The sequence below is a fragment of the Phasianus colchicus genome, chromosome 9 (genome assembly GCF_987193195.1).
Source record: "Phasianus colchicus chromosome 9, bPhaCol1.hap1.1, whole genome shotgun sequence".
In the NCBI taxonomy this organism is placed as follows: domain Eukaryota; kingdom Metazoa; phylum Chordata; class Aves; order Galliformes; family Phasianidae; genus Phasianus; species Phasianus colchicus.
In genome coordinates, this window is record NC_143444.1 from 20836577 (window position 1) to 20908665 (window position 72089).

The window sequence follows — 72089 nt, forward strand, 5'->3', positions numbered from 1 at the left end:
ATGGATAAGAAACTGGTTGAAAGGCTGCAGACAGAGGGTGGTCATCAATGGCTCTATGTCCAGGTGGAGGCTGGTAACGAGCGGCGTCCCCCAGGGATCTGTCTTGGGACCGGTGCTCTTTAACATCTTTATCAATGACATCGATGACGGAATCGAGTGCACCCTCAGCAAGTTTGCTGACGACACCAAGCTGAGTGGTGCGGTTGACACGGTTGAAGGACGGGATGCCATTCAGAGAGACCTCGAGAGGCTAGAAAGGTGGGCCCGGGTGAACCTGATGAGGTTCAACACGGCAAAGTGCAGAGTTTTGCACTTGGGCCGGAGGAATCCCAAGCATCCCTACAGATTGGAAGGAGAGGTCCTTGAGAGCAGCCCTGTGGAGAAGGACCTGGGGGTCTTGGTAGATGAAAAACTTAACATGAGCCAGCAGTGTGCCCTTGCGGCTCGGAAGGCAAATGGGATCCTGGGCTCCATCAGAAGAGGGGTGGCCAGCAGGGACAGAGAGGTGATTGTTCCCCTCTACTCTGCTCTTGTGAGGCCCCATCTGGAATACTGCGTCCAGGTCTGGAGCCCCCAGTACAAGAAAGACAGGGAGCTGTTGGAGAGGGTCCAGAGGAGGGCCACGAAGATGATCGGGGGACTGGAGCACCTCCCCTATGAGGACAGGCTGAAAGAGCTGGGCTTGTTCAGCCTGGAGAAAAGAAGGCTGCGGGGTGACCTCATTGCAGCCTTTCAGTACCTAAAGGGAGCCTACAAAGAGGAGGGGAATCAACTCTTTGAAAGGGTGAGTGACAGCAGGACAAGGGAAAATGGTTTTAAGCTGAGGGAAGGGAGATTTAGGCTGGACGTCAGGGGGAAATTCTTTACGGAGAGAGTGGTGAGGTGCTGGAACAGGCTGCCCAGGGAGGTTGTGGATGCCCTGTCCCTGGAGGTGTTCAAAGCCAGATTGGATGGGGCCCTGGGCAGTCTGGTCTAGCATTAGGTGGAATGGTTGGTGGCCCTGCGTGTGGCAGGGGGGTTGGAGATTCATGATCCTTGAGGTCCCTTCCAACCCTGGCAATTCTGTGATTCTGTGATTTATTTTCATTTTACGTAAATAAGGACCTAGAACTCCAACCATGCAATAGAAAATTTCATTCTAAAAGAACTAATGAGGATCAGTGTGATTCAAATGTTTTCCTAAGTGCAAGTAGTGGAATTAAAAATTCTTTACTATTAGTAGCTCAGAATTAGAACTTCCTCGTGTCTCAATCTCTTCAATTTCTTGCTGATAACTACTATAAATAGTTTTGTAACACAAATATCAGAAGGCAAATCAAGGCAACCTTGAGTTTTCAACCCCCTTCACTGTGTTCTTAAACTGTGCTTCTGATAAGTCTGAACTTTTTAACATTGTTTTTTCCAGTTAGTGCCTACAGGAGAGATTTCCACATGGAAATAGAGCAGGAGGAAAAGAGATGAGTCAGAAAGAGCTTTTTAAGGTGGAGGGAAAAGGGGGAGGAAGAGACTCCTGCAGAAATGCTACATATTTAAAAAACATAAATCCTGTCACTACTCACAATGCTGAACTGAAGTTATGATTACACATCTGACTCAGGCTTTTTTCTGATTAACTAGTAATAGAGCTTTAATTCAGTTTTACTATTTATATCTTTTCAGATGCAATCTTTCTTTAAATTAATAGCCATTGATTCAGATATCTTCAAAGACATGATACCAGTCTTTAAACAAAGAGCTCTGAGACATCAAACTGATATTCTAGAATTACTCTGTAGACAAAGACTGTTTGAAAGCAAAAAAACAAAAAACAAAAACAAAAAAAAAAAAACCAAAACAAACAAACAAAAAAACCCAAACAAAAAAAAAAAAAAAAGAAAAAGAAAAAAAAACCCCTTTCATTTAATTTTGCATGATCCATTTCCTCCCTCATGCAACCCTTAATTTTGTACCCTAAGATTCAGGAACTTGCAGCAATTACTGACCTCACTGTTCATTTTCAAAAAAGAAAGCTGCTGAGACAAAGTCTCCTGAAATGGTTGATATGGCTACTAAAATACACTGTCGTACTGGAATGTGCACTCTACTGCAGATTTCCAATATTCCTCAAAAATAATTTAGTTCTGTAATAAATATTCAGCACACTGAGCTATAAAATGCTTCTATCTCAGGGGAGCAAGCTGGCCTAAGATTTGGCATCCATATACAAGTTGGCAGACATAAAGTGAAGATGACAGAGATGGTTGTTTGTGCATTAGAGAAAAACTGAGCTCTTAAACCAAGAAAAGATTGGACAATTGTGAAAAGGTTGCTAAGAATCATAGGGAAAAAAAAGCAGTTTGCCAGTAATTTATTTCTTAGTGTACTGCTATCTTTCATGCTTTTCCTCTTAACCAGGAACTTTTTTAAATCTCTAACCTAATATAAGTCCCATAAACTTGCCGCCTTATTTAGTCTTCCAGTTTACACAAACGTTAGGAAGACACTGGCAGTTCAGTACCACCTTCCCTGGTATTTCAGTGTATCCTCCAATCAAAATATTGCACTTGTGTGCATTCTTCAGAAAAGCATGGGAATGCCGATCATCATCTGAAAATTAATTAGGAAGTGAAATGCAATCAATATCTTATTTATTCTCCATTATATTGTGTTTGTGTACTAGATGGTGGCTGTAAATGAAATGAGGAAGCTTGCTATTAAGTGGAAGCAGTAATCAGATCCTTTATACAAAGGAATCTGTAGTACTTCTAATTCTTAAATATCTACTTTCTCATTTTGAAAATGGTCTTCAAATTTTGTGTTGTTTTTGTTTTTCTACTAAAGAAATGGTCAATTAAAAAGGTACCTGTCAGGAAAAAATTAGAAAGTTATGTTTCTATAGTTACAGAGAATTAGACTATGTACAACAGCTCATCATGCAAATCAGTCTATCTTCCTTAAAATCAGCAAATATTTTTTGTCTGAAAATCTGAAATTATGAAGTTCATTTTTTCTTACAAATGTTGATAAAGCTATACATGAATCTAAATATGATTTACTATACAATGAATTTTTCTTAAAGCAAACAAAAACATTCATATTTAGTGAGTTACTTATGAATCATTTGAAAGAGGCCAAATACGCTTCTTTTAAAAATAAGCTATTGTATTTCATAAAATAACAATTTGCTTTGGACATATTAGGGCTTCTGACCATCTCTTTGCTTGAGTGAGAAAAAATGTTTGTACAAGGGAGAAAAGATAGATTAAAAAGTTACACACATTTGTCACATTAGCAGTTTGGTATTTTGGGGAAAATGTAGCTATTCATCAGTTGTTTAATTGTTATCAAGAAACACTAGAACACGGGGAAGACAAGAATGAAGGTTATGCTTCTTTGAGTTTGATTTGTAGAGAAAACTCATCGTAGTAATTAAGATTGCAAACAGCAAAGCTGCTATATTGGTAATGTTCTCTTTTTCATGTGTAGCAAATAATAAATAATCATAAATAATATTCCTTAAGACAAATTAATATCACTGGCCAAACAGCGTAGGGTGGCAGGTTTGACTGTTACACTTGTCTGCAATGTGAGAAGACACTAGTGAAATGGAAAGTCATTTATGACTTCAGTTATCATCAGCCATCATCTTCATACTCATGTTCAAGAAAATAAAACTGCCTAATACAATTAGGATTTTGTCACTGATTCACCATTTATCATAAAAGATCACACAATGAATTACAATTTTTTTCTCTAATGCATTATATTTTACAACATTTTTTATATAATTGGATTTCCTGATGTGAAAGAATTTGAATTTGCTTAATTAAAATAAAATTTAAAATTAAATGGAGTGAGAAACAAGATGTTAAGTACAGTCGTAGAATTCTATTTGCCTATATAATGCTTTCATATATGTGCTTAATTAAAATTAATTTCTGTGTGTACTATGAATCTACATACATATGGATCTGGAGTGAATTATACTTGTATGTACCATCATATGTTTGTATTTCTTTTTAACACAAAAAGGTTCAGAATAATCCTTTCTGGTACTGTATTCTTAAAATCATACAATCATTTTTTTCATCATATAATTTCTTTGATTTAGGAACACCAGATGAATGATAACATATATTGTAAGGATAATTTTTATCCAGCTTTCCTTCTTTATTATATTTGTTATTAATCACTGGCTTTGTTATACTGTTATTAATCATTATGTAGATTTTATCACTTATCACTGCCCTGATGTCATCTATTTTAGTTATCTTATAACTAGATATTCAGTCTATACTAACACCGATACCAACCCTAGATGACTGGAAAGAGAGCTTATAAGTATCAGACAAACTGAAGGAGCTAACATTTAAACTTGGAAGGATGATGGGTGGTTTGTTTTTTTTTTCCTAAAAGTGGAATACTTTCAGTAACATTGAAAATGAATTAGTGACTAAATCTCTTAATTTTGTACATTTGGCTTAGGAGATAAGATGCTCATTTCTAGAATTTGCAATTCTGCTGTTATGTTGTGATAATCTCTATGGATAGATTTTCTTAGATTTAAATGATAATTGACATAGAATAACTATCATCTAGCTAAAACATAAAATAATGGACACAATTCGCCATTATGCTGCTGAAAGAAATCTCACAATATTTAGTGTTGTTGTATTAGTGTGTTCTCACTAATTGTAATTTCAATTCAAGGCAAGTCCCTTGAAGACCTTCCTATTTTAAATATTCAATCATATGTGTATGATATATATCATATATATAAAACAATAAGCAAATCACATTGATTTATACATCAGTAATAAAACATTATTTGTAAATAATGAAGTATTATTTTACTAAGTCAGTACTGTGCTGTTGATAATCTGAATTGATGAAAATGTTGTATGTTGAAACATGCAGTTCATGTACTTGCCTAAAATCTGTATGTCCTAGTCTCTCAAACAGAAAATGTCTTGAAATGCAGTTTGAAGAGATAAAACTCTAATATCAATTTTTAAAATCTCTTATTTTAACACATTTTATTATTTAACATTTATTCTAAAATTTCTCTCTCACAAAAACACATGTTTCTGTAGTTACTAGCACATTTTGAAATATCCATGTTATATTTTATTCTATGTTTGTTAGAGGTACAGTATAAATAACTATTTAAAATAACACAAAGCCCACTGATTTGCAGCTGTCCACACCAAGTAGATCATTGTAAGTATTCAAAGTCACAGTTAAATCATTGAGACATGACCAGATTTACATGAAGAATCATGAACTGGAATAGTAATTATAACAGAACTTTCTACATATTGGGCTACAGCTTGATAAATCCTCACTAGATAAAGAGGAGGGGAAGAAGGGTTCCAAAGTACCAGGTGCCACAGTATTCCTACTTGTTAGCAGTTCTTGGGAACAACAACAACAAAAAAGATACATTAAACAAATTAGGGCTTTTATGATTTCTATTCTTGATCAGTTTTTCTGAAGATAATTGAGTATAATGGCCTGATTTTTTTATTATTATTATTATTATTTTTTTTAATGTTTACCACAAGATTGATTCAATGCAAAGGGTCTCCAGATCAGGCTTTACAAACCAGAATATCTACTGGTTTAATTACTGGTATTAAGGTGGTAACTGCTATTACTGTTTGAGACACCTGCTTCTGCATCTGATTCAAGGGATGTTGATAATGCATATGTCCTGCTGTTTTTAAGGTTCTAGAACTCACTGAATATTAGGTATTTAGGCACATAATAAGAAAATAATCCATGTGTGTATTAGTGATGGCATTTAAATCTTGTATTCATTATCTGAATGTCATACTGGACACTGAAACTGTTCAGATGATTGAGTAAAAGATAATTAATATAGTTTTTCATATAATTAATAAGTAGGACGTTCTGAATTTTTGGATAAACAGGAGTATTTTTTTTTAAGACTACTGAAGACATACAGTATATACAGTATAGAGTATTTCAACAACTTTAAAAGTATATTCTCCTCCTTTGTTATTGTTGTTTCACTATTTATCACTTATCCTTTTTAAACATCGTGAGTAACTATTTTCTGATCTTTTTTTATTCATTTAGAAAAGAAACTTCTGAGTTAATTCACTGTGAATGTTATTATTAGGCATTTATTTCTTTCTAATTAGCAAAGTAAGAATATTAAGATTAAAATTCACTAACCATCTACTGTAGTCAATTTTTGAGTACTTCAGAAATGAGCTTCTGAATTTCACTCAGAATATTAATGCTTTAAGGGGAAAAATCTATTTTATATCATTACTATAATTACAGCTGGAAAGCCCATATCTGAGATTCATTAAGTTATTTAATGGTGGATTTGGGCTATTTAAAAACAATACAAAACGAAATAAAACAAAAACAAGCAGCTTAATGAATAGCCTTAATAAATATATCCCCATCTAAAGAATTGGTTGATTAATTACAAATAGATTTAATGAATGTTGCTTCCTGACTGAATTTTTATAAATATTTGAGCATTGTTAGTCAACAGATAAATCCAGCTCCAAGTCAGCAATACAACTCTTTATAAAAAATTTCATAGGTTTTTCGGCAACTGAAGATTCAAATGGGTAATTATGTAAGTAAGTAAGCAGGCTATTCCTACATGTTTTAGTCTTAGCATTAACATTTTTATCAGTAGAGCACCCATGGCTGCTTATGCATCATGCTTGACAGTTGTAGGAATGCACCTAACAGTATAGGTGCATTCCTACCTACCTATATAACTTAAAAACTCATATGCCTTAGAATGTGAGGTATAAAGTTCTAGTTTACAACTCTTGATAAATTTAAAGTTCTAAGAGATTATTTGGAGTATGTACTTCAAAGTTCTTTATTTGAACCAGAATTGATTTTAAAATCACAGGTAAAGAGATTAGAAATAACTTTCACAGGAATTGAGAAACATTTTTGAATTCGTATATGTTTATACTATTATTAAAGTAAACATATTAAACAAAAACCATAAATATTAAAAATACAAAATATCAAAAGGTATTTACATATGTAAGCGATCTATCTATGGGCTGACATTATTCTGACCTCTCCTTTTAAAAAAGTAAAATAGATTTTTCCGTACCTAAAGTAATTAAAGTTAGCTAACTGAAAAGTGTGTGAAGAGGAACTCTGGCAGCCTTCATATTGCAGCTGCTTGGCTCAAACACAGACTCATTACTCTATAAGAGAAACAACTTTTATAACTGGAAATTTGAAGAACACTCAAACTTAAATGTTGAAATTATGCCATATTTGGTACAGTGTAGTTAAATTAAAAATAAACATATTTAGGCATTTGGGTTTGAAAGTCACAGGTTAAAAATATTTAAACTATAAAACTTGATCATACTGGAAGGCTGGTGGTCATAAAATTTGTGGAATTTAGAACTTTAGATACTTCATCTGGATGAAAAATACTGTTTGAGTACAAACCATTCATACTAGAACACACAGATTAATTTTTGACTGAATATATTTTTGAATAACATTTTGTTATTTTGAAAGCAGTTCCAGGTTTAGGGACATAAATTCTAATTTTATTTTTTTTTCTTCAATATTTAAGATTTTAATAGGTATGTCAAGCAGATATTTTCTCTGCTTCTAGCAACAATTCTGTTACTCTCAGATAGTATTCTAGAAAATGTTATGTAAGAATTAAAATAGAATAGCAGAGAATTAAAGCAATCACTAAGTTTAAAAGAAAATTATTCTTTGGCACATTAATTCACTGTGAAGATCAAACCCATAAAAAAAAAATGATGTCAATGATAAGCTTATGTGGACAGAGAGATTACTGACAGAAATATGGAAGAAATATGCTACCAGTTTATGAACTATGATGTTTAAAAAAATATATATGTATATTATATATATTTTTAATACAATTTTATACCTTTCACAGTTCACAGTCTCTGTATACTTCTATTAAGAAATATATGAGTTAAATGGGCCCAGTTTCCAGGCTATTAAACACACCCTTTTGTAAACTGTCTTTCAATGTGCCTTCATTAAACATGAAAAATTAGGGTACATGTTCTTAATGAGGTATCATAATTTCAAGGATAGTCATCTATTTTCAAATAACTTAATTGCTAGAGAAATTTAGAGTTCATACCCAACTATTAAATACGTGAATGTTAGTAGCTGGTTGGATTATATCTTAACTAACCTATTGCTCTACAATTTTCCTCTGATGTCATGATATGTTAGTTCTAGAGGAAAGTGCACAAATAAATGTTCTCCTACTGGAAGCCTTAGTCTTATATATTTATTTGTTTGTTTATTTATTTATTTTTCCATAATGGTAGCAGTTGTGCTTTGACTTTTCACTGAGAAAAGTTTTTGGGAAATATACTTTAATTTAGATATATCTGAATCAGGTTTATATGCAGAATAACACTTTCATTTCAGTCTCACTGTAAGCTGAGCAAAGTGGGTTGCAAGGAAGAATTCAGAATCTTAGGCATTAGCAGTGAAGTGCTTTTTCTGAGCACCAGTTATTTAAACAATTGTAAATTTCAGACTCTACCATTCCGGGGAGGAAACAGTTCATTATTTTCTCCTCAGATTAAAGCCAAAAGCTATAATGTACTTCTAAATAACAGTGAGTGAGTCTTTATATACGTGTGTGTATATATATATATATAATTCTTATAATTTTAAATGATATTTTTTCCTGCTGTAGTTTTGCTAAGCTCAGATTCCCAGACAAGGAATCTTTGGAGAGATTTTTTTCACCCAAAACTATGTGGAAAAATGAAAGAAGGGAGAAACTGTTCTATTAACCCTTAGCACATGTCCCTCAAGAAGGCAGTAAGCATTGTTATTGCTACTTTGAAAACTGAAAAGTGAGGTCAACGCTTCACCAAGATCAGAAATAGAACTGAAAAGCAGATACTCAAAAGATGTTTGGGTACAGAGAGCAACACAGCCACAGTGACTCATGCTCTGTTCTTGTTGGCCCATGGACCAGGCAGCCCGCTGCAGCATGCCCTCAGCCGTGTCTGCCTGGATAGCTGCTGAGGCTCCAGTCAAACTGCAGCAAAGCTGATGCATCTCTGCAGTTATGCTTCCCAGCTGCAGCATGGACTTCCAGATGGAGGGTAGAAAATGAACAAAGCCATTTAGCAGATTTGCAACAAGAACTCCGCAGTTTTTGACAGCCAGCATGGGTCTTATCCTACTAAAACATGTTGTTCAGTAAACCCCTATAGCTAGCTTCTGTTATTGTTTCAAAGAGCTCTTTCTACCTATGGTAGTTCTGGTGCTGCTAGTGACACATTATGCTTGACAGATGGTGTAAGGAACAGTTCAGAGGGCCAGAATGATTGTCCTGTCACTATAACAAAAGGACAGTTCTGTGTATTGAATCAGAAATATCCTCTGTGTGGGGAAAGTCATTTTGTGGTACACAAAGCCCCAAATTATTATGTAATTGGCATCCTTTACACTATATTTATGGCATTATGAATTTACTGTATTTGGGTTTGTTCAAATAATTTTACATATCTGGGAGAAATTGTATTTTATATGATGATTTAATCTAACCACAGCTGCAGCAATATAAATTACACTTAAGACTATGCTGATTGATTATAATCAGTTGTAATCATGTCTTATAATTACATTGCATTCTAGAAGCAAAGGACTTTTAAGCCTACTCAGCACCCCGCTACATAAAGAAGATTAGCTGTTACTTCTGATAATCTCAGCCTGCATTGAAATATGCACATAAACATAAGTTTTATAAATTTATTGTTCAAGAATTAAATAAATTTATGTGTTGATAAAAGGCCGAATACAAGTAAAAAAAAAAAAAAAAAAGTGAAAGGCATATTAGTATAAAACATTCTCATTAAATTATTTATAGTCTATTTAGTTTTTTTTATATTCATCTGACTATTCTTTTTAGGTTCCTGCTGCTCATGCATCAACATGGTACAGAATGTATTAAAAGTATAGCATGTAAAACCATATCCAACACTTTAGCCAGTAGTGAATGATGAGAACATGCCTAGGGTTAGAGGATGAGCCGCTGCCTTTATAACACAGCAGCAGGGGTGGGGCAGAGCCAGGACAGGTGGCCTGAATTAGGCAGGGAGTTATTCCATACCAGGTGTGAGGAAGGCCATAAAGCCATAGGGAGTTGGCTGAGGGTATTACTGTTTGGGGATCAGTTGTTAGTTGGCAGGTAGAGAGACCTCAGATTGCTAGCAGAGCAGTAATAAGCAGTTGTTTTACTAGCTGGACATCAGTTGGCTGATGGTGAGTAATCATATTGCAGAAATACGTGTGTATATATATGTATATAGTTCTAATCATGTTTTTCTATTTTTTCTTCTTAGTAAGTAGCTTTTACCCTTTTACATTTGCCCATAAATTTTGTCATGTTTCAGATTTTCTTTTTTTTTTTTTTTTCTAAGGGAGAGGGAGGGTGAAGTGAACAAGCAGTTGTGTGGTGTTTAGTTGCCTGCTGGGTTAAGCCACAACAAAGTGACATCCAAGTGCTATACACTAGTAGTAATTCTAATTAGTAATAATTCAGCAAATTCTGAGTCACTGTTTTCTCAGAATTCTTGAGCAGATGATCATATAACAGTGTTATATATTTGGAGCACTATACAGATTGTTGATATTTAATAAAGAATCATTGCTAAATGGTTGAAATGTGAATATTTTATTAAAATAATGTCTCCTTATATTTTTGCTTGAAAGCATTGATTCCAGTTAATTTGGATTGGAGAACTTGAAGAATATTAACAGAAAAATGATTATATGGGCAAAATTATACTCTTGATCTGTATATATGTTGAAGTGATAAGTGCCTAACTAGTTCTTCCATTGGATGGCGTGCAAGAGGGATTCCTAGTTCACTTCTTTATGACCCAGATTGTTGGTTTTTCTACCCAGTATAGAAGTAGTTGTGCTGTGTATTTAAATTAGTGGAATATCTTAACAATAAAATCCAGACCTGAACTCTCAGAAGTATCCTTCTCAATCAATTTATGTACAACCTCAGAAAATTATAGCCTCATCACCTGGCTTTCTTGTTTGTTTTTATTCTTTTTCTATCCTTGTTGTTTACTTGTGGCCACATTTTGACAACATTTAGGGAGAAAAAGAAAATGTTGGAGTGAAGATTGATGTTTTGATACATGTGTTTTACTGATATGTTATTGTGTTCTTTAGATATGGCTTTTAATAAAACATATTGTTTTTTAAGTTATTGTTACTATTCTCCCTGATTTGAAGTGTTTAACATAAGTTAAATTATTCAAGCAAAATCAGTGGATCATAAGTTTTCCTGTAAGCTATAATCATTTTATGCTCACGCTTGCATACTACATGAAATGTTTCTCACATTTGTCCTGGTATGTGTCATTTATGTCATGGAAGCTTGTACTTGAGGCATATATTTGTAGCTTCAGTTAACAACTTTGTGTTTCTGTGTAAATGTCTCTGCTAAGTTTGCTAATTTGACTCTGCTCCTATTATGAAATTCTCCTTGGTATTTTAGAGAATGTCTTAATTTTTTTTTTGTTTTCTCAAATTGCTGTTGTGAAGAACATTATTTTATCAAATCGGATGTGTATATGTCATGAGGATGGGGACAAGAATTAGAAAACAGTAGCAAAATCACTCCAAAAGTAATGCATTCTGTTTATTGCCTTGGGGGTGGAAAAAAAAAAAATTAAGATACAAAGAGCACAAGAACACTATTTGATAGAGCCAGTTCTCAGCTACGTAACACTATTTTTCACCATAGTCGCCACCATTAGTCAATTCACATGGATGAGCTGATCAAGACACCTTTCATTTCATGGTGACACAGCTGTGTGTGGCCATCCAGAACATGGCTTGTCTTTCATGATGTTGCCACTGCTAAAACACACCACCCACTGCCTCGCTATGCTGACATCCATGGTTTGATTTCCTTAACTGTTCAGCAAACATTGATAAATGTCAGTTACTGCCATTTTTACCGCATGGATGAATTCAATGACACATCTTTGCTTCATATGCTCTTCTGTGTCACACGCTATTTTGTCAGACTGCTCCTCTGCTGCCATCTGTCACATGGCAACACATGTAATGGTACATTGGTAGGAAAGTTCAATCTCTACCACTGACATCTGCTTCTGGTGTTGTAGACCAACATAATAAAATAGGAGGCATTGCTTTCGGAGCAGCCCTCATAGTTCATCAATATGATACCTAAGTGGGCCCAAATCCAGCTTGATGAGACCCCGCATCGTCCGAGCTATAATAAGTGACTTCTAGGGGAGATTAAATGAGATTTTGCTCTTCATTGTGTCAATATCAAAATAAAAAAATCTGTGTGCCTAGAAGAAATATGAATTCCAGGTTGAATTGTGAAGTTTTTTCTTTTTTCTTTTTTCTTTTTTCTTTTTTCTTTTTTTCTTTTTTTCTTTTTTTCTTTTTTTCTTTTTTTCTTTTTTTCTTTTTTTCTTTTTTTCTTTTTTCTTTTTTCTTTTTTCTTTTTTCTTTTTTCTTTTTTCTTTTTTCTTTTTTCTTTTTTCTTTTTTCTTTTTTCTTTACTCCTCTATGGTAAAGAAATAGAACCTAGTAAGGCCATCTTGTAAGCATCAGTACTACTTGGCTCCAGAAAACGACCTTACCAAAAAGTTTTCATTAAGAAACCGAATTAAAAATTACTGTAAGGGATATTTATGAATTAGTATGTTTCAAATTAATTTTATCTGTAAACAAATAGTTACATGGAAAAAGGAAAGCTTATTTGTAAATAAGGTGGCACTAGTATGTCAATAATTCAGAAAGACATGATGCTATTCCATTACTGAGCAGTATGATCTGGAAATACATGCTGACAATCATGGAGTAAGTTACTATATGAGAATAGATAGGATGCAGACAGTAAGAGCTGGGAAAGTGACCTAGTTCATATGCGGGTGAATGGGGAAAAAAAAAAAAAAAAAAAAAGAAGCAAAGAGAAAAGTAAAAGGTCAAGAAAAAGAATAAGTAAATGGTTGAGTAAATAAAATAACTGCCTTCTGGTTGTTGATGAATGGTCGCAGTTGCATTCATTAGCGCAAGAAATAAAGATATTACAGCAGAGAAACATTAAACAGTGACAGACTGGGTGAATTTTCTTGTAAAAGGATAGGAAATACCACATTTATGCTATATAGTGCATCATGAACTGGGTTATGAACCTATAATGAACTCTATGTTATGTAGTGATTGAGAAATAGGTTGTGGTAGGGAAATGAATCAAAATGAGAGGAGGCTCAGGAAGAAGGAAGGAAACATAAACCATTCTGCCTTCTTTTGCGTATTTTCTTTCAAAATAGACCCCCAAGTCATGAACATGGTTGTGTACCATTGAGAAAATAATCAATCCTTTACTGATACATAAAAATTGTTTTAATCTCAATGTTCATCAATTCTTTAGCTGATGCATTTGTTATTTCACTATGAATTTTGAGAGGTGAATTAACATCTTGATATGTGTTCTATTTAAGGCTTGAATTTTGAATAAGATTGATGCTCTTCCTTCATTACTTGATTCATGATGTTGTCAACATTAAAGAGATAAAAATGTTGTTGAAATTATAATAATGCCCTAAAATATCTATACTTTTCCAACTCTGCTTGACTCCTTTTGTATAGCATATGTTAGAATATTTTCAAATCTAGGTAAAATGTTGTTTGAGAAGCAAATTGTTCAATACAGTCTTGAGAGCATTGATTATTCTTAAATGAATTTATCTTCTTGCTAGCCATATATAAGGTCTGAATAGCACATACACACATTATTATATTTTGAAACTGAAATAACTAAAAAGTAGGTTCATCTCCAAAAATTAGAAAATTCCAAATTTCTCTCCAGAAAATGTCTGTATTCCAAGAAAAAATTCAGGAAATACGTTCTTTAGATGCATAGACACTGTGGAATAGTGTATTGAAGGAACACAACTACTCAATATAGCATTTTAAGATTGAAATAATGCTTTAAAGCAAGTATCCTCTTATTAAATAAAAGGTGGTCTTCTCTTTCAAGAGAAGTCAAAAATAATTGCATATAAAAGTACGAGGACACAACAGGGAAACTGTCCTGCTAGTCTCAGGCAATCAGCTTGATGTCCAAGAAAGTGAGTGCCATATTACATATCTGGGGCATTACCTGATATATTATAAGCTTCTGTTATTTGAATCAATAATCAATCCCTTGTCAATCTCTGTCAACGGTCCATCACAAAACAGCCCAATTTCACAAGCAATTAGAAGGCTTTATTCATATATTTAAATATATACTCCTATTTAAAATTGTATAAAAAACAAATTTCCTTTCTTTTCACCTATGCCCCACAATTTTTTTTTTCAGAAAAGCTGATGGTCAATATGTTTTTGAAAGCTAGTGGAATGAAGCAGCTGTTTTATTACTACACTAAGTGTTTAAGTGAACTGACTTGAAGATAATGGCCTTCAGCCATACCTTTGTTTCTTCATCTGCAAAATAAACAGATTTATACTTCTTATGAAACAGGGATGCTTAAAATATTTTATGTTGCCAAGAGTTTGAGATGCTTTGAGGATGATGCTGGATAAATAAAGTATTTATTATCTTTTATTGCAAGCACAAAACAAATCATTTTCAACTGTATTTTTATTTATACCTGTTGCATAAATCCTTTAAGTAAAAAAGCAAGATGGTATTATTCTACTTTACAGTGGTTACTGTGCTTTAATACCTATAATAGGAGAGCATAATGGCACGTTACTATTGCTCTGTACTACCACATGAACTCATTCCATCACTTTAAGATGGTCTTTGAACAACTGCTCTGTCCTATTTCCTCTTCTTAACCTCCATATCTTTGATTTGTACTGACCCTGTAATCTGTCAAAGTGATTGCTACTGGAGACATATTGCAGATTGGAGTAAAGTCTGCTGAATGCTGTATATTACTTATATGTTTATATATATTGAAAACTGTATAACATATATATACTTACATACTCATGTATACGCATCCTAACAGTGATTAATTTCAATTCTTATTCTAATTGTGTATTAGTCATACATGCATATAAAATAATAAGAGCAACCTAGGAAAATAGTATATAACTAATTAGAGAAAGCACCATATATCCTGTAACTCATAAAAATTTCCTTTCTAATACTCCTATAATAAGATTACATTCGAAAACAAGCATTTGTACTACTGCATTAAAAGCCCGGGCTGGTGCCAGTACGGGATGCTGGTATTAAGATTTGAAATTCTTCACTGGTGAATCAGCTCCTACTAATTTGTATATTAAAATGTAGAAATGGTGATTTTATTTAGTATCTTGTTAGAGGAAAAATCTTGTAGTATTATTCTTCAGTTACTTCTTTCATAAACCAGTCAACTTATTTTCTTTCCAATTAAGAATAAATACTGTTACTAGTCAAGATTCCAAGTTAGGAAAGTATTGACATGAGTTTTTCTGCTAACACAGAGCTGGATAGTGTCCATCGTCTGCCGAGGCTGGAATACATTAAGAACTTTGCTTTTACTTAGCTTTTGAGAGGAGTTCCCATTCAGGCGTTACGTTCTGCCACACAAATATGAATGGACTGCTGAAGTGTATGTCTTCATTGGAGAGTCATTGCTCTAAAAACATTACGGTGTAGGGTTTGGAAGCTGCTCTAGTTAAAACATGAATATTAAATTTACAGACTGTGGATCAAAGAGAAAGTCTATACTTCAGACAGCAGTGAAAGAAAAGGTTGTTTATTCAGTGCTATACAATTAGGGAAAGTTATAGTAGTTGGATGAAAGATGGTGTTACCATTGCTTTTAGAGGAGAAAGATTCCTAGCATATTAGTACATAAAGTGACATGCTGTCCAAAAAAAAAAAAAAAAAATTCTTAAAATGCTTCCTATGAACTCTTAATAAAGGTGCATTACTGCTGCTGCCATACATAAACATTCAAAGGCATATCGTAGCATATGTGCCATGAGGTTCATGTCTCAATTCAGATTAATTTCTGATAAGTTATAGCACAGACAAATTCCAACCTTCACGGATAAAGAATATAGTATTTAAGAATTATTTTTAATAGGATTGATTTCCTTCACACTATAACCATCTGCAGAATATTGTTGTATCTCCATGTTGAGTATATAATGTTTGTAGTGGGTCCAGTTATCAACTACTGAGATGCACACAACTCAACTTGGCAGTAGGCTTCACAGTTAACTGTGTAGCACTTTCATACTTCCTGTCCTACTTCAGAAGCACTCTGGGCCAAACTCTAGGCTTTCAAAAAGTCTGCACACTTTTACGAATTACTCTGGCTACTAATTGTGCTAAACAGACGTTATGGCAGCAATTTCAGGGTAGAATGCAGCTTTGGCTTAATTTTCTGTCCCAGTCCCAGTCAAGAAGGTGGCTGGAGAATTATACTGGTGTTTGCCTCTGTGAGAAATCTACTTACTCTGAATGATGCTTCTTCCGACTATACAGGCATAGGTGACTCTAGGTACTGACAGAAGAAGTCTAAGTAGACTGGAAAAGAAACATTCTGTGCCTAATACACAAAATGATTAAGAGCTATGTTGCAAACTAGATATCATTTTGAAAGGTTTCCTACTTTTTTATTATATTATTTTTTTATCATTTTTTTTCTATTTCAATCAGCTTATTTAAAAACACATCAGAGACGTAATGACATTCTTGTGTTTTTAATTGCATTTCTTTAGCCAAGTTCCTTAGTGATCTGACAGTATCTGTGACTTTGCAGTAGATGCCTGACAACTTCTACTAGATATAGAAGATGAGTGTTTATTTGCTGTGAGGGTCGTGTAACTTTATTTTAGGTATGCTCTTTAATGGCATATGCACCAATGATCAGTGATAGTTCTAATGTGAAAAAATAATGTCCCCAAGAGGAATTCTTACAGGTGCGTGAACTTGTTCAGCTAGGAGATAGAGCAGACTGATATTAATGAATGTCAAATAATGCTTTGATTTTTTTGCAAAGACAGAACTGCAGTTTTCATGCTAATGAACAAACACCTGTTGTCACTAAATCCTTCAAAAAGTTATAAAAGAATGTGTTCAGCTAGCAGGGAGAGCGAATGTATCAAACCAAGCTCAGGTAACTCAGCCTACAATTAAATGTCATTTCCTCTTGGGAACAATTCTTCAACAAGAGAGCAGCAATAGTGCCAAGAATGTGTCAGCAGCTGCAGCTCCAACTGGAAAAGAGCAGGTTATATTTCAGTGTCCTAATTTGTTGTCTTAAACCAGACCCTGAGAACTTCGGGTCGAAAAACATAACAAAGACATTGGTTGGATACGTCAGTGATCTGAAGCCAACATCAGTGAATAGGGAGCTATTTTCTGGCAGTGCATCCATAAAATGTGTTCCTTCTCAATTCTGTTTCTCCTCCACTTTATGCATCTTAAAAAAAAAAAAAAAAAAAAAAAATTAAAATATGTAGATTTGTTTCATTTTCCTAATTCCCTCAAAATTTAAATGACAGAAAATATAGCTATTCAAACTTCAGTATTTGACCAAAAACAGAAAAGTCAGTTTCACTTTTAGATGAAAAATTCCAACTCAAAAGAAATTTCTATCTTGGAATTTGATGACCTGAAAATCAATGTTATTGATTTTACAAGAACATTATTTATATATAATTATATACATTTTATTACAAAAGTTTGCCACGTGTCAACTAATTATTTTAGTAGGAAATTGTAACTAAGTCAATTATGGAAGAGTGCAGTTTACCTTAGGGCTGTGAAAACTGAGGAGAAAAGAAGACAGGAAAAAAGGGATGCTAGAAATATACGTGTGATACAAGTTTCAGATCTTGCAGTAACAAAACAAAAGGCATGAGGAAAACTACAGTTATTTCCCGTTGGAGGATAATTAAATACAAATAATAAAGGCTGATCACTGAGATTATACATCTCTCTTTGTCAGAAAGTGTATTCTTGAATGGCAGCTGTCATAGGCCTTAGCTTGATGTGACACAAACTATTTGAAACTCTAAATGCACAATTCTCAGAAGACACATCATTGCATATGGTGAGTCCTTTGGCTGTGTTTGTAAAAATGTGTGACCACAACCTTGAACAACCAACTTCAGATGTGAAGGAAAATAATAGTAATAATTGAAAAAAATACATAAAAACAGCCTTAAAAAAAAAATCACAATCAGTGCAAACTTACTTTTCATAAAGAGAAAATCTAAGAAAGTGACTTTTAGCCCTACTAGAGCAAAATCATCACAAGACCAAAACACTTTGTACTTTGACAATTAGCTTGAACGGGTGGCATGTCACATAATGATAATCAGTCCAAAAATTCTGTGACAGAATCTTTTACAATATGCCACTTACACTTAAGAATGTAAAAGAAAACATTTCCTTTTGCTATTACTAGGCAATACCTTTCCCTTTCTATTTTGACTCAAGAAGCTGTATATAAGTTAGAGCATGTGCAAAAGGCGGGGGGGGGGGGGGGGGGGAAGTTATATAGTTTTCTTCAGAATAAGCCAGAATTTACTGAAGCTCGTTTCTCTGAGAGAAAACCAACATTCATATTTTTCTTACAGGGAAATTAACTTGTGTAATTTTTCAGTAGTAGGAGAAATCTCTCTAAATCTGAAGCAGACATGCAAATATTGCATTCATACAGGGTCTGAATGCACAAAAGCCACGCTTTTATTATCTTAATGAAAGACGCTGGGAAATCTGTAAAATACATAAATTTTCATGTGAGGTGTGATTATTGGGTATAGAAAATGATACTTGAAAGATTTTGTGAACAAGTATGCACAAGTTGTGCTCTACTGTGCTTCATTCTATATACATGCTCTCTATATCTACGGTAGTATATAACAATGAGATAGGAAAACTATTCCTATGTTTCTTCTTTTCCTTTTTAACAAGGCACAAATAGCATCAAGGTATGAGCAAGGTGAACACTTATACGTACTGTAGGAAAGAAATACCTGAAAAATGTGAACAGCCTAGTTCTTTATAATTCTGTGGTATTTCAGGGTGTTTAGAATGTAGTCAATACAGCATTCACATTTTGGATTGTTACAGGCATTTTCTTAGATGCATATAAATGAGTAGATATTAATGCTTATAAAACCTTTGCCAAAGAAAATGTTAGGTCAAACAAAAAAAAAATTTCTTATTCCAGTACTTCATGAACATTCAAAGAAAATAAAGATTTTTTTTTTTGTATGTTCATCTGAGTGCATTTAGGACTTTTTTTTCTATTGATGTAATGCAAATGCTGTTGATTTTCATACTTAAAGAAAGGATGCTAAATCTTTTTTTCTATAAGCAACTTTTCCCAAAATTGTACTCATATTATTCATTTATTTTTGTTATGAACAAAAACTTAGTAAAACAATAGAAGCATACAGCTTGATAAATTACATGTCAGAACTTCTTCCTGTTTATTGTTTGGGGGCTTAAGGGATTATCCAAAAGGTTTTGTCTTTTTTTGTTCTCAGGTTTATTTGTAGCTAGTTGAACAGTATAGGTAGACACACAAAAGTACACAAAATACTTTAGACAGTTTATGGCTGTATTTTTATTATTATTATTGCTATTTACGATACATTTAGCCATTTTTCAGTTATTTTCTAAGGCTGTTTTAGACGCATCTGTTTATTTTATCTTTTTCAAATAGTGCAATTTTACCTACAAAAGTAATTATTTATTTTTATTATAAATTACAGAGATGCAGGACCATAATCCTCTACTGAATGTGATTTAAAAACTGAAGTAAGCGAACAGTGGACAATTACAAAACCTGAAATTGCTTTGACAGTGTGAGTGACAGTACATTATTTATTTCTAATCTCTATTACAAGTTGGTTGATTCTAGGTCCATTGAACATATCCTCCATTTACAGAAATATTTAATTATGCTTACGTGTTAATTGAGTTAGATTTAAAAATACATACATTTGGTGTTGTACTTCCCTTTAGGAAGTACATTAGGAAGAACGTTTTTTCAGAAATTAACTGAATTTTTAAAAAATCAATCCAAGTCTTTGTCTCAAGGGTTCTGGTGTTTTTTGTTTGTTCTGGATTTCTGAATAATTCTAAGAATGGTATCTTTGTATTATTCAGATTATTCAGATAGGCCATCAACGTTATTTTAACAACTGTGAGAAAAATTAGACTGCAGCTGTATTATTAAGGAAGTCGTCTTAACTAAGTATAACTTAATGCCATTTTGACTGCTCATTATTGAACTATATTTCAGTTATTAAAACTTAGGTGTACACTCATCAAGGCAATATACAATTATGCATCAGCTCTGATCACATAAACTTTGACGACCCTGTTGAAGAAAACTTGCACTGGTGGATCTCTGAGAGTGTTTCCTCTTTCATCATGTCTATTAGCAGACTTTTCTGCAGGAAGATGAAGTATGGTAGCTCATAGATTCTACATCCATCTATTTCTCACATGTTGTTTTGAGAAATCACTGGAACTTTGATAACCACTCTGTGCTTCACAGAAGTAGTGCTGAGATCCCTTCAGCAGTCCCTCCACTACAAGGTTCTAACAGCATAACATCAGCTTTACTTGTAGTACCAGATTTGAGTCTAGAATTCTGCCTTAGCTTTTGGTCTGTAATTTGAAATGTCTGATAATCTTCTGATTGAGCTTTCCAAGGTAATCATCGTATCAATTCTAAGATATGGATTCAATGTTTGGTTTAATTATACTATAATTGAAATATGCTACTGGAAAGTGAAATTATTATCCTTTGACTTTCAAAGAGCTGCCTTAAGGTCTGTTGCTGAAGTCTTATGACAAAGAAAACTCTCAGTGGTTCCCTTTAAATAGATTAATTGCAAAGAAATTTTTGCCAGGGTTAAGACTGGAGGCCCTTAAAGAGAATAGCACTGATTGAGACTGGTGAAAAATAATTTCTCTGTAATATAATGAGCTTTACAGAGTTTAGCAGAGCAAACATTTTCCCTGTCATATCATGCTTTTTTCTTTCAGTAAATCTTCTCTTGTATGTCTACTGATTTAGACCTAAGCAACACAGTCAGATGCTGCTGAAACTAGTAGCCTCTTATTTTAGCAAAATATTTTTGTATTATGTTTCTTTATAATCAACCTGTTGTATGCTTCTTTATTTGCCAATAAGAATGTAACATTTTTAATACTTACATTATAATAAATCAGCTACATTAACACAGTTCTCAATACAGCTAACCAGTAGCAAAAAGTACATGTCTAGAAAATAAGTGTGAAACTGGAAAGAGGATGAAATACAATCTTCAAGAAATTAAGTAACCCATAAGTAAGGCAATATGTTATTTAGAAAATGCCTATTCTGGAACTTCAGAATGCAAAAATATACAAAAAAAAAAAACAAAACTTGTGAAACTTAATTGGATGAAAACAAAAGCCAAAGGCTATGCCAGTCAAGTCTCTATGATAAAAGCAAAAATTGACCGAACTAAGCAACTTGAACTTTTTGGGTTATAAAAAGATTTTACGACTCCAAGTTAATTTCAAACTCTTTCCACTATGACAAGAATTTGATAGTGAATTAACAATTTTTTTACAGTTCTTAACTAAAATATTTCATTTTTCAAGTTCAAAATATAATCTTGAAAAATTACATTCGTAGTTTCAATTATGTACATACTAAAATGAAGTACTATGTTAAATGATTTATTTATTCAAGCAGTTTTCAAACTTCTGCTTCATTTTTGCTTAAATACTTATATATATTTGATTCAGTGCAAGCAACACTTTAAACACTAAGAAAGCAAGCTGCATTGTTTCTACAGCACCACAGTTAGCTGCTGTGAAAGTCTCCATATCTTTATATTGTATGTACTTCCATAGACCTAATAGATTGTCATGTGTGGTAACTTTAGTGATTGAATAGGTAAATAGAACAGCCCTGCCTGTTCCTCAGCCTTTTTTTTTTTTTTTTTTTTTTGACTCACAAGTGAAGATGAAGTTTACATCTGGGATTTTAAAGAAATGACCTACTCAGAAGAGATTTCAGAAACATGGAAAAAATAACTGTCATCACTTTTAAAAATGCAAGGCTTCATGTCTTCTCTGTTTTTTCAAGCTAGCGAGTGTGAAACCTGAAGATACAGAGCTACCGAACCACAGATAGAAGAAGAAAAATCTGCAGCCCTCTCTCCATGTTTCAAGTCTGCGTAAAGGCTGGGATACCAGCTGCTGCAGATGCTGAAGTCAAAGGCACAGCCATACAGTCCACATGGGAGGTCTTGCCCATGTCTGACGTTGATCTTCAGATTATTTTTCTGTAATAGTAATATGAGAGAAAGCACAAATGTGGCCAGGGCTCTTAAACCTAAAATCTGTACTGTTAACAAAATGCAGCATCTGCAAAACAGCATCTCTCAGCTGTGCTGGTCATGGCACACTAGACCATGGGCACCATGAGGGAGTTGGCTGGTGGCCGAGTCCCATGGGGCCCAGCTTGGTACCTGGGAATCACCTAACCAAAGAGTGCAGCTCTAAAAAGCTGGGGATGAGCCCCATAGCTGCAGAAGCAACAGCAGATTAGGTAAACCTAGAGAAACTGGAGTGCTGTGCATTTGATGTTACAGATTAGCTTAAGAGGTGTGTGGGGGAAAAAAAAAATGATTCTGTCATGCTTGCTAGGTCTTAGTTACAGTCCATCTCCACTCTGCTGCCTGCCCTAGGCAGTAGGGAGGAACCTCGTTCATACATATATGGAACACTGTTCCATTTTTACATGAAAAGATTGTGCTCATTTCAAATTATTGCATGCAGTGACAGTCAATCAATGTTTTCTCATTCTTCAGATCCTTCTGTACTAGTTTCAAAAGAGGCTCAAGTTGTTTTTTATTACAGTGAAAAGAATGGGTTTAAAGAGCCTTAGTTAAGTTCAGTTAATGAAATCAAACGTTGTCCTTTTGTTTTTTATTTTTACACTATTTTTTTGTAGTACATATTTTCTTTTAGGCCTTTTAAATATTGAAACGTATTTGACAATTAAATAGTGCAATTAGTCATGGCACCTTTTGTAAAAACTTAAGATACCTTTATGAGGTAAAGATAAAGGTAAGTGGCAACTTTTTCTGATAGAAGTGAAGGAATTGCTTCCATTGTCTTTGTTGGTCACCAACGTCCAGGTATTGAATTAATCTGAAGCTATTATTACAATTACTATATGTATATTTCAGTTCAGATGTCACTGTTATAGATGGTACTATAAATTCTTTATCTTTGTAAGAAATATATAGTTTTTGAAGATACTCATAATCCAATAATTTTGAGAGAATCCACAGCAAATTGTATGATTTATGAATTTGTTTGCTTTAATCAATCTGCTACCAATTCTTAATGAAGAACAGCACTAAGAAAGTAGACACTGGTGTTTGGGTTTAGATTTCTGAAAAAATAGGTGATTTTGTGATTGTGTCTGCTTGGTAGTAGTAAATACAATGCAAATAAACATATCACGCTACAGTAACACTTGAATTCTCATCACTGACTTTTTCAATGAAAAAATAATAGATGTAGACATAGTTTTACAGTGTTTTTTTTCCTGAACCAAGAAACAATGATGCCTATTTCAGCCATCACAGATGAATCTTCCTACATGTGTAAGAATAACCATTCTTATGACTAGTTGTACTAACCTGAGTTCTTATAAGTAAAATTACTTATTTTCAGAATAAGACAATTATTTCTACTAATTCTAGATATGAATTGTCACGTGTACTGATTTAGTGCTCACTATATGTGAAAGAGCAAATGGATCACTTTTAAAACACTTCCAACTGTGTTATAGTTTATTATTACTGATCGAATCCTACTCTAATAACTTCATTCTGTTCATATTCATTAATATGAGAATGATTTGTTGCCCTTAAAAGCCAGGCAAAACCAAAATGAAGAACACTATTTACTGAAAATAATTAGCCTTTCCGTTACCATTCCTCCTGCAGAATCTATCAAAATACTTTATCTTTTGAATTTTTATGAAAAAGTAATGAGGAAGCTGTTTTCATTTTTTTTATTTCGAGTTCTTTTGTTCAAAGCAATTCATTCTGGTGAGCTGAAAATCTGTTTTTAATATCAGGAATCCAATTTGAGTGTCCAAAATGGAATATCATTCAGGAAGCCTTGAAATGGCATGCAGCTTTAGGAGAGCTTGGTTTTGGTATGTATTGATTAATTTGTGAAAGCATTGTCCTGAATGCACAGGGGTCATTTAGTGCAGCCTTTGACACCAGTCCATTGTCCCTTGAAGGTGTCCATGGTTGGTGGGCAGGTGGTTTGCTGATAGTCTTTCACCTCATGGTTTGAATAACAAAGAAGTTCTCCAAGCTGTTTAGTGAAAGCTGTTAAATGCTGGAATCCCATATCATCTGGTCATGGGTATCTGCTTGATTCACAAGAGCAATAGCTGTGAAAGCAATACATTCAGCAACAGAAGGACAACTCACAAAAGATTCCTTAATGGCTTTGTCAGACCCCAAAGAACCCCTTTGTTCTTCTCTTCATCTTGACCTGCCCATAATATTTGGTAATGAGCAACTTGAGGATCCACAATACACCTCACCTACCAGCCAAGTAGAACTAAAGGATAAGTAATAAGAATGAGAAATGACGCAAAGCAAAGTGCAACATAGGTATGTAGTGGTCTTGATTCTGTGAATACTTACAAACTTTCTGCAACCTTAGGAGCAGTGAGAAGATAAGTTACTACAAAGGCAGTAGCACTAAATACATGCCGTGATGTATATAGAAAAAAAAAAAAAAAAAGCCCCAGGTATTATCACTGTAATATTTATATCAGTGGAGTTATGACAATTTATGCTTACTGAAGATCTGGCCTTCAACATCTTGGAAGTTTCTATGCACTGCGGAGATAGTATGCCAGGAAAGTATTTTTGGCTCTTATTGACGCAGTACCATGCTTACTAACTAGCTTACCAAGCAAATAAAGAAGTAGTGCTCTCCAAAAGAGATTCTGCAATTAAAGAGATTTAAAAGAAAAAGAAAGTCGATGAAATTAATAAAAGAAATCTGCTTAAGGCAAAAACTTCCCCAAACAAACAAACAAACAAAAAAGAGCAGAAAGATAATATTCGCAGAAGATGTTTGATACATTATCATCATGAAAAATATTGATTTCTGTGTCCTACCAGATAATTTAAACCATTGGTTGGATATGGGGAAAAAAAAAAAAAAAATTCAAGAAAACATAAGTAGTTCTCATTTGATAGGAAGTATGAACTGAGAAATTTAGAACTCAGCTGCCTCTTCTTGATTCAGAAACATGTCAAGTAATGCTTGAAATGGATCAAAATTATTCCCTTCCTCTTTCTGAATAAAAACATTCTGGTCTCAGCTGCATAGCTTAATATACTGCTGAAGCAGTTAGTCTTAAAAGACAAATCATAGTTAACATGTCAGATCAGTACTTACCAACATTTACCAAGAGAATATTGTTTGTTTTTTTTTTTAAGGAAAAAAAAATAGTGATGTTGCTCTCATCCTGTAGTTACAATAACATTCAGTGACAAAAGGTAGTTTCTAAGTTTACCAGTTATACTGCATTTCCTTAAATATTTAAGAACTTGTAGATATGCTTTATCAAACAGTGGTTCACTGTGTATGGGCCTGCTCTACACTACTATAATGTCTTCCTGTCCATAGAAGAACAAACAGATTTTCTTCCCATGGGCTGCTAGGATGATTAAGGGACTAGAAGCCTTTTTTGCAAGAAGAAATTCAGAGTCTGAATTGTTTAGCTGAGTAAAACTATTGAAGTCTGTGAGCATATATGATTGCTGTCTAAAAAAAACACTTTGCAGGAGTAAATATTGAGCAGTGATACTGTATGCTAAAGGACAACGCAGTCACAAGGTGACAAAATGGTGATGGCTGTGAACATATTTAGCTGGAAATGAGACAGTTCTAAGCTATTAAAGTAATGTATTTCTGGAACTGCCTTCCAAGGGAATGAGCACAGAAGCAGTAGTGAGTTGTCTAATATTTAAGGACGTTTGTTGGTGGATTTTTTTTTCAGTACTTGCAAAAGTTTTTGTGGTTACATGTGTGCTTTGAATGGAGAATCTACACTCATCAAGAAAATGACATAGTAAGGTAAAGAAACTACCTGCTTTGCATAGGAACACTAATCTGAAAAATCAGAGCTGAAATATGGTCTATATCCAGATATACTCTACATCTTCTTGTCTATGTGATCATATTTTGAAAGACTTGATAGTTTCTTTCTGTATGTATAACTAATTGAAAGTAGTAACAAAAAAACTTCTTTAGGAAAAAGAATATGCAAGTTATAAAACACCATTATGTATTGTAAAAGAAGTCGCAACTAGACAGTTCAAAAGGAGGGTAGTGATACAAGTGTGTTAATATGATTAACAGTATTGTATAACTACCTCTGGTTGTGAGTGATCTTGCATCATTAGCTCTTAACAATCTTCAGAAATGATCAAAAATGTGTATATTCTTACATCGGTTCTTCAGAAATGAAATGTTTTTGCACCTGGAAATTTTTTTTCTACTGAATTTTCATTAATGAAAAAACAAGTTTGGGACATGCTGCAGCTGGCAGAGAAATTCCACCAGAAATAAGTACTTACAGCTTCCCTTTTTGATTCCTTATTGAACCAATAACCATCATAAATGATGGTTTCTTAGAGCCCAGTCTATGGGTAAATAAATTCTGCTTTCTCTCCATAAAAAAGAACTGCTTTGAAGAAACTGAAGCTTTGTTAATTTTTTCTGTCTTTTCTAATTGTTTAGAGAATAACGTTCCTTCAGAAATACCAAGGTGCATTATAATTGTATGCACATCCTTAAGCATCAATCATCAATGGACGTTGTGTGAAAATCTCAGGTTAATGAAGGAAAAGAAAATAGTTGCAAGTGACTTGTAAGTTTACAAGTGTATTTATAGAATCATGGAATGGTTTGGGTTGAAAGAGACCCTTAAGATTGTCTTGTTCCAACCCCTATGCTATAGGCAGGGACACCTCCCTCTAGATCAGGTTGCTCAAAGTCCCATCCAGCCTTATCCTATTTCCAATAGAGTCTGTCCTCTAGACAGGTAGCTATGTACTGTATATAACCTTTAAATCCAGACTACACAGAGAACTTAAATGATTACACTTATTCAATTTTCTCCCTATTCAGCAAAGCCCTTAAACATGTGCTTTATTCAGGAAAGGCTTGGTTTTTGATAGGAGTATAAGCAGAAAACAAATCATAAATGAAAATACTTTTAAATATTTATGAATTAGAAAGAATTAGAAATTGGAAAGAATTAGAGCACTGCATTTGAAAGACATTCATCCAGAGAGAATTAATGTAAGAAATTGAAACTTTACAAATTTTGCAAAGGTTTTCAAAAATAAAAACTACAGATGTTATAAGAGTTCCATAATTCTGGGCCTATGTTCTCTTGTCCCTAGCTGTAAATAAAATTAAATAAAAAGTAAGTGTCAATAATCTAAAAACCATTTTTAACCTGCCTCCTGTACTACCCTGACATCTACAGTAATGATCTTCCTCAGATGGAACACAGCTGATCAGGGTCATTTGCTGATAAATGTATTTCAGAGGATTTTTCCCCTCTATCGCAGTTTGAAATTCTTATCCTATAATGGTGTGTCCTTGCAGAAACTGCTTCTGACTCCCAGCTTTCTACTTATTTGTGTCTAGTCTTTCAGTTTGGTAACTTTTCATTTCAAATGTATATGATTAACTTTCAGTTACATGCCTACAAACACAGAGGTATTAGTGTACAGATTACATTATATTTAGGAAGAAAAAGTCTTCAAAGATCATTTCATAAGAAATTTTAGAGAATTTTTCAACAGAATTTGCCTTAAAACTACTTTTTTTTTTTTTCCTATTTTTGCTGGTGACAGAAATGAGGCATCTATGGTCCTATCATTAATATGTCATAGAATCATAGAATGGTTTTGATTGGGAGGGATCTTTAAGATTATCTAGTTCCCCCTGCTATAGGCAGAGACACCTCTCACTAGACCAGGTGTCTTGCTCCAATTATTGGAGGGAGAGGAGATTCCTTGATATATCATGTATACCTGACAGTGAGATTAAGACACAACAGGTCAAATGTTTGCCAGACCAGTTTAATAGAAATCCTACTTGCTTAGGGGAAATGGGGAAGGGAAGACAGGTGATAGGAAAAAGATAGGAAGTAAAAGCAAGGAGTCTTTATAGAAAGCAAGAGATATAGTCACCACCATGGTTCCAGCATTGCTCCTAGTGTCAGGTGATGAGCTTCAGCAGTGATGGGTCCTGGGAGGTTGTGTTGTTCAGTGTATGACTCTTTCAACGACAGTACAAACTCTTAATTATAGTCCAAACTGATCAGGTCAGCTTTTTTGGAGTGGCAGTTTCTGGCTTTTGGATCTCAGCAGGAACTCCTTTATTCTTGTCTTCTAGGCCTTGCAAATTTAAGTCAGTAGATAAGAGGAAGCAAGGAGGCACCAGCTTGCATCCTGTCTTCACAGGATACAGAATGCAGTCAGAACACACAGTTCTTTCTTTTTTCCCTTGCTTTACATGTTCAGTGTAACCAGAATTATTATTATTTTTTCTTTATAAAGGTATAATCTTTCCCTTGAAACAAACTTCTTTCAATCTTTTTTTTAATAGTAAGTATTTTGATTTTGCAAATTTGTGATGATCCTCAAGGAAAACATGACCAATCTTTTCTAAAGTGTTATGATGCAGCAAGAGGAGCTCTGAATGTTGCTGTTTCCCATAAGGCTATCAGTAAGTCAAGAGATGTCACAGACAGCATCTTGGATTTCCTACAACTGCATTTTGAAGCTTTTAAAGTTTCATTTTCTCTTTAAAATGTTTCTTTGAACATTACCTATGCCCAGAGGAACAGTTTAAAAATGAAAAACAGGCTTTTAGAGCTTCAATTGCAGCCACAGGGGACTCTGTATTCTTCCACGGTTGCTTTGCTCTAGTATTAGCTCAAAACATAAAGACATGATAATGCAAGCTCCTTTGGAATGGCGAAGATTAACAAAGGGATTTCCAGCTTGGTGGACTTCCAGTTTTATTTATTTGGCACTGCATTACATTTGCTGTATGCGTTTTCTTCTCTCTTGTATAAAGAATTTCTAATCCTAACAGATTAATATTTTGTTCATTGGCTTTAGACAAGAAACAGACAAATTAAATTTTTAACCATTAACTTGTAATCTGAGATATATTTTATTGTTCTCTAAGTTGAGTCTTATTCCTTTTTCATTATGTCTTCTTACAGGCTTTACAAGAGATGAAAGAGGTCAACTACTTCCTGATCAATTCCTTGTCAAATTATTCAGGTTGCATAGACATTATCACTACAAGTGCAATCTGCTAGAGATAAATATGAAATCCATTGTATTAAATAACTGTACTAAAGCATGTCAGGTAGTGAAACATATATATGATGAATTCATGCTCCATATTATAGAAAGATTATAGTACATTGACACATGGTACATCAGTAAGTATTCTGCCATATTAATCTGTAAATTGACTATATTTTCTGGGAAAAAAAATCATAAACTTATTTCAAAGGATGGTGAAAGCCTGCTGAGCATCTAAAATATTCTGGGCCTTCAGTCCAAATAGCAGATGCTCAAGAGATCAACAGAATATGATCCAGAATTATATTTAGATTTTCATAATAGTTCTGTCATTCTGTTCTCCAACAGAAATATGCTCACTGCTTCTGTTACATTTTTCTGAGCTGGATGTTTCATTCATCAGCCAAAGTATTTTCTACTTCTCATGGTCTTAAGGGGAAAGAAAAGCTAATTTAGGATACCCCTACAGCTTAAATATTGGTTGGTAGAAATACAGACTTGTCATTTTGAATGCATAATAACCTTGCTGATAATTATAGCTGAATATGCTAGTGGCTCAGAGTTAGGGATAATATCTACACTGTTAGCTTCTAGAAAGTCTCTGACCTCAGTTCTACATACTTGATAGATTATTTTCCTTTATATTAAAAATAGAGGAGACAGCTCCAATTCAGACATGCTCAAAAACTTTCTCTGCCTTTGTCTTTGTCCTGAGACTGTCCGTAGTGATCATTGAAGAAGTGTGAGCTCAGTTGGAACATGTATATTGTACACATTATGATGTTAAAGAAGGACTTAAGGTTCATGGATTCATTTTTTTATAAGACCAGAGACCAGATCCTTGAACAATCTGAGCTCTTGTTTAAAGCAAACTATAGGATTTCCTTGAATTGATCCTCATTTGAGGAGGCTATTTTTAGGGGAAAAAAATCTAGTCCTGATTTAAATATTTCCATTAGCTGGGTTCTCCAATGCAGCTCTAATTCTTGTTTCTACTTATCTATGCTATTTAAAATGTACTTGTTGTGTCTAGACTGAATTTCTATCTCCAGCTTCCAGAAGCTGGATCTTACTATGCATTCCTCGCATCACTTATCTTCAACTATTGACGTTTGGTTTCTTGTATAATTATTTATACACTGTGATAATTCTGAGATACAAGGACTAGTGACTGGAACACAAAAGTAGACATAATACTCCTGGTGCAGTCTCAAATGTGTTGAGTAAGGGGAATGTCAACTTCTCTTTACCTACTGGCAATGCTTTTGCTAATACATCACAGTATGTGGTTAGACTTTGCCACAAAGGCACATAATACATTAATATCCATCTCATTGACTATAGGGATCTGCACCTCCTTTCCTCCAAACATCCAAAGCTGCTTTCTATCCAATAGAACTCCAGACTGTAGCAATATATGATCATTCTGTTTCTGGAGTAGGTCTTTGCATGAACTGCCATCCCACTTCCTCAGTCAGGGATTCTCTCCAAAGCAGCCTTACCTTCAGTGTATTGTCAGCTGTGTGCAGTTTAATGTCTATCTATTTGATGAGGGTGCTTTTTTTTCTCATCTTCAGTAAAGACATTAAGCTATTACTTCTGCTTACTATGCTAAAACAAAATTTACACGTGTTTTCTCTGTGCTGTTTGCAGTCTTTAACATTCTTCCTTAGCTGAAGATGCTGACAATAGAAAAAGTGTTTCTGAAGGAGTAAGACTAGTGCTAAATGACTTCCTACACTGTTCAAAGGATCTCCTTTCTGTATGTACCGCACTTGCCTTTTGTTACATGAAAACAAGTACAGCTGCTTATCTGTCATATTGCTCATCCTTTTTATTATAGTGACTACTTAGAGGATAGTTAATCTTTCTATTAGATATGCTTCTTTGTTAATGTGTGGTATTATTAAAGTGTATATTAACTATTTATACCCAGTTTCCAGAGCAAACAGGAACACATGGTGTCTTCATTTAAAAATTCTATCAGGATCATTTGTAGAAGCTTTTTGTATATTTTTTTCCTACTTCATGGGTCAAATGTTTTAATAACAGTGATAAGCATCTCACTAGAAATGTGTCGTAATGTTTGCAGTCTAACAGCAACATTTAAATGTATTCATACTGTACCTCTTGATTAAAGTGACAAAACCACATCTTATAGATTACCAAATGCATTATATCAGCACTACTTATTTCATACATTTATCACTTAATCTGGATCTCCTACGTTCCTTCACTCCCAAGACTGTTTCTTACAAGATACTTTAAAATTATATTCTTCCTTGGATTCCCAAGAGAGGAAAAGGAAGTTATGCTGTTTACAGATAATTCAGTCAGTAGCATTGTGAGAATTACAAAGAAAAGTACTTGTGTCACTGCTAGGCACCAGAAATACCAACCTTTTTTCTCTGTGATCCTCTCAGTTATTACATTTTATGCTCTCGTTGTCTTATCTTGAATAGGCAATTATGTGAAGAAAACTTCGTAGAGAGTGCAGCTCAGTTTCTAACAAACTATCAGACATTGTGAGAATATAGTTTTATTTATCATTGTGTATTCTCTTACAATCCAGGATTTTTTTCAGGACGGTGAGGATCTGTTGTGTATGCAAGTTTTTATGTTGGCATAGGAAAGCATAAGGACAATTTTGTGCTTAATTAGCACATCACTGTTTGTAACCAGTCTATTGCAAAATAAGACTTCTCCTGTCACTTTGAATTAGCAACCTACATGAAATGCAGATGATAACTGCGTTTTACACACAATAGAAACAGTGCCCTGTAGAGAAAATTTCTGAATGCAACTCTGTGTTTGTCTGTTTTTTTTTTTATAGTGGGGCGTGCTATTAAAATATGGAGAAGCATATATACTATTCAGAGAAAGAATAACAAATCAACAAGCACTAGCTATTTACCAGTTTTTGCTTATGATGGTCCTCAGTACTCTACATTTCATGCTCTTCTGCTTCAGCATAAAGTGTGCTAGATGCCATCACAGAGGAATTCTCTAATTCATCATTTCTTACACCTGTCTGGCTGTAGAAATATTTTCCTTTCAGAGGCAAATCATTCTGCTCATATGAAAAGAACTGATTTCTTTCTTGACTTCAGCAATTTTGGTCATAGAACACAGAAATCTAAAAGTAAAGTTCAAAACATTTTTTGGCATGCTATTCATTTTAGCTGTATAGACCATAAATATGAAACATTAAAAATAATCCAGGAATACAAGAACTAGCAATCAGGAATAAAAAGCTCTGTTTGTTTGTTTTGCAGTTACTGCACTTGTTCTGGTTTCCTCAAACTGATAGAATTTGTTCATTGAGGCATGTTCAATTCTACATAGAGCACTTTGAGCGACTAGAAATGGAAGTATCTGTATAATGTTTTGGCTATTAAAAAGATCCCTAGTTCTTGATGTGCATAATTATATGAAATTACTTTGTATATGTACTGTTCTAAAATAGTTTTAATTTGAAAACGATTTTACAGGTTCATAAGGTATTGCCATATTTCAGTTTCATAATTAACTTGAATACTGGAGTCCATATGGCAGATGAGCAATATTTAATAAAAATAGCCAACCGACATTCCAGAGAAAATGGTGAGGTTATTGTGGAGAGATCTGTGCATTACATAATTCATGATTTTTTGTAGAAGACATTGCGTTATGCCTAGAAACTGTTTTGTGTTTACAATCTAACTAAAGTATACTGCAGCTCCAGTAATGAATAATGCAGATAATATGGTGCTCTCGGTGAACTATAGAGCAGAAAAAGCAGCTGACTATCAGCAACAGCTCTTTAGGGGAGGGGAAAAAAAAAAAATTAAATGTGAACAAAGCATATTACCTTGATGGAGGAACAGAAAAAAAAGAGATTTTACTTCACAACTGATTTGTAAAAACAAGCTTGCAAATTTTGTAGTTTCTAAAGCCTTTAGGCAAACACAGAACTAATTAAACAGAGGTGATCTCTGTTCCATGTTTTGCAGATGAACTGGTGTGGTGTTTCATCATGAAAGTTTATGTAATGCAAATGTGGACCATCAGTGGTAAAGTACTTCTAACAATGAAACCACCTCTGTGAAACACACAACGGGTCTGATTCATTAGAGATAACATTGCTGTTTGCAATCTAGGATGTAGTTAAGATGGTGTCAGTACTTTTATTATGTAACTTCCTTTTTTGGGTTGCTTATAACTTAGCAGTAAAAATTTACTTCAGGCTAAATCCGAGTGTACAAGGTTTCAGGCATTGTATTTTTTTTGTTTGTTTGTTTCTTTGTTTTTAAACAAATTTGACTATTTTATACTTAGACTTATTTTATTTACCACTGGAAAAAAAAATTGCTGTCTGTAAAATGTGCTGAGTTTACAATCCTGTTTAGATATTCAGAGTATTTACACCATTATAGGTAAAGATTGTGGGTACCAACACTTTTTTTTTAACAGCTGATAATTAATTTTAAAAATTATTGTCAAATTTATTCAAACCTTGTTAAAGCATAGAACTGTGATGGTTAGCATTAATATAGAAGTGATAAAAATAATGACCTTAATCTCAAACTATTTGTATTACGGCTACAAGTTAAAAATAGCTCATGCTCTAAGTAAATTCACATCATAGTTAATCATGTGATGATGTTTTTTGTCTATTTCCTTACTCACATTATACCATCTTCATTTTTCTACATAGCTACAATCTGGAAAAAATCAACAAAAGACTACACCAGTGCATCATCTGAGAAAACCCCAATAGTGAAAATGTCAATGGTTTAGGAAAAAAATATCATAGAACACCTTCCATTTAGAATGATGACTGGGAATAACTTCATGCCAGAAGTCAAAAATTCTCACATAAGAGTTGTTTTGGGTGGGTGTTCAGAGTGAGATTTTAACTTCTCCAAATGCTCTTTTTCTTCAACAGTCCATAGTCTTTCTTGGGTTGATATGTGGAACTATGAAATAAAAGGCACATGGTACTACTGTCAGAACAGCAGTAATACACTGCTGAAAATATGGTGATGTGCCAGTTTTGCCATCTTAGCTTCTGGCACACTGTCTTTTTGCATCCTGAAGAGCAGTCACATGAAAATAATTTATGGGGACCACTTGCAGCAGTTTAGAAATGGCATTCTAGATGTGGCACTGTAAATACTAAAGTCTTCCTCACCAGTTCAAACAACAGTACAAGTATCATCTTAAACTGATGAAGTACAAATTTTTATCTTATGCCCTGATTTCCGTTTTTTAAAAAAAATTGATTTCAACACTGCAATCTGATCTACTAAGTGAATAAATGATGAATATGATATCACATTCTTCTCAAAAAGATCTTTTATGAAACATAGCGTTAGTTATGTGATTTTGAAATCCTACTGATAATAGTGAGCATATAGAAATCAGCAATTTGTTACACTGGTGAAAGAAACTTTGCATTTTGGTCCCAATTAATATAAAATATTAAAACAGAAATTTCTAAATCAGTTGCTTTCTTTCTCCATCTACATAGTTACTATGATTAATGAGTGCAAATATTCTGTCATCTATATACAGTAAGGATTTGTACACATAGTCAAGAAGAAAGAAAATACAATGGTATTCTTTATTTGCTGTTTTAAAGTAAAGGAACTGTGTATTCAGATAATCCTTTTTTATTATTAATATTATTTTCCGTATTTATTTATTTATCTTCATTTAGCTTTCAAGGATGAAAAAAAAAACAAAAAAAAAACAAAAAAAAAAACACTAATAGGCCTTCTCACCTGAGAAAGTTATTCTCAGGATCCACTATTGATTAGAACACATTTCAGTATCCTAAAATCTTCCCAGTGTTTTTTTCTCTGGCTGGAAATGTTCAATTTCTCTGGAGGAAATATTGTCAGTTTGTTTAAGAAGAAAGGGCAATCTCCATTCTTCTGTTCAATATCAAATCCTTTAATAATCTTAACCTTCTCTTTGGAAAAACAATCTTTCATCTAATACCTCCTCCTTTTCAGAAAAAAAAAAAAAAAAAAAAGATTTTGAAAGACTCTTCTTATGGGGGTAGTATCTTAATATGTAGACTGTTTTTATTTTTACCTGTACTGTACTGTTAACAACTGTTTTTGATGATCTTTCCACCCAAGATAGCATTTCATCTCATTCTTACTCATGCAGTATTTTAACCGAATCTTTGCATTTGGCAATGAAAATAATCACCACTATAGATCACATTGTTAACAGTTTACAAATGGAATTGTCATGAACAGGAACTAGTCCTTGTTACAGTGGCTGCTGTATTAATGGAGAGTTCATAAAAGTGAATGACTAGGAATCTGGTGAGTGAATTTTCAAAAGAAGACACATAATTGGAGTTTAATCCTAAAAGTCTGATAGCTTTATTTTCACTGTATCTTGACTGTGTTGTACCATTGAATTTTCTAGCTTTTGTCGCTTTGGCACCTTGTATCTCAACGTATTGAGGTTTCTCTTCTCTATTATTATTGTTATTCCTAATATATGTAATTGACCTACATATAGTTTACTCAGGAAAGCTTCAATATCTTTCTTTTCTGTGTTATTTCTGATTTGCAATTAATTAGACCTTTCCCATAGCATATATATCCCTAAAGGGTAGGCAAATTCCAGAGAAGGTTGAGCAAAAAAGATCAAATGCAACATGTTTAAATACTGTGTGAAAGACGCTAAAGGATTAGACCAGTTATGCATCCATATATTACATGGCATTGAAACTATTACAGACTCCTGAAAAGACTCACATATTAGGACATTGTAAAAGGAATTTTGTACAAATGGCATTAAGCTTATAGTATTTCATACTTCCCTCAATTTGGATAATTACTTACTCCCAAAGACTGCATGCTTTTTAAGCTTTCGATGAAAATGAATATACTCCCTTGGCTAATTCTAAATGCTAAATAAGCACCCCCTTTTTCTGGGGTTTTTGTACTGACTTAATAAAATAGTCTGTATAGTATCAGAAGAGCTCTCTAATAAACACATATTTAACTATATAAACATGAGAATGGACAGAGCGTAATTATTTCACATGGAAATTAGAAGTAGTGTTAGTAGCTGCAATAAGATGATGAATACAAATGTTTATGTAAGAAGATTAGTTACACAACTGCTTGTAGGTATTCTAATATGTGGTTAAGGTAGGGGACTCCTTTTTCTGCTTGGAGGAACTGACTCACTGCAGACTAGTGAAAAGAAACAATTGCCTGTTTGATTTAGTTCTTGCATCACTTTCTACGGAGAAGAAATATTTATATAAATAAGAGTGTTCTTTGTTTTTTGTTTTTTGTTGTTTTTTTTTTCCTTATGGATTTGAACTGATATCCTCAAGGAAAATATTCTAGTTTTGTTAAGAAGTTACTGAAGAATATCCTTTGTTTTGAAGAATTTTTGAAGGTTGCCAGTGTAGTTAGCCAGGTCAAGCCAGAGACCCACAGGGAAGTAAATCTCTTTCTAATTCATTGCCCTGTTCAAATATGCCTTTGAAGCCAAAAGTCTTCAGGGATGGCTTCATGAACAGAATAATTATCAAAGCAAATAATTTAAAAGCAATCCTGAAAGCAATTGGAACCAGCCAGTTCATCATTGGCTCACAATGAAGTTGTGCATCTTGTTGAACTTTCACCTTTTTGCTTCCTTAAAGCCACACAATCAAACACTTAAGAGAATATGGAAAGTGTGAAAATATTTAATGTAGCTGCTGGAAGCTGTTTCAAAGATCAGATCATAATGCCACCTTTCACTAAAAATTGTTCTAATAGAACTGCACATTTAAATCATGTTATACACATTATTTGAATTAATTGTTTCCTTAACTGTATTTGTCACTTCAAATTTTATTACACTAAGATAAAGCTGATTTCTCAAGTGAAGTACCAATTTTAAGTATAGCTACAGTATAACGCTAGCAATTTTTCAGCAAATGACAGTTGTTTTTTTTTTTTTTTACCATGCTGGTGGTTATAAAAATAGCAAAAAGTTGTTAAAACCTCTTTTCCATCTTTAGATAACCATGTTGTGAGTCAACTAAGATTCATAACATATTTTTAATCTTTAGCAGGAAAGGAGCAAAATAATTGGTGTGTCTAACTGTGTATCTGTTTCAAAAACATCAAAACAATATATGCAATGGTTTCTGAAGGAGAAAAAATTGTACTATAAAATGGTAGCTGATAATATGCCCACCAGGTAAACTTTTTATATGTCAGAGTTAGAGATCAAGGTTACAACTAATAAAGTATTGCAGAAGACGGTAATTGTCTGGTATATATTCTGATTATGTTCTGATTTCAAAAATAGTATTTTTAAAATAGTACTTTGAAGTACTGGAGAGCTCATCTGAGGCTCTACTAGGTATTAATAGAAACATGTCCTTTAGTATAAGTAATCTCTTCCACATAGGGAGAATATATTGTTCAAAATAAGAAGACATGTTTCATTTTATAATTGGTTGAAAACTCATGAGAAATAGTTGTTCATTCTGAAAAGTACTGTAGTGAATAAATTGCCTCTTCTGCTTCAGAACTCTAGAAATCTTATCTTTTTGATTCAATGTTTTCCTCAAAAAGTAAATTGTGAGACTAGGAGAGAAGAAAATTCTTCTCCTATCTTTTATGTAGAAAGCAAAATATTAAAGGAAATGATATCAAAGATCTAATACTGTGGATTTTGTTTTGGTTTATTTTGGCAGTGAACCTATTAATGCCCATTCTTTTGGACTTTTTTTTTTTTTTTTTTTTTGAGTTGAATAAAAATGAATTCCCTCTGAACTAAATCCTAGCAAATCTAATCAAAGGCAGCCACTTCACTGAGGGGGAACCAGGGGTGGGAAGGAATGAAATTACAACTTTCTTAGAGATCCTAAAAAGCAAAATGGAAAAAAGCCATAGTCAATATAATAAATCATAACATCATACAGAGCTTATTTGAAGGGAGTTAAGCAATACTGATTAAGGAGGTGTTGGTGTTAAGGTTGTAATCAGGGCGACATTTCAAGCCTTACTTTTGTAGCCTGCTAACAAGCAGGAATAACATTTATTTTGTGAACAGTCCTGCACTGATGTCAGGGAAAGACGAGGAAGCAATTTTTTTTCCATCTTATTTCAGCTGTTGAACAAAAGCATGTAGGATAAATACTTTGAGTTATAAAATGAGGTCTGTTTTATAATTTTTCGCCCTGCTTCTGGATGAAAACTGCCTTTTCCAAGTATGTAAATTAACATCTGCAAAATCAGAACCTGGAAAAATTAAAATGGACTTTTACATTCTCACATTAACATCTATGTTTGTACATATGAATGTGAATATGACAGCAATATTCTTCCAGGTGGGAAATCTGTAACTAAAAGTCTTATTTTTCTCTCATATTGTGTAAATTGAAAGTAATGATGCTGAATTCATAGAGCCCAGGTTACTCTAAAAGTGGTATGTCATAGAAAAGAATCAAAAGACATTGAGTCCTTGGGCTGCTGCATGTCTAGTATTTAAACAGTTGAAAAAAAATCTAATTTTCTTACTAATTTGCATAGTCTAAATAGTGTGTACTAACAAACTACAAAGAAAATATGACACTGTCATGTACACCTGTTGAAGAACATCATGATGGAACAAAAACTTATTGTTCCTCTAGCAAGGCTGCATGTGTGTATGTGCAAGCTCAAGTTGCATAGATGATAGTTCTTTGTTTCAATTATGTATATGCCAAATATGCTATTGGTGAATCTCATTCTAGTATCCAGTTTTTACTGCAGCTACTGAGAACCTGTTAGTGATAGTATCACTGCTGTAATCTTGTAGTCCATAGGAACTTGATGAAATGTTAGTTGTTTAAGCATTATTGTATACTAAAAAGTATTGCCCTGAATTAAATACTGGCATGGAAAGGTTCTGCTTCTGTTAACCTTCAGCCAGCCTGAATGATTTGAGAAGGTGACTATTTACTATATCTTGTCATAAAAGAAATTTTATTAACTTAATGATTTTGTATAAAAACATTCCAGAAATGATACATGCTCCTAATTTAATTTTTCTGTAAGTTAAATACCCAGAAAATGTATAGAAGAGTAAGAAGAAAGTTCTAAATGACACAGATATGACCAAAGAGTAATCACATATAGGAAAGAGCCTGATGGACCACCAGCAGGCATCCAAGGCAGTACCCATGAGCTGTGTTCTTTTTCTATACCTCTGATTTTGTATCTCTCAGAGAAGGAGGAAATACAGATATGAAGATGAAAAAATAGGAAGAAGAAAATCCACTTACCAAGCTAATCTTACTCTAACTAACTTTTCTGTGACTTTTTAAAATAAAATATGAGATTCAAAAAGACTAACAAATAGTGCACATGAATTAGGGAAACAAAATTTAAAAGAATAATCATCAACAATAGGGGAAGAGCAAATGTGAGCAAGGAGAAGCAAGTTGCTCTTCATCTTTCTGAACATAAGTGGATTAAGAAGCAAGCCTAGAAGGTATAAAAGTTTTGATGAAAACAAAATGGGTTTCTGGCAACCTGTCATAACAGTTATGTTAGAAAGATGGTTCTGATGGGTACAGGAAACATGGATCCAGAGGAAAATGTCTGTAACTGTAGGGAAATCGAATATGACTACTGAATGTTGAGACTTGATACTTCATGGAGTTTGAAGTAAAGCTTGGAGTGAAAATAATGTGTTGTGCGAATAATGAAGATAAAGAGTTCATGCACCATGTATCATGTAGGATAATTGAAATTTCCAATGTCTGGTCATGTTTATTATTTGGGGAAATGAAAAATCAAGGTGAAAGTAATTAGTGTGATCCAGAAATTAAGTGAAAATTCAGTGTGGAACCTTAGAAATGTTGTCTCAAGATCTCTAATGGAGAAAGTCAAGAACTGTAGAGCAATTGAATGACAGAAGTATTAAATATCAACTTAGCAAAAGCATCAGAAAAAGTCAAGAAAAAGAAAAAAGTAGAAAACCATTCTGAAGATGCATTGTTGTATGAAAATTCTGTGAGATATGAGTCAGGTATTTCAGATGTTATTTAATTCGAAAGTATGAAGACTACAATGCAACTGATTATAGCAAAATAACTCTCCACCTTCAAAATTTATTTTATATACTAGAGAATAAGACCTAGGACTTCTAGACCTCATCAGAGTGTGCTAGAAGATTTGGATTTCCTTTTTTGTTGTTGTTGTTGCAGTATTGTGCAGGAGAGTAATGTATCAGTGTTAACAGAAGTGACTTGTCTGGTGGTCTATTGGCTATTTACTTTCCAAGTATTAAAAACCATGAGTACATACCTACATAATTCCTGAAGCTGGATGAAAAATAATGACTTAAATAGCATTTAAGTTCTCATCTGCTTTTCATTTCTCATTCACACATTCTAGTTTTATTCCCCAGAACAGTGAAGATTAGAATTTTTTTCATACTATAATTGAGGACACTACAATCAAAGTGCTGATAATTGTATGTAATTACATGTTGGAGCCAAACTGTGAAGAGAAGGTTAAGCACTTCAGAAGAAGAAGGAATGGGAGATTTGCAATTTCTGCATAAGCACCCCAGAGTAGGGTCATCCTATTCTTTGTACTACTGGAAGGCTGGAAAATGACCTTTTAGTATGTTCTCAAAATATCAGTGACCAACTTTTTGAGAGATTGAATATAAAGTTTAAAAATCATGGCTTTATCCTTTCTTCCAACTAGCCTGTGAAGACAGATATATTAAAGACAATCCACAGAGCCACCAATGCGAGGCAGAGATTTTGTGCTACTGTTTAACCTACATTATTTAATATGTGGACATGTGTTCTGCACTGCTCAATTACAGTATCTCCACATATTGTTATGGTTTGATGCCTAGGAATGCAGCTTTTTATAAAGGACTTCCTGAGCATGGCTAATTGCTTGCTGAATCAGGTAAACTAGTGGAGACTCAATTTTTACAGCTGCCTCAGCCTTTCATTCTAGAAAAGCCTCAAAATACTTACCATTGAATTAAACTCTATGGTAGCTTATTGGTAGTTTTTTGCTGAAACGATACTGTTCCTACAGCAGTAATTCCCATTTCCATAGTAAAATCGTGTTTTACTTATCCAGCTACTTGAAAAATGGTATTAGAGTGGATTCATTTCAACAATTTATATTTTCTTCTATAAGACCTTCTGTTTTTAAAAGCCTGATGTATTTTGAAAGACAATCACAATGTTAGAATGGATCATTTTTTCCTTCTTGGCAGTGTCAAAACAAATATATGTTTATATATATATATATTATATATATATATATTATATATATATAAAAATATATATATATTTCCATTTACTTGGAATTGCAATCTTAATAAATTTAATTTTTTATTCTCTCAGACCTAAGCAGAAAATATTTGGTCATTCTGAAAAAGTAGAACCTTACAATTTTTAAAAATATTCAGTATTCTCCTGTGTAATAAGAAATTGAGATTCATACTTTCATATAACATGCTTTTCTGTAGAAGACCCATTTTCTGAGCTGCTAATTTGCTACAACTCTCACTTGCAGAATTTTATAATGAGACTCATTGCATAAATAACTAAATATAAGATTATTCTTTTGAACCTGAGAAATTATTGCAGAAGTGGAAGGAAACCAAATACTCTTCTCTCACATACATAAGAAAATTCAATCCACCTCAATTTCCAGCAGCACTGGACATTTTAAAAAAGATTTTATCTAATTAGGTTAATAAATAATATTGAACTGCTGAAATCTGAAATTCATAGCCATGGACTTTTTTCATAAATCTATTGGAAGAAGTGGAAAGATTTCACATGATGTAACAGAAATTTTCTTGTTTCCTGTTGAAGCAGAATGTTGTGAAACACAGAAATCACCTGATAATATTTTATGGGCTAGAGTTTTAAATAGGTGAATTTGGTCATTCCATATGATCGTACTATCACTTTTCTAACTCTTTGTGTCTTTTTTCTTTAACAAAATATTTATTGTTATTTATAATCTGGAAATGAAAGCTATGTGACATTCTCTCCCAACTACTTAATCTTTCTTTATCCATGTGTTGTAATCACAAAATGATGTCTCAAAAGAATGACCAAATAAACTCTTAATCCTTCAAGCTTCAGATTAATTCCAGTTGGCTGTCCTCTACTCTTGTAGACCTGCAATATTATGCAGAAATTGGACAGAGTATGTGAGGACTCAGATTAGTGCTATAAAGAATTTTCTGAAATACATGACAATTAAAAAAAAAAAAGAATTGTAACATATGCAACTGGGAACAATATTTAAAACCCAAGCTTCCATTTCTGTTCTGTTCTGTAATTTCAATACTTTTATGGCAGCTATTACCCCTAATTATCAGGAAGCTCCCACTAGTCATGACTAGGGACTCTCCTGTGGCAACAGCTTGAACCAAATTAGTAACTGACTAGAGCTATTACAAACAAGGCTTTTTCCTACTGGCAGATGGCAGTCAAGTTTGCAAATGGGAACAAAACCCCAAATGCTTATAAACAGCGATGTTAAATCATTGTACAGGAGGCATATCTTGCAAAATATCTAGTGGATATAAGCATTTGTATCTTTTATTAAGATAATGATTTAGTAACTCTCTATTAGCCATTCCTAGGACTCTGAAAGTATGCACGTGACTTCTGAACAAGTAACAACTTGATATTAATATACCAGGTTTATTTTTTCTCACTATTTCTAGAAAGTACATTAGATAATTTTTGTTGATAGCATTGTAACGACCCTCAGCTTCTTTCATACTTCCTCAGAGTGTTAATATTTTATATGCAATCATACTTGTGAGCTGTAAAAATGTTTATGATTGTGTACAGAGCAACAAAATGTTTCACATTTTAGTTGAGTCATTATACTGACAGCCCTAAATACAAAACACCCCATATGAAAGAATCTTACTGACTGGATTCTTGACTCAATCCCCAGAAGCTTAAATTGGGAAGTGATTTCATGCTCATACACTTCAGGTGCTATTGCAGTTTCTTCTTTTTATTTATTTGTCTGTTTGTTGGTCCATTAAGTTGATGATAACTTATGTGCTCACATATTTTATTGAACTACTGAGCTGGGGCTAAAGAGGTAAAAGGTAGAAAGAAATGAGTACTTCCAAATATGAGTAAGTTCAAATATCTACTGAATTGTTTAAATAATTTAAATTAATCTTTCAAAAAGTAGGATTCACAACTGAGAAAGACACCTGTGGATTTTAGAAACCAGGTCTTCTAGCCGATTACAGTATTCTGAAGAATACCTTCTTCAAAAGTTTTAAACTTACAAGATGTGCAAAGCAGCACAATATTTCTACTGAGTGGGCAATAAGAGTTTGATACCAAGTTAAACATTTCACAGAAATGAAAAGGTAGCATTCGTAACTTCTGTTTTAGCTTACTGTAAAAAAGCTCATGAAACTGAAGGATCAGCAAGAAATTGGAGATAATTTGGGCAGTTTTTATTTGTTTCCAACATGCAAAACTGTTAAAATAATATTTTATTTAATGAATAATTAGGAGACAACTGCATTGTGAACCACTAAATCATTTAACTGCTTTAGCACACAAAAAAAGAGCTCATCTTGAATTTCATTCAGAAAGCTTTTGACTGGAGAAATTCTGAGCTATACTTTTATTCCTAATTGAAAGGTTTTCTTTCTAGGATAAGCTGCCAAAACTTTATTTTCACTTGCACTATTGCTTCGCACACAAAATGTATTTAATAAGAAGGAGATCAATACTTTGCGTGTAAATTTTTACATTTAAATTTCCTTTCTTCTCTCTGAACATTGGAGTGCCAGTGTTCTTTCTTTCATAATTCTTTCCCCTGATAACTTTAAGTTTCAATTAGTCTTATTCTCAGTGTTTGTGCATCTGGCTTACAAAATAAATGGATTTCTACAAAAGAAAAAAAAAAAAAAACAACAGTACTACTTCACACAGAAATTCAGATAATTCAATAATTCAACATCATTAAGACTCATAAGTGCATCAATAAAGAGAAACTAATAAATTCAGGTGCATTATGTCACAAGAAAAACACTTTCTGCTTCTGACAACTGCTGGCTTATGGAGGCAGTGAAGATTAAATGAACTGGTTAAGTTAAAATGAAATTCTGGCCAAATACACTCATTTTGCTGAAAAATCAATTCAGTAACAGAATTATTTTGATAATCAGAATAAGATAATCTTCTGATTGTTATCACTCTTGTTAAATTGCGAATACTGGTTCTATGTTCTTAGTGGATAATTTTATTTGAGTGTTAATATATACATTTTTTAAAGTAGGATTTATTCACAAAGTTTCATGAGCTGTTTCTTTTCTTACCATATGACTAGGAGTAATACTTAAATATCAAAGGTAAAAATACATTTTGCTAGGAAGCATATCAAAGAAATAAGACAATTTGTTTTTCTTATTTAATACTATTGTGTTGTGTAACTGCATTGACCTCTGCGATAATGTCTGAGTACTCAACACATCTGTAAACACACAGAGGCTAAATATGAGTTTAAAAACCTAATTATAAATGTTCATTAAAAATATAAACTTATTTCTTGTTCACCTTCAAAAAACTAACACATTTATTCTTTAGATTTTTTGAGCACCTAGAAAAATCATTGATTGTTTATTTATTAGTACTTTATGAAATATTTAACAGGTATTTTTGAGTTTATTGTGCATGTATTTTTTTCTATTTTCTGGCATTTATTAGGTGATATGATTATCTTTCATAACAATTACAGATTCTGAATATGTACTGATGTAAACAGGTGAGATTAGCAAGTGAATTAATCTGTCTCTCTTCTTCATGGGTGCTGTGGTGAGGAGAATCAACTATGGCAAGATTCAAGCAACCCAGACTTTTAGTGATTCGGATTTTAGTGATCTGGATATATTCCATATGAAATACGTGATATTAATATTTCTTGTATCTAAACTTGGAGGGATTGTAACTGGGAAGATTTTTCTCCTTTGAGTGTTTTGAACTGAAAAGTACTAGCATGTATCAAACTAATGAGCATAATTAAACACACACACAGGAAAAAACAAATTCAAACACTACAGTATGACTACTAACTATATGGTTTATACATGACAGAAGTATGTTCTGTGCCTGGAATTGTGCTTTACTTTTTTTTAGTGATACAAGGGACTGTATTATCTGAATTTTTTTCCTTAGTGGGCTATTGTTGCTTTCCTTGACCAAGACACTAAACGTCCTCAGTGAAAGCAGAGGTAACCGTAGAGCATTTTCATGATGACCTGAACATCTTGACAACAGAGTGACTCAACAGTTTTATTGCCCTGTGTCTGTCGGCACAGTCCTCAGGCAGTGCTGAGCCTATCTATCAGTGGTGGAAGCAGGAGTCAACATGCAGTATGATACCTGTGTCATCTGCTCTGCTTCCCAGGTAGCTCAGGGGATTTTCTCTGGCTCCTTAACCCATGTTTTGTCTCTTCACAGCCAGGAGTTGGGGAAACAGGCACTAAGAGCTATTTTTTTTTCCCTTGCTGAAACCTCTAGCTCTGACCTTAAACAGAAGGTCTTGAAGCAAACAGGTATATGCACTCTGACTTATTCAGGAATATTTTGGACCCATGACATGACAGTGACTATTATAGAATATATCAGTATTATAGAATTTTTCCTCCTGCTACAGGTAGATTTGCACTGTAAAAGCATGTTCTTGCAATTGAATAGGTATGCTGCCATGCCACACTAAACTGTGTGACATTAATCTGTATTTGACACATTTATATTGTATTAGTAGTTATTGTTAGTGGTTTGTTGTGTGGCATGATTTGAACCTTAAAAAAAAAAAATCACTTAAAAACATTATGACACATGGTTGCAGTTTTCAGCACACTAATAACATGGGATGTGGTTCCTTGTCATTTTCCCTTCTACTGCTCTTTCAGGAAAAAGGCCATTGCTTGTTTTCTTCATTGAACTTTTTTCATAAAAGTAACACTTTGTCCTTATGGAACAGCGAGTTTTCTAGTAAACTTCTTTATTTACCATTCTTTCAGATATGACCTAGAGAAGATAATAAGGAAACAAAATGAAGCATTCATATTCCTTTGTCTCCTATACTCAAAACATCTTCTCTCAGTAAACAATCTGAATAAATAAATAAAATAACATTTTTCTTGTTTCCTCATGTCTTACTATTGGTATATAGTCATTCTTTATCTTACAAAGTGAAGATCTTTTTCCTTAATTGTGATGAATAGTTCTCCTTGACATTTTTGAATGTTATGCATGATCAGATGTGACAGAAACATAGAATTTCTGTGCCTGTGGTTGATACAAGAAAACAAACTAGCTGAACCTACAATAACCAGATGCTGCTATCTGAAGATGAATTCAAATTTTGTCTACATTTTCCGAATCTCCAATCCTTAAAAAAAAAAAAGTTTTGATTAATCTAGAAGTCTGTATGGCAGATTTTTTTTTAATTCACATTTTCAAGTATTGAGATAAACTAGACTTACATTTTCAATACTGCTAAATACATTGTTCTACCAACAGCAAATGTGATACAGGATTTCAATGTGAGAATCATGCACAACTGGAAAAATAAGACATAAATAGGGCACAATTTCCGCTTATTTCTGGATTTTCTTTTTCAGTAAGGGTAATTCTATTGCAGTTGATTTCTTGGTTAAGATATTTTTATTCTAGAAAATAAATATTTGTTGTCTTACACTTTCAGGCAATTCCCATTAAGTAAATGAGAAGGTTTGTAGGTATGTGCCTTCATAAAAAAATTGCCTTTTGAGTAACAATCTGCTCTTTAAAAACTTACATATAGAGTCTCTTGATATTCAGTCTGGAGAATAGGAGGCTCAGGGGTGACCTTATCATTCTCTACAACTACCTGAAAGGAGGTTGTGGTGAGCTGGGAGTTGGCCTTTTCTCTCATGTAACAAGCAATATGAAAGAAGGAATAGCCTCAAGTTGCACCAGGGCAGATTCAGTTTGGATGTTAGGAAATAATTCTTCTCCAAGACAGTGGTCAAGCACTGAAATAGGCTACCCAGTGTGATGGTGAAGTCACCAACACTGGAGGTATTCAAGAAACATTTAGGTGTTATAGTGAGGATCATAGTTCTATGGGAAATATTGGTGGTAAATGGACAGTTGGACTGGACGATCTTAGAGGTCTTTTCCAACCTTGGTGATTCTATGATTCTATGATATTAGTAATTTCTGTGTGATTTAAAAACATAGCTAAGGGAATAATTTTCCCTGGAAACAGGATTTATATATATATATATATGTATGTATGTTTGTGTATATATATGTATGTTCTTCCCTTAGTTTTCTGCATATCAGTAAAAATTTGTTTAGAACTTCTATCTTTCAATTTGAAGCAAAGATGTATGACTACAGTAAATTGATAGGTGATAGGCATTTCTTACCATTACAACAGCAATCAGAAGACATAATTTGATATTGAACTCTGTATATCATTTCAGATAGCTGAGAACTTGCTATTATGTCAAGAAGTATATTTTTCTTTCTTTTCCTTTCTTTCTTAAGAAGTTGTGCAGAATAATTAAATGCATCCCCCAGATATCCTTACAAAATACAATCTTACTGGACATTATTTTAAAATTGTAGAATACTTTTAAACACTGAAACTCTTGGCATCTCTAAGAAACATTGCTAGATTCAAAAGTCCACCCAGAAGCAACTTAAAATTGCATCTATTCAAAGCAGACTTGATGTAAAAGGCATACATCAACTGTGTCCTGTATTTTAATAGGAACATAAAATTTCAAGATGTTTTTCTGTTGGAAACTTTTCCTGCCATATTTTTAACAGGGATTAAGCTCTATTCTCAGGAACACATCAGTCCTGTGTTATGATATAGTTCCACATAAACTGATTTTTTATGAATCCCTGCATATTCTTTAAAGTACACCCAAAGTTCAATCTAATCTAGATGGCATCATCAAATTTTTATACCATTACTATAATTACATTTGCACACACAACTCAATTACTGAAGATATGGATCGTTACCTGCACAATTTGATTATGAAATTTAAATCAATATATTTGATATAATTACAGTTAAGGTTACAGTACATTTTGTCACAAACCACATTATACATTACTGTCTTGTTTTATGCATTTTAATAATTCACTTTAATCCAGTATACTTCAATAAAAAGGGATATATTTCTTTTGGGGTAATTTCACTAAATGGGAGGAGATGGGAAAATGTATTGTACATTAGCAAGTAAAGCTAAGCAAATAATCTATCCTGCATTTTGTTTTAATAATCTACATGCACAATGCTGTATTATGCTAGCAAAGAAATATCCCTGTTTTGCTCTTTTATTCTGTGTTCATAGAATCTGATCCATAGGAGGGAATTTATATGAGGAGACATGCAAAATTAAAGCCAAATTGGATGCTATCATACTACATGTGCTTTAATGTGGTTGTCCAGGTGCCAATGAGTTTCAGATTGGATTCAGAGCTTAAATTTGGACAGTCTGAACTAGCAAATGTGTGATAGTGAGTAATTCGTATATGCACACTAATTCATGCATGCACATTAACTATCACTACACAGCAGGGAATCCATTCAGAAAATACAAATATGCACTTCTAAAACAGATTAGGACAAGAAGCAATTTGAGATTATTTGATATTGAAGAAAAAATTTTTTAGGTTATTCCCATGGAATCTCATTAAAAGTAGAGTTTAATTTGGTTCAAAATATATCCATACCTGTGCTGGGGCAAAGCTAACTGTATAGTATGACAAATCTTTTGTATTTTGAGATTACCTTTGTGATTTGATATAATTTCACTCAAAGTGAAATAGTTATTCATTTGCTTGAAAGGAAAACATCAAATGTGTTTCATCTTAATCATCCCTTTAAATGCCAAGGTGCTTCATCAAGCTCTATGTTTTTATCTCCCTTATAGGTCAAATTATTAACTGTAATTTAAGATTTTTTCATTAATATGCATTATTAACAAACACAACAGTAATGTTTATGCTATGTTAATTAATGTAGTATACCTCTTGGCACCTACAGATCATGGCAAATAATTTATTGCAACCTTCACATAGCCTGTGAAAACTGTCCTTGTAATACTCATTTATTTTATTTTTATTTGGATGATTTGTGTTTAGTGTGTTTAGTGTGTTGTCTGTGTGCCTCACAGACAAGAGGCATATTTAACTGTGAAAGGCCAGATTTTCAAAAAAAAAGCATGTAGCAGAGCCTGTTTGACTTTACAGTTCTATAGTTATTTTAGCACAGAGAAGTTAATATATTCCCATCTTTGAATGATAAACCATGCTATCTTAGAAACTGTTAAATTCTACAATAATATATAAAAATAGAAAGATTTGCTTTAGTTTAGAAGTAATGTTATGTCTATTCTTTAACCAATTTGATTTCTTTATTAGGGTCTTGGCTAAGTATGGTGTTAGAATTTCTCCCTTCTCCAGAAATTTACTTCTTCTATCTTCTTCCATATGAGTGTTAAAGCAGAATGATTATGAAAGGTCATTTTTTCAAATCAAGGATTTAAAAAGTCATGCAATTTCTGTAAGAAGAAAAAAAAATCTTTCTTAGCACTTTCTTGAATATTAATTCAAAGAAATTTTGGTTTTCAGCTTTTAAAGTCCCCTTGAACCCAGAATCACTCATTATTTTTTACTTAATTTCTTGTTCTGATGTGTATGTTTTTCATCTCCCCCCAGCGCCTTGATCCTACGATATTTTTTCCTAATGGTTTTGAAGTTGTGAATTAATTACAGGAGGTGAATACATGTGTGCATTCCAATGATGTTTATGCAAAGGCAAATGCAGTAAATTATTCTATAGATGAAGCAATTGTTACTTTTCTTTGTGGCCTTATCAGCCTTCTGTATACTGGCAAAAAGGGAAAGAATGGGTATTTCTTAGTCTTTTATCATGGGCAGCTTAGTAACTGGTATTTATTATTTAAATCACATTTCAGATTCCTCAGTGCAAGTTAATAAGTTATTTTATAGGAAAAGAAACTATATTTTTCTTCAGATTTATTAATATACTTTCAAATGGAGATCTGCAGAAATGTACTCTAAGTCTGTGACTGCAATATCTTATAGCTAAGTAGGGATAAAATATTGTTCTATTCCTGTGAATGGATTATCTTGTCTGTATTGAAAGATGGTTTAACAACACAAATTAAATGAATGTTAAAAGACCTATTATAATTCCACTTCTTAATTTAACTACTTAGTAGAAAAAAGAAAAAAAAAAGAAAAAAGGAATGACTGAAATCTGCTTATGGATTTTTTGTTTGTTTATTTAGTTGTTTAAGTGGGAATATTGAAGGAAGGAAAAAATCAAATTTTCCAGCTTATCAGCTCATATTCATGTTTTAATTTTTCAGGGCTTACTCTTTTATCTATGATCTATGTCCCATAAACATCAGAGATCACAATATGCCAAGGAATAGTTCTATTATTATCTCAAGTTGTATCTTAGCAAGTCTTGAGCTGTTGAGTCTTGACTTTTACCCTCAAGGTCATTTAATGAAAAACATACATTTCCAGAGTTACAGCTACCTGTGGCTAAAATTGGATTGCTTTGCCTTTGCCAAGTCTACCTCTTATTTGAACCATATAAATTGTGACAAGTATTTTTCTAGCTGAAAAATAGCTGTTTTACTGGGAGCATTCATGATATCTGCTACATGAAATTTATGTGAAGATATACATTGGGATGAAAATCTCCTTGTTCAGTAGAATGAAGGGAAAGTTTCTTTTATTCCTTTATCATTTGAGGATGTTACCTAAGTGTTCACTTCAGTAAAAAAAAAAGAAACTTTCCGCTCCCTAAACCGTTATATTGCAATACTCTCTGAATGGAATGAATAGGCTATTCTCTGTAATACAGAGCACAAATAGAGAAAATATTCCAGCTATGTTCTGTCAAGAATAAAAATGGTGCTTCTGTATGTTTCAATCTGGGAGAGTTTATAAGTTAAGGCAAACCAAGGTTCCTGTATTTAAAAGCAAAATTCCTATAGACTTCAATATAAAGCCAGATTCCATACCTTAAAACTGCATCAAGCACTGCAAAGGACAAGGAAAATAAAAGCAATAGATTGCAGATGTAATATCCTGAACAGATTCTGAAAGAAGTCCAGATCATTTAGGATAGACTTTGAGATTATATTTCTCCCTTGTGAATCTCAGTTATCCTTAGTAAAATTTGACGTAGGCTTTCATGGTAGGTCTCTTCCAGAAACAAATAACTTATTGTACACTTTATCTAGATCTTTTCCTAGGTCAAAAGAGTCTGGCATTGCTTTAAAAAACATAAGAACAGGCTGGTTTTAATTACAGACTGGTTCAAAGCCTCTCTAACGAGATACAGAACCAGGTCAGATAGTTTTCTCAGTATTTACAATGAAATCATCTCAGTGAGCATAGTCCATCTAAATTCTGTAACTTTAGATATCTATCCTGAACAGCTCAAAACAAAGTTTGCATTGTATCTCTCCATTTATCCAAAAAAAAAGTGCATAATCTGTTAAATAGTTCAGGCAGCTCACAGGCCTCAGGTCTATTACAGCCACTGAACTGAGAAAAGCAGGTGGCCACAGAAGGATGGAGGTGGACAGATGTTTATTCTGTAAACAGCTGTTGTGTTTTAACATGTTACCACCTGTAGCTACTGATTGTTGTCCTGTTAAGGAAGATCACTGCTCTCACTATTGCACCATGGAGTAGGTTGCAAAAAACTAACTGTGCTATTTAAACTGATTAAGTATAGCCTGAGCTTACAGGACTAACATTACTGTTAAGATATATGGGAGCATTCACACAAATGACTGCCAATGAAGTGTGCAACATCCAGCAGGTGGGAGGAAGTAAGCAATGCAGGGTTGGTGGGGAGGGAGAAATAACTCAAGCCAGCATTCCCAGATAAGAGAGTGGACATCAGGCTGCAGAAAAGTATGCACTGCCATCACTAAACAGATGCCTTCTTTGTGACGAGCTCCAACAACTAGCTCCATTGTGCTAAAAAGCTTAATATCAGAGTTTTGACTGAGGGAAGGGGAGGGGAAAAGGAACAAGGGTAACCCCCAGATATTTGCTTCTATTTATAACAGATGTTGTGGCTCTCATTTCCAGTTGCTGAAAGGATTTTTACAATAGTCTTAATAAAAGCATTTTTTGTATTCTGAACTTCCACTATCACACCAGTCTTTAAATAGGACATGCATGTAGTGAAATGATAGTTTTATGCTTCAAGGGTATATTTGTCCTATGTTAAGCTCTTTCCTTACACTGGTAAATGCTAATCTATGTTTAATAAGACCAATTTGGTCTCAGTTGATTGAAATAGTGTAGGTAAGAGTCATGCAATAATCCAAAAAGCCTGATAACAGTCCTTGTTTAATATCTTGGAATCAACTTTAATTAAAGAAGTAATGTCCAGATCTTCAGCCAATGTAAAGTGGCATTAGTTTTAATGGAATGATACCAATTTTCACCCACTTAATGACTGACCCCATGACTATGCCTGGTTTGTTTATTACTAGGTTTATTCTCTTTCAATGTTAATGAGATGTTTCCTACTTAATTTCCTGAATAAGAATGTCAGATGAGTGAAAAAAAAGCACTTCAACTATATGGTTATTAGTAACTAGACTTTCTCCAGTGCATATTGACACTGAACTCAGTTCATCCGTTTACAAGAGTTGAGAAGTTTTTTGATAAGCTTTTAAAATAAAATCCTGAACTTTAACTTGGTATAATAATTTTACCAGTAAAATTAAATTGAAAGTTAACATTTCGGATTTTATGTGAGTATATTGTTTCACCTGTCAGTGTATACACGGTTTACCTAGTTTTATTATAGTATATATGAAACAAAAGGTGTCCTGTTTAGCTGTGTACTCAATCATTTCCCACAAGAAGATATGCTAATCAAGTGCCATATAATTCCTTATATAAAGAATGATTGGAAGATCACTTCTAATTTATGGAAATTCTAGAACTCAACAGAATTTTATTATTCACTTATTACAAAGCATCTTTCTGAAGATGTGAAAAATTTGTTGTCTGCAAGTGGAGAGCTTGTGGGAAATAACTTTCATCAGACTTTGTCTATCCATCAAAGCTGATATTTACTTTAGAATGATCACTCCATTTAGAATGATACCTTTTTTAATCTCTGTCCATGGCTGGTTATTAAAAACCAGCTTTTCAAACTGATGAAATAATTAACCTCAAAAAGAAACCATGAATACTGAATTAAATACAGGTTCTGAAAGGTATTATTCAATTATGGACCTGAATAAGAAAGTGTGGTCAAATTTATTGTCAAAGGCTAATCACATTCAAGATGTTCAGAAATTGAAAGAGTGATTGAATTCAGGGTAAAAGAAAGAAAGAAAGAAAGAAACAAACAAACAAAAAGAGTTCTCAAAAGAAACTTTCATCTTCATAATATGGAAAAAGCAGTTTCCAAATGACCAAGGCATTTGCATGGCCCATATTCTTGTCTCAGTGAAAAACTCAGATAAAATTTTTTCATGTAATAGCTAAATGTGACACAGATTCAGCTAAATCTTGGACTTTCCCATTGACTTTGACTGGACAAGAATTTCGCTCTTAATGTACTCAGTTTACACTAAAATCAGATAATAGGACATTTTTGCTCATCAAGGATGACTAATTTTATGATGTCTAAATATCGTAGATGTCTATTTTGATACTTCCAAAGCTACTTCTAGAACACTATTAAAAAACGTGGCTGCCATCCAAGTGTACTTTTTCTACATGTCTCCATGAGACCTCTACATAAATTTTGCTTTGTGATATACAGAAAATTCTTCTTCATTCCCTGTTTATATTTTGGGAATAAAGAAGTAAGCCAAAATAGAATGGAAAAGTGGAAAACATTTTATGAATATAAGAAATGATTTAGTTTGTGAATCACATATCCAGCTTTAGAAGCTGAAGTAATAGTAATACAAAACAGATCTTTCCTATATGATATTTTGACTGACTCACTTGCAACAAATGCTATAAAATGGATCAAAAAACTCCCTTATGTCCTATAAGATTATTATCTTAAGCACAATAACCAAAGTACTATACAAATAAAAAATCACACATAGAAATATAGAACATTTTTTGTTCATTCTGAGTACTGTTTTTTATGGCCACTCTCTTATACTTCTAACAGAATTACAGCTTTTGGTCTTTGTATGTTTTCAAGTATTTTGGAAAAGCATTAAATCTGACATGAAGCTGATGGCTTAAATTTTATTCAGTCCATGAAGATAAAGGTAAAAATTAAGCATAAGATCTACCTGCACAGAAAAGGAGATTGCTGAAAGAGAGATCTCATCAGATCTCTTGGTATCAGTTTGACCATGCTTATTAGGCGTGAATTATCACAAAAGTCACAGAGGCTATCCTCAAGGAACATAATTTGGGAAAAAAAAAAAGTAATTTCCAATTTATAGGCAAAAAAAATCATTTAAAAAAATTCCAGAAATTTTCATGTAAATATAGTTAAATGTTGCATTATTTCTGATACAGATATACTAAGGCAAAAAAAAAAAAAAAAAAAAAAGTAAGTAAAAACAGTATTTAAATGAACAAATCTATATTAATTAAAGCACAAACTTCAGAAAGCAATTAGAGATAAGCACTTGGCTCAGAATTAAATTATAAGTTATGGATTTAATGTTACAATTCTGAAAAAATACAATACAAAAAATGCATTATTTGTCATATACTTTAAGAAGACATTTTAATAGTATCACACTGGAAAAACACATTGTGCTCACCTTTCAGCATTATCACTGCTAAATGTCCATATTAGAACATACATGCTGTGATAGTAATATGAGAATTCTAAGCGAGTAACAATTATGACCAGGAATGCCTTCTTATTCTTTTCCCCCATAAGCACTTCCCTCTCCACCTCCCCTCCCAGTATGTGCCTACAATTAAGTTACTTCTGAAGCCTTTACTAGCATTTTTTCATGGATCTTTTGAGTGGAGACAAGCAAATTTTCTTTGGTTTTCCAAGCCATTTTTAGCAAGGAGACTCAAAGTAGTCTCTCTCACTGAAGAAAACAGGTCTATTCATATCGTTATCCACACAAGGCACTTAGGGAAGCCAGGACAAACAGAAAATGGATGGAGTCATTTGCAGAAGAGCACATTAAATTGCTGATAGCAAGTGACATAGTGGTGGTTACTGGGGAAAGTGATGACTATGGCATTTGCAGTTTATGATGGTTATACCAGCTTTTGGATAGTTTTTGACTGCCCAGGCCTTCATAATGCATCAGACCTCGTTAGGGCAATTTGCTCATGTCAATTCCTGTTATAAAAGCGGTAGGCACACGGATGGAGCACTGTAATAACAGCCTGTCTCAGAGATTGTGCTGAACTGCTCTGTGATGTGACTTGGATTTTATAAATAATTGAAAACAATAAGTGGCAGGAGAGCCAGCAGCAGGAAGCACACAACTCACTATAGTCTGTGTGTGAGCATCTCCCCTGGACTAAACAAAATCAATAATCACCAACCAGCCTTCCTTGGGTACTATAAAAGCTAAAGATCCCATATTGCCTTTTATAAAAGAAAACCAAGTAATTGACAGCAGTGACAGCTGCTGGGAGCACACCACTCACTGCCATTCTCAGTGCCTCTTTCCTTATACCCACCAGCAGAAACAACAACAGATATATTGCAACCATGTATGACTGGCATGTCTGTTGTACACAAAGAAATCACTTGTTGCCATGTAATTGGAAATGAAAAAATGGAAGCACTGTCAACAAAATGTTGTTAATGAAGCACTCTCTGGACCCTGATTTTAAAAGCTTAAATTTGCCTAAATCAAAATAATAAGGAGACAATCCTATGGGATGCTACTGAGGATTCAGACAGCTTTCGATGTATCCCCTCTATTACCATCTAGTTCTATGCATTACCCACTTTCTGCTGGGGATAACAATAGGTAGGAAAAGTACTGCCTGCCTCAGTACTGCTGTGAGATTATTTATTAATCAGTCAAAGTTTGTGAAGTGCACTGAAAATGAAACGCTACCCATAAGTTTTAGGTATATTTTCCCAGACTCATTGTCCTCTGCCAGCCTTACAGTCTATCCTTATTTTCTTCTCTTGTGGTATTACTGTAACATTGGAGTATGTATTTGGGGCATATCCGGACAGCATACCTGGATTCCCACCTGCAGTGAGTTTACTTTTGACAAGATGCAAGGTCCATTGTTTTCAGAAATACTTGTCTGAAATTTGTTATAATTAATCCTAAAAAAAATCATTTATTTCCAAAGCTTTCCTTCCCACTATCACAAAATTAATCTGAGAAATACTTGAGACAGTAGCTAATCTATTCGATACTGCAGGACTGACTCATGATTACCTAAGAGTGTGGCTTTATATCCCATGCTAATAGGATATGCTTTTATGCTACGAAATAAGCAGAAAAAACCTGCTGCATTCAAACTGGATCCTTCCTCAGAGTTACTGGAGAACGAGGGCACACATGGGAAATCTTTGCTTTTTAGAGTCCATTCACTCTCTTCATGATCTTTATCATGAGAGGCTACAATCTCCTTCCTTGAGAAGAAAGAGCCTAACACCATCACCTCTTCTCTATCTGCAAGGATATCTTGAAAAACCTATTGCAAGAGATTCTAAGACAGTTAGTGTCTTTAGTCTCTTTATACCCATCATCCCCTTTTTCCTGTTCAGGTCTTTCTTTTGTGACTAGAATCTAAAGAGAACTGAGAGATGGAGAGCAGCATCCTCAGCCACTTCCCAGACCACTCTGAAGAGAATAATTCTGTTAAATGCCAGAAGGAGTGAGCCACAGTAGGTGAGAGTGATGTGAGGAGCAGAGCTGAAGAAAGGCACAGGTGACAAAAGGAATTTGACAAAGCAGGGAGAAGTCAGAGAGGCACTGATAAAGGCTAAGGCCTTGTGTAGCCTCCAGCCAGCAAATTCATGTGTCAAGCTGAGTCTAAGTAAAATGCTATTTATTTAAATCACACATTTTGATAGTTCAGAGTCACAGAGGATATCTCATGTTAAAAAATACCTTAATCATTCAAGTAAATTTGGGAGCAATTCACTGCTCCCAAATATTAGATTCTAGCTTAAAGTATAAGAAAAGTCTTCTCTCCAAAGATTTTGGAAAGGCCTGGTTCACTGCAATAGAAGTGCCAAAAGATCTCTATGAGATACACAAAAATGCTATCACTTTGAAACAAACTAAAATTTAAAGATTGTCAAAGCATTCTGATAATCTGAGATGTGCAAACTTAACTGGGTATTTTTAACAGAGAAACAAATTTCTGGGAAAGTGCAGTTTAATATGCAGTAAATGCTTTCTTCCCCTTTTCTGCAGTATGATTATAAAGAAGTGATTTTGCTTTAAATGGACAAATTAATAGATTTCACATTCTTGTAGCCATTTGTGCTGTGAGTGACAAGGGGCTACGCTAGTTCCCTACTAGAAAAAATCAAATTTTCTATATAATTGTGGATAGATTAAAAGGACTTCATTGGTCATTGTCCAATTGTCCCCTTCTCATTTCTCTAAGGAATTATGCTTTCAAGTATATAGACTCCTTTTTTTTTTTTTTTCCAAGTCAGGTTTCAGCTCAAGCTAGCATTTTATTTGATGGATCTTCTCTTCTTTAGAAAGAACAGGATATGCGTTATGTTAAACTTCTGTGTGATGGACAGTGCTGAAATCTGAAAATCTCTCAATGACCGACGAAAGTTGAACTCTTAATGTTCTCAAATCTCATTTGAAGGATGCACTTTTTTTCTCAGACTTTTTTTTCAGGATGGCAATTTTGGCAGTTAAAGAGTCTGATAGTAAGAGACCAGCTTTGTTAAGAAAGTTGAACTAGTACCTTTTCAAATGTATAATGCCCAAAACCTAAACATTCTGATGCTACTTTAGCAAAATCCCATGAGTTTGTTCTATGTTCAATGTCTTCACATTCCAAATAAGTGTACTGTAAAATGCATGGAGAAGTTGTGGTGCCCAATTCCTGGAGGTGTTCAAGGCCAGGCTGGATAAGGCCTTGGGCAAACTAATCTAGAGCCTGATTTATTGGTTGTTAACCCTGCTCACAGCAGGGGCTTGGAATGAACTGATCTTTAAGGTCCCTTAGAATCTAAGCCATTCTGTGATTCTATGATTTTATGATTCTGTGATCTGCAACAGATATATATGAGTGAAAAATACTTTATAAAATTTGAGTGATTTGTAAACTTGAGAGAGCAGAGGGTGTAATTTCATTGAACACTGATCAGTTGTCACTGCATAAATATGTCATTTGGCAGACTGGGCAATTATTTAATAAAATCACCAGTGGCAGTTTTCAATGGACTTTCAGCTCAGGAAATTTTGGAAGCCAGAAGATTTATAAGAGAAGGGATTAATCGGTTTGTAATTGTCTGTTTTCTATATTCCTCCCTGAATCTCTGCTATTAGTGTTGTTTAGAAGAGAATATTGAGCAAGGTGGACCTTTGGTCTGACAGAGTGTAGTTCTTACATTTTTATGTGGCTGGTAAATGTAAGCTCTGCCACTGTGGAGTTACATAAAATTCCACTGTGGATATATGTTCATTTAAAAGAAAACAGGGGAAATCTGAGCATCTCTCTCTGTCTCTCTCTCACTCCTGCCCCTGGCCACCAAACATAAGCTTCTGCTATGAAACAGCTAGGCAGCTTCTTCCTCAGGAGAGCTGTGTACAGCTTCATTTGTGCACAGCATCCAGCACCTGCATATGAGCTTTTTTCAAAAGTCACATAATGGCAGTGCTGCAGGCAGAGAGACAGAAATAAATTAACATATGCAGTGGTAACACAAATTATTTACCACAATAGCATGAAATAATGTGAAAGTATGTCCACCATAACAAGCAGCTGAGTAAAGAAGTTATTTAAATATTGATCAAAGACACCATTTGTGTGAGTATAGCTGGATCACACTGGATTACTGGTCTGTTCTGTTCCATACAATGCAATAAAATCTAACAGTTGAATGATGAATTTTGAAAATTTTCTGATATCAGTTGCCACCACAGTTGAGGTTAAATGTAGCCAAAAACAACTGTATCATCTACTGTAAAGTAATGTATGTGAGAAAATTACTCTGGCTTTGAAAAACCCAGAGTAATTTTCTAACAATTAAGAAAAAATTTTAAAAATAATTAATTCTGAAAATATTAATCACATTAATATCACGTTACTTCTCTTTTAATGTTTACTATCCCTTGATGTTTTTGTCATGCATTATTGGTCAAATTAAAGAAAATATGGGGAAACTTTTTATAAAAAGCAAATGATGAATTCTATAAATGAGAAAACTGTAATCTAGGCTTACTACCAGTGAGCAGAAGAACATCATAAAGACCATGTGTCCATTTTAATGAGTTCAGATTTCAAATGTGGGAATACTCACAATGAACTGCTTGCAAACAAGCCGAGGAATTATTTGCAGACATGATTTGGCAAATTCACTGAATAAATTATTGACTATGAATTATTCACCCAACTCTATTACTTAGCCTCATCAGGCATTAAAGCCATCAAAACTTGAGCTTTATTGTTAACCATTATAATTATGAATTATAATTAATTCTTAACACTGTTGTCAAGAGACTGCAACATGACAGAAAAGTGTGCAATATTCCAAAGGTATCAATGACACAAATAATTCCCTCAATGCAAAACATGGCTTTAAAATAGGCTGAAAATAAATCATTGACAATGGGTAAGAAATATAGTAATTTGCTACTAAAACAATTAACATTTCAAATGTTAATTCATTTATTCTCCACAGCCCTGATAACAATGATTCACATAGCTTGAGAAAGCTGCAAGCAAATCTAACTGGGCAACACAAGGGAAAAACAGTTCCTTTGGAGAATTTACCTCCTATCTCTTTGTAGCAGTTGTTGGGCAATTTTTAAAACATTATTTACCTTATGAATTAGTGCTACTGAGGATTACACTACATAATTATCTATCTGGGCATTTTAAATGAAAATAGAAAGAATTTTTTAAAAATTAAAGAGATTATGACTTTTACGTGTGTTCATTATGGTCATCCTACCTACAAGAAAATGCTCATTTGAAATGCAGCTTAGTTTCCTCTAACTCTTCATGAGTTAAACTGAGTATCTATCTAGGGTAGTTGTATTTGCATCTTTACAGCTTTTTCCTGCAGAACTTGTTCTTATATTTAATTTGTTACTTTTTTATGATATTAACAAACAATGCTGTTTCCTTGCTGTAAGAGTATTTGATCTAGGGTTTGGAGGTCATTAAAAACTTCTCCATTGTTTTATGCACTTTCTACTGTATTTTCAGTTGAGATAATCTTGTCACAGTAATTGCTACTGTCATCATCAGTATTGAGGTTCAATTTGATTTCTTTTTGAATTTTTTTGAATCTGTTTGCTTAGCTCTTCTAGCAGCATGACTAATCAGGCTATTTGAGATCTGAGCTTTCACTATTTGTGTGGCCATTTGGAATCTGGAAGCTAGCAGATGTTTCATTTCTTGTCTAAAGAATCCTATCATTATAAACATAACTATTATTGTAGTTTTAATCTTACAAGAAAACTTCTAATTATAGTTATACCCATCTAAATTTCTCTCTATGTTACAGACCATTTTGATATATGCAATTACAATGCATTTTATTCTGTTTGTTCAAATTGACACATTCTTTTTAAAACCACACCAATAACATAATTAATTGTTCAACAAGAGAAAAAAAAAAATCATTAAACATTTTCATTTGAGGGCAGATTTTTATCCTTTATTCCTGTAAGTGTGTGGAGACGAATCTATGAAGGCAGCACTGAATTTGGACAAGGTTATGCTAAAAAGAGAAAATTATAAACAAACAACTACACAACAAAAAAACACATGATACTCAACACTAAACAACTCTCAAATATTAGGAATACTTCCACTCCCATTTCTCCTATTCAAATAGCTACGACATAAGTATCTGAGGACTCTCATGATTTAGAAGCTTTCTTATTTCTAACAGGGAAGCTATCAGTAAGGATTATAGCTTCTATGGATATATAGCAAACATTAAGAAAATCAGTTATGAAAATCTGATTTATTCACCATTAATTTGTACTTTTCTTAGCTAAAACCAAACAAAAAAGAAGTGACCTGTCAAGGACAATTTTATAAACATAAACTGAACATCACAGTATTTCTAATATGGGCAAAACCTTCTTATGACTTTGTATAAATGTGAAAGATATAATCTATCACTACCATAACATTTTTACTGGGGGGCAGGGATGGAGGAAGGAAGGACTATGTTAAGTAGATAACTGCGTCTTGAAAGTTCATGGCTATGCATGTTGCTTGAATGTAGTGGCAAACTAATTTAGTTCCACTTGTGATCTTGCAATAATTTCTGTCAATCAGGATGGTATTAATAAAAAACCTCAATCTAAACAGAAGTGCTGTGCAGCGTGTATAATGTATACACTCATTGAAAGAGGCTGAAAAGATTGCAGTTACACAATTAGGGTAACATTTGACAGCTTTAATCACTTTGAATCTCTTCACATCACTTTTAAATGTCAAAACCACCTCCAGAGATCTCATCAGAACAAAGCATTACTTAAATTGCAAATGAAACTATCCAAATTCAGCACACTATTATTAAAAATATCAAAAATGCCCCACATTATTTTATGAAAAACATTCATAAAATTCTATGATGCGACATTGAAATGAGCAAAACAGGAAACGACTATGGCTCATTAAAAAAGGTATAAATGCTAAATTTACTCTCTATTAGCATGTCACAGGATGTTATTTTTCACACTGTGCTGTGCTGTCTTCCCCAAGCAACCAGAGTTGCTTCTTCCATAAAAAATATTAAGAGTATTTAAAGCATGAGATCCTTATAATTTGGAGTGGAAAGACAGATGGCTCTAAATAAGTTTTTGTACTAATGTCATGTATCAAAAGGCAGTTTCATTTGTGCTTTTCTTGGTCCTTTTTGTACAATTGTAGCTGGCACTTCTGTGACATATTGCCAGGTATTTTATGTGACTTCTTTGTATACAAGAAATAGACAGTGATATATCTTTCTGTTCAAAATGTTTTAATCCATTGTTTTCTCTATGTCCACTGAACAATATATTTTAAGAATTTAAAAATGCATTAATGTAAAAATGCATTTAATCTACTTCTAAAAAATCTTTTTTAGTCAATCTACAATGTCCCAGTTAGTTAATTTTTATATTACCATTTTAAAATTTAGTTTATCTTCCCACCTAAACAACCATCCAAACTGAAAGAAAAAAGGACCAAAACAAATCTCTTTGAGGCAGTGAAGTATTTTCTCCAGCTATTACTCAGAAAATATTTCTGTGGTGTAGCCAACAGCACTTTGCACACATCACTGTATTCTCTGATAGCCTTTCAGACTGATAAGAAAACCAAGCACTAGAAAGTTGAGGTCCTAATAACAGGTCTACAGGTGGATATTTCTTGTGATCCTTTGTAATTCTCTTGGATGGTTTCAGAGTGTGTGCCTGAGTAAAATACCGGCTCTAGGGTTTTTGTTGTTGTTGATTTTTTTTCCCCCCTAGAAGTTCATGATTTTCTATTTTTAGAAGATGTTGAGAAAGCACAGTTCTACTGTATCCAACCTGATTTTAGTGGAAACAATATTTTTCAGTACTATCAAAAATCTAGGCTGTTTAAGAGATATGAGGTATCGTATAGCTTACAAAAATAATCTTAAATTCATATGTTAGTTTCATAATTTGTAGCATTGGAGGTAAAGAAAAACAAACAAACAAAAACTGGCTGGAATGCTGCGTTTGGTTTTTGTACCTTCAGTGTGAAGAATGAAAAGAGGGAATAAAACAGGAAGAAAATTATTCATGTTGGTATGTGCAGGAGTCACTTGCTATTGGGAAACATTTAAAAACCATTGCACTAATCAGTAAAAATGTAAATACCATCTTGTTTGAAAAGGATACATTTGATCACTACTATATGGACTTACAGCCAGGAGAGACCACACACAGCACAGCTGTTAGCAAGTCACCAAGTTTCTTTCTCTTTTCTATCTATCTCAGTGAGCGGCAGCTAGTTTTCTCACTCAGCAAGCAACACACAGCATGTGTAACTTTGAACAATCCTACACTGCAGGAAATATTTTGCAGAAGCTACATGATAAGATTTCCAAGTGGCTTACTCATTGCTCTCTTTGTCCTTGGGTGTATTTCCTCCAATGATGGGGCAAATACAGCGCATGACATAAGGAAAGGTTGCTCACCTATGTGCCACACACTCTACATTGTCTTCTGGGTATTAGTAATCATCAGTCTTCATTCTTCTAGGCCTAAGCGCACATTTCTTTCTTCATAGGCAGCATGTAATCATATCACCTATTTTTTTTAACAGGTGTTACACTTTGACAAAATGGGAAATGTTTTGTGACCTGCTCTGCAAGTAAAATCTTGGTATTATTGACTCCACTGAATTTCATCTTTATTGTATAGTTAGTTCTAGATAGCAATGCAATCCTATTGTACTACAGTTTTGTTATGTGACCTTGAATGAGTCATCTTACCTCAGAGGATCTTGCTTTGCTCATAGGCAAAATACCAAGAGAACATTAATATTCCTCATTTTATTACCTTATGAATTCCTTAAATCAAAAGACTCAAAGTAAGTGCAAGTTACTGTTCCAATTATCATGCATACAGTGCTAACAGAAAGGATATTTTATTCTATTTAGGTGTTTTTAGATCTGAGCTGTGGCACCCATTCAAGCTGCAATCTGGTTGTTTACTTTCTTTATCTCATAGTGTCACATACGGTCACTCGTTTGAAAAAACACTGAGGTGACTGGAAGATCCTCCCATGGGGACAAACACTCTAATGTGAACATATATTATTCACTAGGTTATAAGCAAGAGAAAGCAATTACAGCAGAAAGAAAGAAATGCAGAAATGCAGACAGAAAACAGAGGAGTACTGAAAGTCAGGATCTGGATAAACTTATCATCTGTTGCCATCACAAAACTGACCAAACAAGTTTTGAGACCTTTTTATAGTTGATCTGCACATAGTTAGTAGAAAAACAATACCTGACTTAAAGAACTTGCAATCTAGTGAGAAGCTCCTTATGAGAAAGTCTCTACAAAGGGACAGAAAACCACAAATGGATACAAGGGGGCAAATAGAGACAGCTTGTCTGCTCAATTAGATGTTGATTCAGTGTTTTCAGATCAGCTCTGAATAAGACAAACAATGCTGGCAAGAGGCCACACTTCCTTGTGGCCAAGTATCACACCAAAATGATGAAAAAGTTTCTGAAAATGAGGTCAAAACAGGAGTGGACTTAGCAAACTCATTTCGAGAGCAAAGAAAGTGGTCGGTGTTTTGGCCAAATGTTTTAAACATGACATATCATCAGAGATCCTATAAGCAGATTGTTTGATGGTACAGTAGTATTAGAGTATTAGAGAGCATAATTATTTCCTATTTAGGACTAGTGTATAATTTTCCTAAATAGTAGCTGTAAAGTTTACTGTCAAAGAGGCTCTCTTTGTTTCTTCAGTACCTATGTAATTTCACAAATGCAACTAAATTTGCCTTGAACAACAGCTTGTCAGATTTATTTCATGATAACTGTCTATGATCTGCACTGTAGGAGCTGCTGATCAGTACCTGAAGCAATGGAAGCAATGCTGGGAAAATAAAGAGATTATAGATTTTCTGTACTGTGAGAGAAAGTGTGGCTCAATCAGAGACAACATTCTTCCCAAAATTCTTGGAAAATATTCATGATAACTGTTTATGGTGAACTTTCTTTTCTTCTCTGGCTTGAAAAACTAATGAAACTGTAATAAGAAAATAAAAAGTGTTGTAAGTGTTTTTACTGTTAATTGATGAGAGGTTGTCCTGATATTGAAAATGCTTGAAATTCAGTTGTTTACTTTGTGAAACATCAAACATTTCTCATTTTGCTATGTAAATTACATATTTTACTACTCACATTTTTTAAGAAAAAGCTTTTGCCAAGCTTATACTTGCCTTTTGCCACATCTGTTGTCACCATGCAAACTGTTCTTTCCTACTTCTTTTCACATTATCAGTGCCTAATGTGTTTATTGAATGGCAGTGGGTATTTTCTTCATCTGTAGCATAGGACTTTAAGCATCTGTGTGTGTATACACAAAAATTTAAGCTTTTTATTGGTCAATTATAATTCAGAACTCATCTAATGCCTGAAAAAGACAAATTTATTAGCTAAAAATTCTGAGTATGCCCAAGGCTGATGTCCTGGTGAGGAGGGAATAATTTTAATAAGTGTGAGAAAAAGGTTTAAGAATCTAGCTTTCCCACTGGGAAAAGAACTGAGCACAGTATGAATCAAAGTTCTGAAGTAAACTAAGCAAGATAGACTGTTACACCATTTAGCAGGCCAGCTCTTTAAGTTATATTATCCAAGCTTTTGGAACGTAAAGGATCTTTCTTCAGGGATGAATTATGGATATCATGTTAAAAATATAACCCACTTCTGTTACAAAGACCTATTTTAGCCTCTTGTCTAATTATGATTTAGAAAATTGGTTTGGCCTGAAAATTGTCTGATTTACTCTAAAGACAAAGGAGAATGTTTCTACTGAGTGCAAAGATAATTTATGGTACAGTTTTTCAGGCAGAGGTCATTCAATTATTTCCTTAATTTAAAATTTTGTCTTTCATCTAACATTCCTTTGGCTCCACCTCAGTAAAAAATAGCTTGTTGTTATCTCTTCAAGTCTTTTTATTGTTTTAGTGTAGGAGGTTATTGAACACTTGTGAATTATAGTTCACAAAACAGATAACACATTCATCACTACTATATGTAGACCATCGTTACAGTTCTATATATTAAAAAAAAAAGCTGTAATTAGAGAAGTTACTCTGGTGTTTGCTGTGAACAGTGAATGTGTCTGTACTTTTCTGTTATGCTATTGAAAATTAGTGCATTATTTAATGGAAAAGATTTACCTAGTTATGGCCTTAATAAACTTAGTTCAGTTTAATGCTGCATTAGACATTTCCAACAAACTTCTGATAATGCTAGTTCTTTTACTGTGAGGAAAAAGTCAAGTTCAATTCTGTCTGAGAGGATCTGAGCTGTGTTGTTGACCTGGGACATCTGTGAGGGTTTTCTGTGCCTTATCTTAAAAGTGTTTCTCATTTTTTTGCTGTCTTCTGTCAAATATATTTCTCATTTGAGAAACTAGTTGTTTGTAAGTCAGAAATAAGGGTAACCAGGAAGAGGATAAGGCAGTTAGAGAAAGGAGGGCTGCACTCAGCCAGAGAAGGGAGAATTGGATGAAATTCCTACTCTAGTAAGCTGTAAATGCACCACAGAAGTAATATGCTTTTTTTTTTTTTTTTAGTTCAGTAGCTTAGGAAGTTAAAATAAAACTCATTATATATAATTATTAAATTACTATGATAGAAAGAATGACTTCCGCATTTTGGTGAAAAGAGATTTTGGGATATCATTGAAAGCAGATTATAAAAAATTAGTTTAAATATTTTTTGTTGATTGAAATAAACCAACAGTATACTCTCAGATGCATGTAGTAGAATTTTAATTTTGATTTCTTAAAATATTTTATACAGAGGGGGAGTTCATGTAATGTTTTAACATTATACTTCATATATTTTTTTCAAAATAATTTGAAGTAAATTCAATCATATGAAAACTGATAAACATTAGTAGTTTTCTATACCAATACCAGTGTCCTGCTTCAAAACCCTAGCAAGATTTTCTGCTTCATTTCATTTCCTTCAACTTTGGATCCCACCTTACTGATGTCATCAATGGGAACAAAAGGACTTTTCTTCTGGGACCTCAGTACTGCACTGCTCCTACAGAGACAATTGTAAGGGAGGCTCCCAGAGACAAATCCAAACTCTTTTAGAAAAAAAATTATAAATTGGAGACAACCACAAACTAATCAAAATGTAATAGGAAAATAATTTCACTCTGGTATATGTTTGTCTATTCAGTTAATTCAAACTTGATTCAATAATATTACTTTCTGTTTCTCATTGACAGCCCTTGTCACCCCATACAAATCATTATTTGAAGCTATTTCTTGGATGAGTTCTGTCACAGATGCCAAAAAATAAAAGAGAACAGGCAAAAGTTCTTTAAAGCTCAAAAACTGTCTACAAAGCTGACATGCAGAGAGTAGCCTTTCTATATATGCCAAAATATACAATTTAATTTTTATTTATACAAAGCTGTTCATGAAGTCAGGAAAATGTGAATGTGCAGTGTAATCTCTTTAAACTACTCACATTAACAATCCTCCACCAAATTACTTTTTGCAGTCTTTTAATCTGCACTGTCTTTGAGTGATCTATTAGCACACAAAGGTATAAAAAAGTACCTTTAGAAATGCTCAGAATGTCTGTAATAGAAGGTAGTGAAAAGAAGTAAGACTTAAATTTACATCCTTCCTATATTTCCCCTTAGAAAACTATCCTTTAAACATTCCTACCAAAGGAATTTCCTTTTCATCAATCATTGTCATTCACACAGCTGCTGACTGGCAAATTGCAAATACTGGATTTGAGTGACTTGATTCAAGTTGTAAGTGAAGCTGAAGTTTGGGGAAGAGGGTTCACAGATTGAACTGATACATTATAAATGGTAAAAGAATATTTGGAAAAAGTAAAAAAAAAAAAAAAAAAAAAAAAAAAAAGGATGAGAACAACAATAAAAAAAAAAAAACAACACCTCAGTCATGCCCTGAGAAGCAAGCATTTTTAATTACTGTATTTCCCTGTTTCCCTGCCTGCAATGTGTCTGTGACAGACGTGACAAAAGTTTCTCCTAAAATGTAAAGTGTGAATGCTAAATATTTTGTAGACTAAAAAGGAGTGGTATAGTCTTTTGCAGCACAGCTGTCATGCCTTCTCTCTAGTTCTTTCTCCCTTTTCTCTTAACCCTGGGCAGCATTAGTTAGTGTAGAGTCTGCCAAACAAGAGGTGAGAGATGATGGACCCCCTGAGGAATGAGAAAATGGAGAGGCTGACTGCACACACTGCACATGAATAGTAGGAGGAGATGCTATTCTACTCCGGTTCCTTTCTGCCATCTAAAGGCATCCTCTAAAGGAACTTAGCATTACATATTGCTTTGAGCAATGAACTATGAGTCAGGAATCCTGGGTTCTATCTCTCACTGAATAACTTTGAGTTATTGGACTCAGTTTCTAAATCTGTAAAAACACTTATTATGATTATCTGCTGAAAACTGCTTTATGATTTGTGGCTGGAAAGGAAAATAGAAGTGCAAAATCTCTATACAGCCAGCTCCTCATTAATGTAGCCATGAAAATCTGGGATAACCAGTGTGAAGGAGAAATGCAAATATTCATAATGCTTGAATATCAGCACTACCCCATGTTTGAGTTAGCTTGGACATCTGTCTCTATCCATTACACAGTTGAGTATAAACTGCTTATCTGCTCATTGTAATGGATAGTTGACTATAGGCAGATAAGACTATTATAAAATAAAGAAGGGAGGAGGCAGAGGAGAGTAAGGTTAGCTGCATTTTCAAAATTATGAAGGAAAGCAGGAAGAAAAGCTTTGCATGAATTTTGTAGCTACCACTCTGTCCCTGTGATTTGTCTTCAGTAGTAGATATTGAACTCACTCACCAAGTGGTCTTTTTTGTGTTTTTTCATAAAATTTCAAATTTTGAGTAGCCTCTGTCTGCTTTTACTAGTAGTAAAAGTCTACTCCTGTGTATTCTTCTCCTATATTGACACAATTATAGATTAGAATATGGGGACACAGATTTCCTTATGAAAAATACATGCCTTAATGAGTGAAGGTAAAAGTGTGTACCTTGGGGCTGCTCAGAATTTGAGACATAGGAAACTGCAATCACTGCAAAGACAATTTCGCTGTTGAGTCCCTTGGACAAAATAAAAGGATGTAGTTATTTCTCCGGGAAAGTCATGTTGAGAGAGATCATGTCCTTCTATTTTATCTTGAATATCTAACTTTTTGTTACTCTTTCAAGTTAAGTATAGTGCCATACTCCTTTGGACTATACAATTAGCCTCTATGCGTATATCTGTTCCTGGATAAGAAGCCACCTGATCCCTTGGCCATGTGGTGGCCTGGCTTATATCCTCACTACTCAAGTTTTTGTGCCCTACTAAGCGAATGTTTAAGATTGACTGTGTCTTTACTGTACATCAGCAGGAATTTGTGATGCTGTTATAATTCTCCCATTATCTTTTACTTGGAAATACAAGCCCTTATCCATTCTGAGTCAGCTGACAAGAGATCAAAGCCTGTGAAGACATTAAGGAATAAGAAACCAAGTTTCCTAAGACTTCCATATATGGCACAGCCCATGTCTACACTGTGTATTGGGTAGATCATCTGTCAGGCTGACCTCTGAACCACGGCGACTATGCTGAAAGGACAGCTTGATCTGACCTATACTGGATCTGCAATGTTAGCACATACAGCAACAAACACAAGTATCTGACTGGTACAGAATATACAATAACAAACTTAACAACATATATACATGCATTTGAAGCAACCCAGTATCACGTTTCTGAAGCAGTGTAATAGTATATTCCTTTCTGATACTTCTTGTGGCATACAACATTTAATGACTGTAAAATGTACTGACAACTACAGTCTTAATTAGTAGCTTTCATTGTTTTTTTGCATTCCTATAGATAAAAGGATCGACAGAAATCAACTGAGAAATGTCAGCCTGTTGTGAATGTCTTACTACCTGTTATGAAAGAATCTGGACTACATCAAGAAAACTCTATTCAAAAAGACAGAAATGCAATACACAGGGTAGCTGGATGCTCTACAAATCCACACAGAAGAGTCTTCATTCATTTTAAAAGAAGTAGAAATGCATAATAACAGAAAAAGAAAGCGGTAAGGATAACTGCTGGTTATTTCTGCTTAATATTTTGGCATCAAATCTGAATTTTAAAATTAGTACTAACAAGTAAAGAATCCAATAAAAAATGTAACCATCACTTCCTCACTCATATTTTTAGTAAGAGGTTATTGGATATGAGTATTTTCCTTTTTGCTACATTTAATGGAATTTTTCCAAACAGAAACAAAAGGAAAAGTAGCTAAAATCATTTTTAAGGTAAAGTATAGAAATGGCTTCTCTTTGTGCATATATTCACACACAGTCAGACAGACAGACACACAAACATACACACAGAAAAATTTCAATTTCACAAGCAGACACGAAGAGATGCTTTCAGAAGGAGACAAAAACAGATACATGATAAAATAGTTGAACAGCTATGGCCTCACAAATGAGAACAAGAAGCCTTAATACCAGACACTGAGGAAAAGGTGGAAAAGGGATTTGGTGATGAAGTTAAGCTGCCTGGGGCAGCAAATGATGAAGATGCCTGACTCACCAGATATGCGTGATATCAAAGAAGTACAACAAAGAACAGTCTTTGGATTGTCTCTGTAGTTTGCTCTAATGAAAATAATCATATGGATCCAAGTTTTAGTTTTGTGTGAAGGAGGCAGAAAGATAAGTACAAAATCTTGTGGGAAAACTATAGAGTGAGCATCTAAAACCAACCTAAATATTCAGGTCTGAGAGGGAACTCATTGTTCCTGCCTAAATAGAAAGGATAGAAATGGTGTGAAAAAGAGAAGCTGGAAGATGTCTTTAAAGGCAAGCATAGATTTTTATTTCATTAAAGTTGGAAAATGCAATCTGGAGAAAGACTAATATGGAACTTACAGTGAAAAGAAACAAGTATTCAGTACTGATAAGATTTAGTTGTGTTACCAGTACGCAAATGTTTTGTGAAGTCAACTTTTTTTTTATAGTATTTTCAGTGCCTTGGTGAAAAGCTGAGAAATTTTGCTAAAGAAATGTTTTTGTATTCTTTCAAATCAGTGGAAAAATAGAATATTTATAAGCACAAAAGTGTTCTAATGACAAGAACTGAAATGTTTTCTGAAAAAAAAAAGAAAAAGTCAGCAGTTCCTTTGCAATAGTATTTGTCCTTGAGGTAGTGATTTTACATATGACATTTATTAAAAAAAAATCTCTAAGATCATCAGTCATACTTCTCACTAGAAAATTATGACAATTATCTGAAAAATATTTTTTTTCTCCTGATACTTTACAGAATAATAAAAGTTGTACAGGCCTGAATGAATACACATACAGCAAATTCTGAACATAGGGTAGGATTTAATTACTAACGTGTAGCTCAATTAAGTAAAATATTTTAAAGGTCAAGGAATAGCGTTACACAAACCTCAGTGGTTAAATCGTGCTAAAAAAAAAAAAAAAAAAAAAAAGGCGTAAGCCATTTTATGATTCTATGAAAAAGTGGCAATTTTAACTATTTCTTCTTGAGTTAATATAAAACTGAAACCCTGAGAAAAGCTCAGGCTAAAAAATGATAACAATATGTACATTAAGAATTGTTCTTTTTTTAAATCTACCTTAGATAAA

General features: G+C 33.6%; 1 long non-coding RNA gene across 1 annotated transcript; it reads left to right on the plus strand.

Moving 5' to 3' along the window:
- The first annotated feature begins 10011 nt into the window (after nt 1-10011).
- LOC149916865 (uncharacterized) lies at nt 10012-33691 on the plus strand. Its single transcript, XR_016468963.1, has 3 exons — nt 10012-10281; nt 19759-19851; nt 33435-33691. It is a non-coding gene; the product is annotated as an uncharacterized LOC149916865 (long non-coding RNA).
- The last annotated feature ends 38398 nt before the right edge of the window (nt 33692-72089 follow it).